Source organism: Ovis canadensis, chromosome 12, assembly GCF_042477335.2.
Source record: "Ovis canadensis isolate MfBH-ARS-UI-01 breed Bighorn chromosome 12, ARS-UI_OviCan_v2, whole genome shotgun sequence".
Taxonomy (NCBI): Eukaryota; Metazoa; Chordata; class Mammalia; order Artiodactyla; family Bovidae; genus Ovis; species Ovis canadensis.
Genome location: NC_091256.1, coordinates 54,526,783 through 54,598,245, shown reverse-complemented (window position 1 = coordinate 54,598,245; position 71,463 = coordinate 54,526,783). Strand labels below are relative to the sequence as shown.

Below are 71,463 nucleotides of genomic sequence, written 5' to 3'. Positions count from 1 at the left end.
GGAATACGCCTCCCCCTCATTAGCCTATGAAATAACCCACCCCTATAAAAACTGAAAACATCAGGGTATGCCCTGGTGCTCCTCTCACCTTCTGAGATAGCCCACACTCTGCCTGTGGAGTGTTTCTCTCCAAATGAGTCCACTTCTAACCTATCACTTTGTCTCTCACTGAATTCTTTCTGCAATGAAACATTAAGAACCTGAGCTTCATTAAGTCCTGAGACCAGGGATGTGATCTCAGTTAAAAGACCACAGGTTCAAGTCCCGATCTGAGTTACACAGTTTCGGTTCATGTGTCAGCAAGTTCAGGATGGGGCTACTCGGGGCTTGACCAAGAGGTCAGGAGGCACCTGGGCCCCATCTCAGTTCTGGGTCCTGGGTCATTTGCATGGGCTCCATCTCAAGGTGGCCCTCCCCCCGCAGTGGCGATGACTGCCAGCCCTCCCACCTCCTGTTCATCCTCAGTGATTTTTCCTTCCCCACGGTTTCTTCAAAAGTTCCAGGATGGAGCCTTATCGACTCAGGCCACCTGTCCCGGGGCTGGAGAGATGCGTCGTTGTGATGTTTTCATATTCTGGTCACCTGTCCACTCAGGGGCTGGGGGCTGGGGTCAGTTCCACCCAACAAGGGGAAGGAGGGGAGGTTCCCAGAGGAAGGTCCAGGAGCCGCCACCGGGGATGAGGAAGGAGGGCCAGGCAGGGCAGACCTCAGATGGCCTCTGTGTTAGTTCCCTGTGCTGCTCTAACAAACTGTCACAAAATGACCAGTGTGTGTATGTTTGTATGTGTGTGTTCAGTCACTGAGTCATGACTGACTCTTTGCGACCCCATCGACTATAGCCCCCCAGGCTCCTGTGTCCATGGAATTCCCCAGGCAAGAATACTGGAGTGGGTTGCCATTTCCTACTCCAGGGGATCTTCCTGACCTAGGGATCTAACCCATGTACCTTGCATTGCAGGTAGATTCTTTACCACTCAGTTCAGTTCAGTCCAGTCACACAGTCGTGTCCAACTCTTTGCGACCCCACAGACTGCAGCACACCAGGCTTCCCTGTCCATTGCCAACTCCCAGAGCTTGCTCAAGCTCATGTCAGTTGAGTCGGGGATGCCATTCAACCATCTCATCCTCTGTCGTCCCCTTCTCTTGCTAGCACCACCTAAAACAACACAAATGTATTATCTTACAGTCTGGGGGCCACAGTCCTAAAATCAAGGTATCAGCAGAGCTGACTTATGGAGGCTCCAGGGCAGAATTTATTTCCTTGCCTTTTCCAATGCCTAGAGGCCGCCTGCATCCCTTGACTCATGGCTCCTTCCTCCAACTCCTCTTTCTCTCTGCTCTGGCTGCCATACGAAATAGCACTGACGGGATGACTTGAAGAACAGAAATCTATGTGTCACACTTCTGAAGGCCAGGAAGTCCCGGATCAAGGTGCTGGCTTAATTCCTAGTGAGAATTCTCTTCCTGCCTTGTAAATGGTCACCTTCTCATTGTGGCCTCACATAGTCTTTCTTTAGCATATAAACACAAGTTGGGGGTGGAGGTGGAGAGAAGAGTAAGAAGGAGGAAGAGGAGAAGAAGAAGAAAGAGGGACTGTTCCCTGGTGGTCCAGGGGCTATGACTCTGCTCCCAACGCAGGGGGCCTGGATTTGATTCCTGGTCAGGGAACTAGCTCCCACATGCGGCAACTAAGATCCAGCACAGCCAAATAAAGTGAAGTGACTCAGTCATGTCCGACTCTGTGACCCCATGGACTGTAGCCTACCAGGCTCCTCTGTCCACGGTATTTTCCAGGCAAGAATACTGGAGTGGGGTGCCATTTCCTTCTCCAGGAGATCTTTCTGACTCAGGGATAGAACCCGGGTCTCCCGCATTGCAGGCAGATGCTTTGCTGTCTGAGCCACCAGGGAAGTCCAACAGCCAAATAAATAAATAAATATTTAAAAAGAAAGAAGAAGGGGATGGGAAGGAGGGCAGAGGGAGGAAGGGGAGGGGGAGAGAGGGAATGAGCAAAGGGAACAGGAGAAGGAAAGAGTGCAACCTCTCCAGTGTCTCGTCTTCTAAAGACACTGATCCTGTCTGGTCAGGGCCCCATCCTTATGACCTCGTTTAACCTCAGGGAGTTTCTTAGAAGCCCCATCTCCAACTATAGCCACACTGGAGTTAGGGGAGTTGTTAGGGATTAAATATGTGGATTCTGGGGGGATACGACATTTAGCTCATGACTGTCTCTCTCTTTCTGACCCTCCTGCCTCTCCTTTATAAGGACCTTGTGACCATGTGGGCTCACCTGGATAATACGGGCTAATCTTGTACCTCAAGGTCTTTCATCACGTGTGTAAAGTGGCTTTTGCCAGCAAACTCATATCATCACAGGTTCAGGGGATTCGGAAGCAAACATCTCTGGGAAGCCCTTATTCTACCACCTCCCCTGCAAGGATTAGCCTTGTGTCCATCTTAATGCCAGTCCTAACTCTTGCTAGTGACAAATTATTCGGTCCTGCCTCAGAGAACCATACAGCCTTTTAGATCCTGCAGTTGGAACCCTGTCCCTGACCTTTGCAAATGGAACCTAGCACTCAGCCCAGTGGCAGACAGAAAACCTTCTCCTGATTGGGAGGGGGCAGGGCAGAGCCGAGGCCCAGTGCTGCTGAAAGCCCAGAGGACACTGGTACCTGGAGCATCACTGTCACCCATTGCCCCAGGAAGCCAACAGAAGGTACAGTGAGAGGGAAGGACCTGCTGGAAGGAGGGAGGGACTCAACTGCTCCCAAACTTTCTGACCCACCTACATGGACTCAGGAAAGAATTCCAGATCAGTAAAAGAGCATTAAGATCCCCCCAAAAGAAAAAGAAATGATACAGATGAACTTACAAAACAGAAAGAAACTCACAGACTTAAGAGAACAAACTTATGGTTGCCAGGGGGAAGGATGGGGGGAAGGGATAGTTAGGGAGTTTGGGATGGACCATGGAGAGCAAGGAGATCAAACCAGTCAATTCTAAAGGAAATCATCCCTGAATACTCATTGGAAGGACTGATGCTGAAGCTGAAACTCCAATAATTTGGGCTCCTGATGTGAAGAGCTGACTCACTGGAAAAGACCCTGATGCTGGGAAAGATTGAGGACAGGAGGAGAAGGGGATGACGGAGGATGAGATGGTTGGATGGCATCATCGACTCCATGGACGTGAATCTGAGCAAACTCCAGAAGATGGTGAAGGACAGGGAAGCCTGGAGTGCTGCAGTCCATGGGATCAAAAGAGTTGGACACAACTGAGTGACTCAACAGCAACAACAAATATTTTAAATGGATAACCAACAAGAACTTACTGTACAGCAAAGGGAACTCTGCTCAATATTATGTGGCAGCCTGGATAGGAGATGAGTTTGGAAAATGGATACATGTATATGTATCCATGTATATGTATCCATGTATATGGCTGACTCCCTTCACTGTCCACCTGAAACTATCACAACATTGCTTGATAATTGGCTATACCCCAATACAAAACAAAAAGTTTAAAAAACAAACAAACAAAAAGATTCCCCCAAAGTGAGTGATTTACGAGAGGAGAGGGAGATGGATACCAAATGGTCACACCTCTGAGCTGGCACCTCCAGGACTAACTCCACACTCAGCAGTGTCCTGGCAGCCTCCTCTCGGCCGTTAGGCCCCCAGCAGTGGTGTTTGTGGACAAAGCTCTGGGCCTGCAGAAGCATTCTGGTCTCAGCAAACCCCAGGAAGGGGAAGGACTCCCCAGCAGAGCACCCTGGCCAAGGCTGATGCCCTGCTGCTCTCTGCTACCCTCGGGGCCTCTCTGTAAAAGCCCAGCCCTGCCCCCCACACCCTGTCCAGCTGGACTCCAGGGGACTGAGGCCTCCACAGCTTAGGTCACCCTGCTTGCGCTGGGCCCTGAGGCTCCTGTCCTGGGGAGGAACAGGTCCCTCCAGGCTGGGGGCTAGATGAGCTCCTGGACCCAGCAGGCTTCTCCCCTGGAATGGATTCCAGAGTCCAGAATCCTCCGCTCAATCATCAGTGACCAGCAGCTGGAGAGATTGAAAAGGACTCTTTGGTGAAGTCAGAGGCTGAGCAGCGCCCTTGTTTGGAGCGGACAAGCCCAGGCACTGTTCAGCTGGCACAGGGCCCCTGGCCAAGGCCGGCCAGCCACACCCTTGGACAAGCCAGGTTTTTCCTGAGTGGAAGCCGGGTTCAAATCCCATGTGCTCTGCAGGACCCAGGAGTCAGGCAGGCCATCCGGGTCCCGTAGGAAAGGTGGGGAATGCTGGCCGGCAGCCGGAGGGGAGGGGAGAGGATGCGGAGATGCTTCCAGGCTGCTTCTCCACCCTCCTGAGTCACACGGGAACGTTTGAGACCAGAGGCAGGTGGCCTGGGCGGGGAAGGGGGGCAGGGGGAGCTGCAGGACGGGAACCTTCTCACATTCCCTGCTAGGATCACCGTGGTGATAGGAGGAGGGGGTGTGGAGGGGGCAAGGGAAGCTGGGAAGAGGTGGAGAGGAGGGTCAGCTGCAACTTCAGCCTGTTCGCTGCTTCCTCTCCTCCCCACCTCCCTCCTGGCCAGGGACGTGGCCCACCAAGACCTCATTCTCTGGACACACTGGCGGGCCCCACCCACAGGACAGGGGACTGGCCTCCCCACTCCCCTCAGATCCCAGGGCAGCCTGGACTCACATTCACCCCCCCCGCCCCCCGCTCTCTCCCACCCCTGGGGACTTCTCCTTCACTCTACCCCAAACATCAAGCCAGGCAGGCCCTTGCAGGGCAGTAAACACCACTCTCATCTCTGTCTTGGCATCATGGCACAGATTCTTTCCAGTCCCCACTATGACCCAACGGGGTCGCTCACAAATTAGTAACTAAGCAACCAGCAAGAGCTGCCTTGCATGACCCCAGAAGACGTGACTAGGGATCAGCCTGGGTTCCCCCCACCAAGCCCCTGTCTGGGCTTTTAATGGGAGCCACCCTCAAGCCCCTTCCCAGAGAGTATCCCGCTGTCCCTGGGATCCACAGACTGTTTCTGGGCACCATCCTTGTTTGCCATTTGGTGCTTCAAGCAAGAAGAGCCCTGTTTTGCCAGCTGCTGGCTGGCACCTCGGTCCATCCTGCAGCTGGAGGCCCAAGCAGGGAGCCCTGAGAAGCCCTATGAAGTCCCGTCTGGGCTGACAGCCCTTCTCCGTAGCCTCCTACCAGGGGATCCCACTGCCTCTGGTGTGGACAAACACCCCCAGAGCTCCGAAAAGTGCAGCCATCTTTCCAGAAAACATGCAACCAGGCTAGGCCTCCTGGCAGCCGCTGCATGCAGTTCTTGGGGCTAGACCCACTGGGGCCGATGGCTGTCTGCAAACTGACATGGGCTTTGGGGTGCAAAGAGGAACCAGAAGACCTCAGGGTGCCGAGCTCAGCCCCACCCTGACCACCTCCTACACAGGCAGGACTGAGGAGAACCTGGCGGGGTGGGGGTGGGGGGGCAGTGTTTAGTGCCTTGTACCCAGGCTTAGAGGGCGGGCAACGGGGATTAGTCAAAGATTCCAAGTTGGGTCCGTGGCCAGCCCAATCATGGGGATCTTCTCCAAGTGAAAACTTCGGCCTGGGCTTGGATGGAAGTTGGCCTATGAGCTGGAAAGAGCCCGGTCCACCTGGCTGGAGATGTTGATGGCCCAGGCCACGCCAACCTCCAGGGGTCTGGAGCAGGGAGGAGTTTGGCTTTGCTATCTCTGCCCCTGGAGGAGAGGGGTTCCTTCCTGCCAGGACACACAAGGGGTTTGGGGACCAGCAACTGAGCCTCCAGTTCAGCTGCCCACAAACATCCCTGAACAATGCTCTCTGCCAAGCCCTGTGGATGGCGGTGAGATGCGGAAATAGACAAAACCAGTCCCTGTCTTAGAGGAATTCCCAGGAGACAGGTAAATGGCATCACAGATGTACAGAAGCCCAGAGAAGCCACTGAGAACCACTGGAGAAGGACCCCTGAGCTGAGCCTTGCACGATGGGGAGACTGGGTCAGCAGGAAGGGGTGAGGATGCTGAGAGAGGCCTCTGCAGGGGTGAGGGGGGCCAGGGCTCATTTGTTCAGCCATCCCCTCCCAGTGCCCCCCACGTGCCAGGCCCTGGGAGGCATGAGCCAGCACACAGCCCCCTACTCTGAAGCCTCTGTCATCCAGGAGGCCGGAGGCCACAGCTGCACCTGCCCGGCCGGCGGCCAGGGGAAGTGACTCGCCTCCCAGGCTCCTGCAGGCTGCATCTCGAGGGAGCCCACAGGAAAGAGTTTGCAAGTTTTATGGCCACTGAAGTCAGCTTGGGCCTGGGCCGGGCGCAGGCCAAGCCGGCCGGTTCTAATTAGAGGACTGGGCTCCTTGCAGTGGCCCTCGGGGCTGGGGGCGATGCCAGGTTTGCAAAACGGCCAGCACTGTTTTGTACTGGTATCTCCCAGCAACGGGGGCCACTCTGACGGCGGGGAGGCACCCTGGGAGCTGGTGAGAGCCAAGGCCAGCCTGCTGCACGGCCTGTGAGCAGCCAGGCCTGACTGCCCTGGGCTGGAGCTGGGCCTCCTACCCTTGCCGGCCCCTCGAGGGACTGAGCTTGGGGAGCATCAGTCCCTGTAGGGCTGAGGAACCACTGCCCTCTCCTGCCCATGGCACCAGGGCCAGGACCCAAAAGGATGAAGGCAGAGCCTGGTACTGGCAATTACTTTATTGCCTTAGGTTGCCCTGAGCTAGCATTCTAATACCATGCCTGGCACATGCATAGTAGGTGCTCAAAATAATGGAGGACAATGGGAAGTGGGAGGGAGGTTCAAGAGGGAGGGGACATATGTATACCTATGGCTGACTCATGTTGACGTATGGCAGAAACCAACATCATATTGGAAAACAATTATCCTCCAATTAGTGTGTTAGTGATAGTGCTCAGTTCAGTTGCTCAGTCATATCTGACTCTGCGACCCCATGGACTGCAGCACGCCAGGCTTTCCTGTCCATTACCAACCCCACCAAGTTCCTCTGTCCATGGGATTTCCCAAGCAAGAATACCGGAGTGGGTTGCCATTTCCTTCTCCAGGGGATCTTCCCAACCCAGGGATCAAATCTGAGTTTTCTGAATTGGCAGGTGTTTTCTTTACTAACAAGGGAAGCCCAATCCTCCAATTAAAAATCAATTAAAAAATTTTTAAAAAGAAGCCAAAATAATAATAATAAAGGACAAATAACTGGAACCCAATGTCCAGACAATGCCTAGCACACAGTTGGTGCTTGAAAAATATAGCCTGAATAGCCAAATCCAGTGGTTAGAACTTTGCCTGGCCTATGGCAGGAGCTCACTGTGAATGGGTTGAACGAAGGAAGCAATGAGATTTATCTTCAGCATGAGGCCATTGGCTAGAAGCAGGTACCCTGCTGTGCTTCTCCCTGCCCCCACCCCACCCTGCATCCCCAGTGCCCAAGCCGGAGGTTCCTGCCCCACTGCTGGGGGTGGGGGTGGGGGAGAGATGCCCGAAGGCAGCTGGTCAGACAGTGTGAGTCTGGCCTTTGAGTGCTATTCCCGGCAGTTCCTCTGATTCACAGCTGTCCCAGGAACAGTCATGGCTGTGTCAACAAATATTGGTGACTCTCAATGACCTCTCCGTCTCGCAGGGCTGTTTGGGCCTTCCTGCTCCAAAAACCCAGTCCAGGCCATTGTTATTCCAGCCTGTGTATAACTCCTCTGGCCAGTGAGAGGGCCTCAGAGAATGAATGACCCTGCTGAGCTGATACCAGGAAGCATGTGCCGTGTCCCAGCTTTGCCTTTTCACATACCCACAGCTCCCCAGACCGCCTGGGAATTTGTGCACCTGGATGCAGACAGTTGGGCGATGTTGGGACCCGAGGCAGAAAGATACTCAACTTTGATCCTGCCCTTCCCCCCGCACCCCTGCCTTGGGTGTCCGTTGTCTCCCTTCATGATCTGAATGGACAATATCATGTCGCAGATGGACACACACGCTGGGCAGAGACAAGCTGCCCTTGAGTTAGAATTTGTAGTATTTCCTCTATTGCACCCTCTTTATGGGGACAGCACAGTTATGAGCACAGGGGATTTCCTGTCATCTCCTAGATTCAACTTCAAAAAATATTTATTGCCTGCTACCTATATGCCTTGAATTCTGGGGAACACAACCAAACCAAAGACAGACTCAGCCCAGGCCTCAGAGAGCTGGCAAAGCAGATGGTTAAAGAAGATACTGCTTAGAGAAGGATTAGGGCTTTGGTGGGCAAGCTCAGATGCTACCAAAGAATCACGAAGACAAAAAGGGCCTGCGACCAACCACCATATCTGTTCTTGTTTGGATCCTGGATTAAAGCAAAATAAGGCTGGTCACTAATTTTAGGGACTATTGGGGAATAAAATTATGTATTGCATATTGGATCATATTCCTGCATCAAAGTTAAATGCTTGGGCATAAAAATGGAATTTGGGCCATGCAGGAGACTGATCCTGATCTTAGAAGGCCCTTGTTTAAATATTCAGGAGACGGGACTTCCCTGCCAATGGTTAAGACTCTGAGCTCCAATGCAGGGGGCCCAGGTTCCATCCCTAGTTAAGGAACTAGATTCCACAGGCCTCAAAGGAGATCATGTATGCTACAACTAAGACCTGGTACAGCCAAATAAATTTTATAAAGAAATATTCAGGAGTGAGGGTCATCGTGTCTGTGATTGGCTTGAATATGTGGTTGTCATCGAGGAGTCATCACCTGCAGGCTGAGCAGGAATTAGCTGAGAAAAGCAGGGAGAAAGTACACAGGACTGGGGTTAGCCTGGCAGAGGCCAGCACTCAGAAGTGGCTGCAGGGAGAACACGTGGGAGGCAGGACATCCTAGGACGTGGCAGGCAGGAGGCAGCCAGAAGGCAGGACGAGGATGGTGTTGGTGGGTGTGGAGAGAAACAGGGGTAACTGAGGTAGAATTGACAGTGCATGGTGCTGGATTGTATGTCCCCACAATCCAGAGGAGTTGTGGAAAGGTCGAGAGACCTCCTGGTTTCTGGCATAAGATCCAGGACAATGGAGGTACCACAGTCAGAGGCAGAGACCTGACTTGGAGAGAAGCAGATTTCGAGTGGGAGAAGGTCCAGGCTCGGATCAGACTTGTCAAGTTTGGGGCTTGTCAGTTCAGTTCAGTCGCTCAGTCATGTCCGACTCTTTGTGACCCCACGGACTGCAGCACGCCAGGCTTCCCTGTCCAGAACCAACTCTCAGAGCTTGCTCAAACCCATGTCAATCGAGTTGGTGATGCCATCCAACCATCTCATCCTCTGTTGCCCCCTTCTCCTCCTGCTTTCAGTCATTCCAAGCATCAAGGTCTTTTCCAATGAGTCAGTTCTTTGCATCAGGTGACCAAAGTATTGGAGTTTCAGGTTCAGCATCAGTCCTTCCAATGAATATTCAGGACTGATTTCGTTTAGGATTTCTCTGGTGCTTGTAGGGCATCTCAATTAGAGTTCCAGGTGTCTTAGGGGTAAAGAATCCTCCTGCCAATGGAGGAGATGCAGGAGATAGGTTTGGTTCCTGGGTAGGGAAGATCCCTGCAGGTGGAAATGCCCACCCACTCCAGTAATCTTACCTGGGAAATCCCATGGACAGAGGAGCCTGGCGGGCTACAGTCCATGGGGTCAGAAAGAGTTGGACATGACTGAACATGCATGCACGACATGCACTACCCCCAAAAAACCGTGAAACCAGAACTCTGACCTGGTTCAAATGGGCTGTGGGATGCCGTGTCCTTCAGCAATGCCATCCAGCCTGACGAGGACAGACGGAAGGACGTCTAGAACGGAAAACGTGTGACTGCCCATCCCGGGGCTGTTTTCCCAGTTTCCTCCCCATCTGCCTGGAGGGATGGGCGGGGCTGGGACCCTGGGACGGTGACATCCTCCATCCCCACAGGGCCCTCAACAGGCGCCAGGATCCCGACATGCACCCAGAGGCCACCCGCCTCCTGTCACGGGTCTGACTTCCCAGAACTCAGTGGAAACGAAGCCACACACTTCAGCCTGGACTTTCTGTGTTCCCACTTGTCTTGTTTATTTATCACCAGGGCAATGCTGTGGCAAGATCTGATCAAATGGGAGCAGGCTGGGCCAATGTCAGGAATCAGGCTGTGCGCCTGGGCTCTTCCTGGCTACCTGCAGGTGAACACCTCCCCCCACTATTTAGTAGTCACTCAGCACATAGTTACTGAGCACCTACTGTGTTTCAAGCATCATCCTTTTTTTTTTTTAAACCAAAGAAGATTTTTTTTTTCTCTCTTTCTTTCTAATGTTTTGAATTATGAAAGTGTAAGAATACATTTACAGAGACCTGGAAAATACAGAACAGAGTTACACATAGTTCTACTATATATTCAAATTCTTTTTTTATATTACAATTCTTTTTAAGTAGCTAAATCAAGATTTTTAGTTGGAGTTTCAATATCAAACTGTCAAAAATTAATAGAATGAATAGACAGAAAAGTAGGAGGATATAGTAGACCTGAAAAGCACCATGAACCAATTCAACATAATTAAGATTTATACAATTTTCACACAACAGTAGGATACATATTCTATTCAAGTTCCCATTGACTATAAACTAGAAGACACTGAAACATATCCGAGGACATAAGATCGAGTGCAAAAGCTTGATGGTCTAAAGGTATTGAAATCCTACAGAGTCTGTTCTCTTATCACTGTGGAATTAGGTTAGAAAACAACATCCAAAGATATTTCAAAATTACCCACATATTTTCAAGTGCAATGTGACATTTACCAAGAGAGATCTTAGACTTAGCCATTGAAAGCCTCAATAAAGTTGGAAGACTGAAAATGGCAACATTCTTTTTTTAAAGAAAGTATTTATTTGGCCGCACTGAGTCCTAGTTCCAGCACACAGGATCTTTGATCTTCATTGTGGCATGCAGGATTTTTTAGTTGCAGCATGTGGGATCTTAGTTCCCCAACCAGGGATTGAACCCAGGCCCTCTGCATTTAAAGTGCAGAGTCTTAGCCACTAGACCACCAGGCAAGACCCTCCAGACATCATTCTAGATGCTGGCAATAGACTAGCAGGTAAAACAAGAGGCTGAGCTATACTAATAATCATTTCTTATTGTGATAAATGAGTAACAAAATACAGATAATAATGGGTAAGCATGTGATCATGCCTACTATTTATGGAGCACTCCGTATACACCAGGCTCTATGCCCAGTGTCCTCCTTCAACCTTCCCAACCACCTATGTGTACTAGTAATGTCCCCACTTGACAGAGGGGACAACACAGGCTCAGAGAAGCTAGGTGCCAGCCGCCCTTCGGTAGGTGGGAGTTAAGAAGTTTGAGACTCGATCCTGGCCGAGGTCTGCCCTCAGAGGTTCAGCCTGATGCCTCTGCGTCCTTCAGCTCCTGGGATCCTCCTCAAGGCTGCAACTGACCACCTTGCTCCAAGCAACCCCACCCAGGGGGATGGCTAGAAAAGAGGACCCAGTTCAGGCAGATGTGGGTGGCACAGAGTTGCCAAGTGTTGTGAGACTAAAAAGTTATTGGTTGTTTATCTAAAATTCTAATGTAACTGGAAGTCTTATTTCCACTAATGAATCCACTAGTCGTAGGGGTTGGGGTGCAGAGCAAGGTGGGCGTTCCCAGCAGGAAAAAACATGGGAAAGGGGTTTTGGGGGAAACATCCCAGGAAGATTCACCTTCGGGCCACTTGTTTGTCTATAACTAAAGTCTCGTTGATTTATGATATCATGTCAGTTTCAGGTATCCAGCAAAGCGATTCAATTATAATAAATAACCTGTGTGTGTATGCATGTGTGCTCAGTTGCTCAGTGGTATCTGACTCTTTGCAGCCCCATGGACTGCAGCTCACCAGGCTCCTCTGTCCATGGGATTTCCCAGGCAAGAATACTGGAGTGGGTTCCATTTCCCCTTCCAGGAGATCTTCCTGACCCAGGGATCGAACATGTGTCCCTGTGTCTCCTGCATTGGCATATGGATATCTTTACCACTGAGCCTCCTGGGAAGCCCATGTACATATCTATATTATTTTTTCCCATTCTTTTCTACTATAGCTTGTTATAAGACATTAAGAAGAGGTGGCAAGAATACACAGGAGAACTATACAAAAAAAGATCTTCACAACCCAGATAATCATGATGGTGTGATCACTCACCTAGAGCCAGACATATTGGAATGTGAAGTCAAGTGGGCCTTAGAAAGCATCACTACGAACAAAGCTAGTGGAGGTGATGGAATTCCAGTTGAGCTATTTCAAATCCTGAAAGATGATGCTGTGAAAGTGCTACACTCTATATGCCAGCAAATTTGGAAACCTCAGCAGTGGCCACAGGACTGGAAAAGATCAGTTTTCATTCTAATCCCAAAGAAAGGCAATGCCAAAGAATGCTCAAAATACCACACAATTGCACTCATCTCACATGCTGACAAAGTAATGCTCAAAATTCTCCAAGCCAGGCTTCAGCAATATGTGACCCGTGAACTTCCCGGTGTACAAGCTGGTTTTAGAAAAGGCAGAGGAACCAGAGATCAAATTGCCAACATCTGCTGGATCATGAAAAAAGCAAGAGAGTTCCAGAAAAACATCTATTTCTGCTTTATTGACTATGCCAAAACCTTTGACTGTGTGGATCACAATAAACTGTGGAAAATTCTGAAAGAGATGGGAATACCAGACACCTGACCTGCCTCTTGAGAAACCTATATGCAGGTCAGGAAGCAACAGTTAAAACTGGACATGGAACAGACTGGTTCCAAATAGGAAAAGGAGTACGTCAAGGCTGTATATTGTCACCCTGCTTATTTAACTTCTATGCAGAGTACATAATGAGAAATGCTGGGCTGGAAGAAGCACAAACTGGAATCAAGATTGCCAGGAGAAATATCAATAACCTCAGATATGCAGATGACACCACCCTTATGGCAGAAAGTGAAGAGGAACTAAAAAACCTCTTGATGAAAGTGAAAGAGGAGAGTGAAAAAGCTGGCTTAAAGCTCAACATTCAGAAAACGAAGATCATGGCATCTGGTCCCATCACTTCATGGGATATAGATGGAGAAACAGTGGAAAGTGTCAGATTTTATTTTGGGGGGCTCCAAAATCACTGCAGATGGTAATTTCAGTCATGAAATTAAAAGACACTTACTCCTTGGAAGGAAAGTTATGACCAACCTAGATAGCATATTCAAAAGCAGAGACATTATCTTGCCAACAAAGTTCCATCTAGTCAAGGCTATGGTTTTTCCAGTGGTCTTGTATGGATGTGAGAGTTGGACTGTGAAGAAAGCTGAGTGCTGAAGAATTGATACTTTTGAACTGTGGTGTTGCAGAAGACTCTTGAGAGTCCCTTGGACTGCAAGGAGATCCAACCAGTCCATCCTAAAGGAGATCAGTCCTGGGTATTCATTGGAAGGACTGATGCTGAAGCTGAAACTCCAATACTTTGGCCACCTCATGCGAAGAGTTGACTCACTGGAAAAGACGCTGATGCTGGGAGGGATTGGGGGCAGGAGGAAAAGGGGACGACAGAGGATGAGATGGCTGGATGGCATCACCAACTTGATGGACATGAGTTTGGGTAAGCTCCAGGAGTTGGTGATGGACAGGGAGGCCTGGCGTGCTGTGATTCATGGGGTCGCAAAGAGTTGGACATGACCGAGCAACTAAACTGAACTGATAAGACATTGAATATAGTTCCCTGTGCTACACAGTAAATCCTTGTCATTTATTTCTTTTATATATGAAAACATGCATCTGTTAATCTCATACTCCCAATTTATCCCTCGCCCCACCTGTGGGCCTTTTATATAAAGTCTGAAAAGCTGACTTGGCTACTGGCTGACCTCGCCAGTCCCACCGGGGCCAGTCCAAACCTGCCAGGCAAGGGGTGCATGACCTGAGTCAAAAACTCACAGCACTCCATCAATTGTTAGGGTGCTCAGTTTAGTGCTCTGTGGTGACCTAAAGGGGTTGGGGAATGGGAGGTCCAAGAGTGAGAGGATATGTGTATACATACACTGATTCACTTTGTTGTGCAGCAGAAACTAGCACAACATTGTAAAGCAATTATACTTGTGAAAAAAAATAAAGCACCTACTATAGCAATCATCCCCACCTGCAGACTGGTCCTGCCACAGGGGACGTGCTTTTAGCTTCTGCCTGGTCAGGTCGGGGGGTGGGGGGCGTCCTTGCAGCTTTGAACCTCCCTCCTGGCTCACTCTCCCAGAATGATGCTCATGCAGGTTCTCAGACATTCGAGAACCTTTCCTTCCTGCCACCTAGAAGTTCAGGCATGAGCTTCCTGTCTCCTGATGGCTTTCATTCAACCAACATTTGCTGATGAGCTTCACTAGTACAAGAGTGACATGTGAGCCTGGCTTAGTGCTTCTTATTTACAACAGTAACTAGGACACTTCCTCATCTAGTCCCCCACATGCTGCCAACCCCACTTCCACCGATTCCAGCCACACTCTAGAGCTGCTGGGGCCTGTCCCTTCTGCCTAGAACACTGCCTCCACAAGACAAAGAAAGATACATGAGATAGATGACTAGCACCTAGCCCAGAGCTGCACAGGCAGGATGTTTTGTGAATAAATGGATGACTCAGTGTGAAGGGCTCAGTGTCTAATATTTCGCTTGCTAGGCTGGACTCACCCTGAACGTGCCCCTCGAGGTCACCCCTCACACACACACACAAGGCCATCTAGGCCCACAGTCCAGCCCTTCCAAACAGCTCAGTCCAGGTTCACCTGCATTGTCTGGGTCATCTCCAGATGGACCAGTCCAAACCTGGAGGCTCCCACCCTGGGTTCTCAAATGCTTCACCTGGCCCACATACCTGTGTGCCATATAGCCCCAAGGATGCCCAGCAAAAGTGACTTGATGGGCAGGGAGTTGGACCCTCCAGGTCATGGTTACAAGAACCAGTTCCCACCTCAGCTCAGACATACACGTTACCTTCCCATAGTGCTCTGGGGCCATCAGCTGAACTGACACTGCAGATGGAACACCGTCTCTGTGTTAAGAATTTTGACATGCACACTCACATTCTGCGCTGGGCTAGTGTTTAACAACCGGCTCTCTGAGGGGGAGGCATGTCCATAAATATATGTGTATACGTTAAGTATAAACTTTACTACAAATAAACACTTGATTACTAAATCCACCTCAACAAAAGAAATCACTCATGTCATTGAAGAGTGAGTGCCATTCTGACATGAAGGTTGATTAACATTTCCATTTAGTGAGGAAGCAAGAAACAGTAAAGATGTGTATTGGAACTTCACTTTTTTGCTGAATTGCATCAGTGCTTAGGGCCTCCCGATGTCTCGGCAGTAAAGAATCCCCTTACGATACAGGAGACATGGGTTCAATCCCTGGGTCAGGAAGATCCTCTGGAGAAGGGCATGGGTACCCACTCGAGTATTCTTGCAGGACAGAGGAACCTGACGGGCTGCAGTCCTTGGGGTCACAAAGAGTCGGACAAGACTGAGACAACTTAGCACGCACGCACACATCACAGTGTTTGAACACAGGAAGAATACGTTCTTAATTTTTTTGTGCTATTCACAGTGCACATTCACCAGAGACATGACTCACTTTCAAGTTTAACCTACATTATCATATTCTCCATCACTCTCTTAAACCTATAAAATCAACAGGACAACAAAGCAAGCCCTGATTAATAGTGTTTACCAACTTCCTTGGTGTGAATCTTCCATCATAAGTGATTCCAAGCCACTGAATTGGCGTCACCAGCCGTGGAATTGACTGCGGCTGCCACTGCAGTCTTTCCAGATATAAATCAACTCAAGGGCAAAGACAACAGTAACACACAGTAAAATATTAAGTGATGACTTTTGAGTAGTTGCTTTCTTTTTAATGCAATCTATTGAATCATAAGTTGTAAAACTAAATTGTTAATGATGATCATATTTAACCACAGGCTCACAAAATTCCTGAAAAGTGACCATTCCACTGTCATGAGGCAGTACAAGTCAGTTCCCACAATCCAATGAGTACAGATCTCATTCCCCTACAGCTCTGTAGAACAGGTTTTACTCTCTCTGTTTCACTAATCAGGATGTTGAGGCTCAGAGGCCACTAGTTAAGTGCTTGGGCCCAGGATGGTCTGGTGCCAAGGTGACTTTAGACACCCATCTGTCGCTCAGCTGATGTGAACAGGGACTGAACCACAGGTGTGTTTGGGGGTTTGCTGTTGTGTCAGGAATCTGTGAACACCCTATCTCAGTCTGATGTGGCCTCAGACATCACAGCCCCAGCAGGCAGAATCCACGAAAACAAAGTTAGCAACAGCCTTCAAGAGAAGATAACATGGCAGCAGATTTTTCCCTTCCATAATATAATACAGGGGAGCTTTGCCCATTGAGTTCTAAGAAGAGAGGTCAGGGATTTCCCTGGTGGTCCACAGGCTAAGACTCTGTGCTCGCAATGCAGGGGGCCTGGGTTTGATCCCTGGTCAAGGAGCTAGATCCCACATGCAGCAACTAAGTCCTGGCATAGACAAATAGATAATTTTTTTTCAATTTTTAATTAAAATTTAAAAAAGAGGGGTCAAGGGCTTTCCCTGGTCCTCCAGTGATTAAGACTCTGCACTTCCAATGCAGGGGGCACAGGTTCAACCTCTGGTCGAGGAACTAAAGCCCCACATGCTGTGCGTGTGATGAAAGAACAAACAAGAGCATAAGCATTAAAAAAAGAGGCAGGGGTCACATCTCACAGCCCAAATGCTGAAACTCTCCAGCCAAAAACAGTTCAAAAGTGCGGGGTCGGGCCTCAAGGTTCCTCAAGCTCAAGACTACTGACCTTTGGGACTGGACTTTCTTGGTTACACTAGAAGGGAGTTGTCCTGGGCATCAGAGGATATTGAGAGGCACCCCCAGCCTCTGCCCACTATATGACCTGAGTGGGCATAACACCCCAACCTAGAGGTATGACAACGACCAGAAGTGTCTCTAGACATTGCCAAATGTCCCTGGGCAAGGGGTGGAGGAGAGGAGGGAAGAATCACCACGCTGAGAACTGTCAGGCTCAGGAAAAGAGGGGCAAGGGAACCCAGCTCAGAGTGGACATATGGAGGGACAGACTGATGAATGATCTACGTGTGCCCTGGGCCCCAGAGTTGGCCTAGGACCACTGGCTGAGCAACAAGAAGCCTTGGCCAGAGTGGAAGAGCCCAGGGAACTCTGAGAGCCAGCAAAACTCACTCCAGCGGACTGCCAGCCTTGAGTCTTGAGGTCTGGGCTTTTTCTAGAATGGTAGTCATGTGGATTTGTATGAGTGTGAGGCCCAGAACTGTGCACTTCTTTCAGATTCACCAGCTGTGTCTCTGATTAATTTCATAGCTATGGAGGGACTTCCCTGGTGGTCCAGCGGATACGAATCTGTCTACCAATGCAGGAGACATGGGTTGGACCCCTAGTCGGGCAAGATTCTGCATACCACAGAGCAACCAAGCCCATGCGTCACAACTACTGAGTGCTGCAACTACTGAAGCCCATGCACCTGGAATCCACGCTCCACAACAGGAGAAGCCGCCACAACGAGAAGCCCAAGCACCGCAACCGGAGAGTGGCCACTACTCACAGCAACCAGACAAACCCTGCTCACAGCAACAAAGACCCAGTGCGACCAAAAGAAAATTAACTAATGTTTTTAACATTCTTAAAAAAAATAGCTATGGAGTCCGCTGTGTGTCTGATGCTGCAGGTGCCAGGGAGACACAGTTGAGAGGGGAGCAGACCCTGCCCTCTGTCCCCTCTGGAATGAAAGCTCCGAGGGGGCAAAAACGTTGGGTTTTGCAGAACCCAGAGCAGGTGTTCCACATGTACCTGCTTAATGGAGGAATGCGAGATGGGAATTTTCAGCATGGCTGGGGGACAGATACATAAACCTACAGTCATACAGGGTCAAGGAAAACTTTGTGAACCCCTGAGTTGAAAGGAAGCACTGGCAGGAGCCAGCCTGCCAGCTAAGAGTGCCAGGCAGAAGGCACAGCACATGGGAAGACATGAAGGTGAGAGAGTGAGAGTGAGAGAGCATTGCTGGTCAAGTATATTATTTTCTGGACTGCTGCTGCAACAAATGACTCACAATAACATAAGTTCATCCTGTTACAGAACTAGAGGTCAGAAATATAAAATCATTCTCACTGAGTGTCACAGACTAACTTGTGTTCCTCCCCCCAAATTCCTATGTGATGTGTGTGTGTGTGTGTGTGTGTGTGTGTGTGTGTGTGTTCAGTCATTCAGTCCTGTTCAACTCTTTGCGACCCTTTGGACTGTAGCCCACCAGGCTCCTCTGTCCAGATTTCCCAGGCAACAATACTGGAGTGGGTTGCTGTTTCCTATATGCTCAGGGCCCAGCAAGAAGCCAGTCACTACAAGCTGGGAAGAGAGCCCTCCCCCAAAATCGAATTCTCTGGTACCTTGAACTTGGACTCCCAGCCACCAGAAGTATGAGAAAATAGATCCCTGTTGCTTAAACCACCTAGACTATGACACTTTGCCACCCAGTAGACGATACACAAGGCAAAAAGCACAGCGTCATGAGGGCTGCTCCTTCCAGAGGCTCTGGAGGAGAATCCTCCTTGCCTTTCCCAGCTTCTAGAGGCACCTGCATTCCTTGGCTCATGGCCTCTTCCTCAATTCGCTGCAGCCTCTGTTCCTGTTGTCACATCGCCTTCTCTGACTCTTATCCTTCTGCTTCCCTTTGATAATGATGCTTGAGATGACAGGAGGCTCACCTGAATAATCCAGGATTGCCTCCCTGTCTTGAGGTCCTTAACACTAGTCAAGTCTGCAAAATCCCTTCTGCCCATGAGGGCACACAGTTACAGGTTCTGGGGACTGGGACCTGAACATCTTTGTGGGCTCAATCACTAAGTTGTATCCAACTCTTTGCGACCCCATGGACTGTAGCCCACCAGGCTCCTCTGTCCATGGGATTTTTCAGGCAAGAAGACTGGCAGGGCTTGCCATTTCCTTCTCCAGGAGATCTTCCCAACCCAGGGATTGAACCTGTATCTCCTGCTTGGCAGGTGGATTCCTTACCACTGACACACCAGGGAAGATCATTTTTGGAGGGCCCCTATTCTGTCTAGTGGGCTTCCTCAGTGGCTTAGCAATAAAGAATCCACCTGCAATGCAGGAGACCCCAGTTCGATCCCTGAGTTGGGAAGATCCCCTGGAGGAGGGCATGGCAACCCACTTCAGTATTCTTGCCTAGAGAATCCCATGGACAGAGGAGCCTGGCGGGCTACAGTCCATAGGGTGGCAAAGAGTCTGACGTGACTGAAGTGACTAAATATGCATGCATGCATTTGGCCCAGCATACTAAGTTTGGGCAAAGAGAAGCTGTGTGTGTGTGTGTGTGTGTGTGTGTGTGTGTGTGTGTGTGTGTGTGTGTGTGTTGGGGGCTGTACCAGGTCTAGTTGTTAAAAAATCTACTTGAATTGGTTCCTCCTGAGGACCCAAGCCATATCCTTCAGGGTGGAGCAAGCAACAATAACCCCTGCGGGCTTCTCTCTTACTTAATAGTACCAGAAGCCAAATTCATCCCCACTTAAGGGGAAAAACTATGAGCCTTGATCTGAAAACTGGGCCAGCTTCAGGTTCAGGTACAACAAGATCAATGAGGTCAAGTGATATCATCAGGCCTCCATCTTTCCCAAAGATAAAGTCTCCTCTAGGATCAGATTAGCTGGGGGGTGGGGGGTGGGGCAGGTCACCTGAAACCTAAAACTTGCCATCCTTACCACTCACCTGCCCCCCAAGGTCATCTACAGGAAAGAGAGTACCTGCCCAGCAAAAATGCCTAGGAGGACTGGTGTCAGAGGTGTGAGTGGGTACCCTGATTGGCAGGTTCTGAGTCATGGGCCCACCCCCAAGAAGAGGAGAGCATGCTTAGAAATGCTGAGAACAGCCTCTTGTGTGATAGTGGGTGCTGCTATGGGAGGGGAGGTGGTTGCTGGTCCTGCAGAAACAGCAGTGCCCCCTGGTTGTGGTGGCCTGGTTGAGGCCCCTCCCAGCTTTAGCTCTGCAGTGATCCTTCCAGCGGACCCTTAGTCTCTAAGGACCTTTCTGTCCCTGAAACCAGAAGAGTCCAATCACAACACAGAGGGTGGTTCAGGCCTCCTTCCTCTGCCTCCAGGTCACCATTTGTCCCAGGCAATCAGTGACTTTGTTGGTTCTGCCATTGATTCTGGGGCACCCTGGTGTCTGAGGCCCCCTGGTACCATCCACAAGGATGTTAGAAGCACAATCTCAACCTAAAATGAATGTCTAATATATCAAAGGAAATGTGGTAAGAAGTTTCACTTGAGTTCCAATGCACCAGGTCTAGACAGAAGGCCAAGAGGTGAGAGACAGCATCACTCCAAAAGTCTGGGCTGGAGGTAAGCAGTGGGGTGATAGAGGCTTCCTCTGAAAACAAACCATATACTCTGCACCGAGTGGGTGATTAGCAGATGTTTTTTGATGTATGTAGGATGTTAGAGAATTGAACCAAAATAATTCCCCTTGTTGAAAAATAAAAACATGACCATATCCTGTGCCACGTCCCCTTAGGCCTTGGGAAAGAGCACCTATGCTACAAAACCAGTGCCTCTGCGTGGTGGGTTCTGGAGGGCAGTGCAGATGGCAGGTCCTGGCCATCGTGTCCCCCACTCCCAAGCCTGCCCTGATCCCTGGTCCCAAGCCCAGCCTCCCCACCCTGTCCTTGTCCTGACCCAGCAAGCAGAGCTTGGCTAGCCTGACCTGTTTTGCCTTTCTAAGTGGAAACAGGCTGCTGAAAAAGAAAGTCAGCTCAGGGCAGAACCTGGTAACTCTTAATTCATGTTCACCTCTGACCAAGACAGAAACCCAGCTGTGGTTATCAGAAAGCAACTGAGAGGCTGGGAGTGGCGGGGTGGGAGGGGAGCAGGAGGAGGAGGAGGGGGGCAGGATGGGATGTTGGGGGAATAGAGAAGTTCTGAATCACAGGATCTTATTCACGGAGCCCATGTGGCCACAGGGTGGGATGGGGTGAGGGTGGGGAGTAGGAGTCCTCTGCAGGGACAGGCTGCACAGAACAAGGCTTCCATATCCCCCACCTCCCTCATGCCCCCCAGTCCCCAGAGTGCATAGCATTTCCATGGAAGAGTAAGGGCAGCAACTCTCCCAAGATCAAGGGCGTGGAGATGGTCCCAGGCCTGGGAGGGGTGAGCTGGCCCGGTCTGTTGGGGGTGAGTGAGTCAACAGTCACCTGAATCTTGCTAGCAGATTCCAGGGGACCAGGGTGGTGGCCTTGACAGAGCCCTGGAGCGAATGTCCCCACCTAAGCAGGGTGAGGCAGGGCAAGGCCCAGCAAGCCCAGGCCCCACCGAACCTCCAGGGCCAAACCTGCCATTGATTGGCCAACCCACGGAATGGAGGTGGAAACCCCACTGCCTGTGGGCAACAACTGCCAGCACCACTTGAAAAGGGAAAGTCTCTCACTGATTAGGGACTTCAGACTTTGGAAAGGTCAGGATTAATTAGCAAATTGGTTGCTTCAAGGTGCTTAGAAAGGCAGTGGAGGGGATGGGACCAGGATTAAGAGGCCAGAATGGAGAACGTGGGTCTCGGGGCAGCCCATCAGCAAGCTGGTTCCCCGGGGTACGGGGCAGCTCTCAGGTTGACGGTGGTGGGCTCACTCTGACCTGAGACTCCATGCAGGGAGCAGCTCTCACCCCAGGAGCCTGGGCCAATGCTCTACCTTTTCCCACAACCACAGGGAAACTTCCAGCGAAGTGGGACCTCCAAGCCCAGAGAGAACGCCTCCAACATTCCTTGGGATTTTTTCTTTTCTAGTCAACTACATGTCTATTTATAGATGTGGAAATATGCATGGAGAAAGGACTGGAAGGAAACACACAAAATGTTAATTAACATGCTTATTTTCTTCTTCTTGGTGTCATTTTATTATTTTTTTAAAAAAGACTCTCAAGATAAGGAAAAAGATATTTTTAAGTATAATTAATCTTGATATAAGTGTTCATGCTTGTTAGAGGAAAGTGGAAAGGAGAAATCAGAATCACCAAAGCACTTCAACCATTAACATCTCATTGTGTTTTCTTTCACTGTTCCTCCCATGCAGACATTTTTGATGCAAGGCTGTTTGTTTAACATATCCGTGATCATCTTAGATTACTACAAAACTTTTCCATGTGACCGCAGAATCACCATAACCATCTTTCAAAATGTTTATCTAATATTTATGCAGTAGATAATGTTAATACCATTATTCATCTGGCCATTCTCCCATGTTAGCAAATCTAGGTAGTTTCCAATTCACGATTATAAATAACACTGCTGTGAACATCTTTGTATGGAAAAGTCTTTCATTTTTTTTTTGGCGATTATTGTCTTCAAATTCTCACATTTCCAGATATCAGATTACGGTGTGAAAGGCGGCCACCTGTGAAGCAACAGAGTGAACCCGAACCAAGTTAGTCTCACTCTCAATTCCCCAATCTTTAATCCTAACAAAGAAAAATGGGAATGGGGCTCCTCTGGGGACATGGCAGGAATGCGACGTCTCCTGTCTCCACCACAATCCCCCTACCTACCCCTTCCACCCAACATGCATGGTTTTTACTATTATTATTATTTTTGGCCATGCCACATAGCATGAGGGATCTTAGTTCCCTGACCAGGGGTTGAACCCACACCCTCTGCAGTGGAAGCATGGAGCCTCAACCACTGGAACTCCAAGGAAGTCCCGCATGCATGGTTTTTTATTGTTAGCAGTAAATAAAACCCTGTGAGTCCAGCCCTGCCGCTTTTGACACGTTGTCACAGAGGGTGAGGAGAATTGAAAGACTCCCCAGCAGAGTTGGGGAGCTAAGGTCTTAGGAATAAGCTGCCTGGACCACGAGGGAGAAACCTTTTGTGCCACAAGTGGGAAGGCTTCTCAGCCATGAAGCACCAGCTACGTCTTCCAAGATGGGCAGGGTTCCCGCTGACAGAGCAGAGGGTGGCACACTCCCAGAGCTGGGGCCCCAGGGTGTGAGTTGGCAATTAAGGTGCATGGACAGGAACCCAGGAGGTAAGAAAGCTGTGAGAGGCCAGGCTGACAGAGGGGCAAGTCAGTTCCAGGAGGGCGGGGACTTAATTTGTCCCCCAGTGAATCTCTAGGGACATAAGACAAAGCCCTCCCCTCTTTCTTCAGGGTTTTGGAGCACTTCCAAAGTTTCTTCACCTTTCAAGCATCCCATCCCCTGGACTCCCCCGTCCTCTCCAGGCCTATGTCCCATCCACCCTCTCAGCCACTGCCTCCTCTACTGCCTCCCTGGTTCCCGTTTTTCTGCAGAGACCACAGCATCCTGTCCCCGCCCAGGAGAGCTGCTGCATACACGGAGGGTGAGCAACTTCCTGACCCTGCCAGACTCCAAGGGGCTCCTGTCTCCTGGCTGGTCCAGCCCCAGAACAGAGGGCCATTCCACACTCACACACCTCACAGTGGCATGCTCACACTTACCCACACATACTCACTCCCACTTTTACTCACACTCCCTTGTCCACCCTCCTGCTGACTCAGAATACCTTACCATGCTGCCCCACGAGAGAAGCAGGGTCCTGGCCAATGGGACCAGCTGGCTGGCATCCACTGTCCCCAGAAGCTGCAGCCCCCACCTCAGCTCCTGCCCCCTCCATGGACACTGGGTGACATGCCCAGAGGAAAGACCCAGGTCCCTGGACACCAAGTGACACGCCCAGAGGAAAGACCCAGGTCCATGGACACCAGGTGACATGTCCAGAGGAAAGACCCAGGTCCATGGACACCAGGTGACACGCCCAGGGGAAAGACCCAGGTCCCAACACTGGTCCCTCCACTCGCTACCTGGGAGGAGACCAGGGTCGTGGCCTCTTTCCCTGTCTGCAGGAGGCTTGGGTGATTGAATGACATAACACGTGCTAAGGGCTGAGTAGGTTGAGTGCTATGCAAGTCATATGGACTGTAAGCAGACGGTTAAACATCCTCACCACCAAACACCTCAGATGTCTAGCTGCTAGGCCAGCGCTGGGGCTCTGGGGCTCAGCGCCCTGCAGCTGCTCTCTGTGCCCACAGACACTAGAGCCAAAACCCAGCACCCTGGCCCTACCTCATTTCCTGCCAGCCAGACATACCCAGACAGCACTTATCCCCAAACTGGGGCATCTCCGCCCTCAAACTGGGGACCCCTCAGCCCCTCCCACCCAATGGCTTTGATCAATAACCATACTATAACTATTTTATAACTCTCCTCAGGCTTCCCTTGTGGCTCAGAGGGTAAAGAGTCTGCCTGTAATGCAGGAGACCTGGGTTCAATTCCTGGGTCGTGAAGATTCCATGGAGGAGGGCATGGCAATCCACTCCAGTATTCTTGCCTGGAGAATCCCGTGGACAGAGGAGCCTGGTGGGATACAGTACATGGGGTCACATAGAGTTGGACACAACTGAGTGACTAACACACACACACGACCCACTCGGCTCTGCTTCTCTGCTCTAAATATTCTGATGCTTTTCTTCCCTCCAGTCCGGGGATGCATGCTGCCCGCCTCCCTTTTCTGGCCTCAGAGCCCCTTTGTGCTCCATCTTTCCCTATCCTGTCTGTCCACACACCCCCCCCCCGACCACTTGGCCACCGTGAACCCCCACTCCTCCATCTCCCTCCACACCTGCAGCCTCTTCCCCTTACCTCTTCCCCCTCCCCCATCCTCGCCACCCAATCAGACCAAGCCAGCTCCCTGGAACCCAGCCAAAATTTCAGCCCAGGCAAGACCTTCCTTGAGCAGTCCTCCTGTGGACAGGGTGGCAGTGGGGAAGGAGGTGATTCCAGTGGGAGCATCAGGGGACGGGACCTGAGCATGACCGGTGTGAACGGGGCACAGGAGCCACACCTGTGTCCATCCTGCAGGGAGCCCCAGATGGCTGTGGAGGTCTTGTTGGCTCAGCCCTTGCACTCTCTGGGGCCAGGCAGTCATCTGAGGGGCACATGCTGGGGCAGACTGGACTGAGGCCTCCTGCTTGTTCTGAAATAGCTCTCCTGTCACTCTTGGAGAGACGCCCACAGCCAGGGGAAGACGAGCGCCCAGCTACTCCTGCAGAGTCCTGAGCCCATTCCAGGCTGATCTGCAGCTGGGAGGCCTGCTTCTGCCCTCAGCAATCTCCCAAGGACCTCCCCATGGGCTGCAGGTGGGGATCCATGCCAGGGACTGGGAAATCTCCACCCTGGCCACTGCCCAGGGAACACACTGGCGGCATGCATTTGATATCCATCTGCCCAGGATGGCTCACCTTGTGTGGGCCTGCTGATTATGAATTCAGTGTCACCAGGTGCGAAAGACAAATGTCATTTACGTTGCTTTGCACTCTGTACAGCTTGGAAGCCAGGTATGGGACCAGACAGCCTGAGTCTTAAGCCCAGCCATGCCTCTCCTTAGCTGTGTGACCCCTGCAAGTGACTTAACCTCTCTGAGCATCAGCTTCCTCAGCTGTATGATGGCGATTGCTAAGAGAACTTACCTTCAGGATTTGGGGATGAAGTCATCTCCTGCTTATGGAGTCAGTCATGGGGTGGGCACTCAGATGGTCTCCTAGGAAAGAAGTAGAAGTAGCTGCTGTCATTGATATTATTTCTTTTTAAAAAATATCTATTTGTTCATTTGGTTGCTTCAGGTCTTAGATGGGGCACACAGGATCTTTGTCGCGTCTTGTGGGATCTTCCGTTGTAGCGAGTGGACTCTCTGGCTGTGGCTCACGGATTTCAGTAGTTTCAGCATGCGGGTTTAGTTGCTCTCCCGCATTTGGGATCCTATATCCCAGATTAGGGATTCAACTGGAGTCCCCTGCATTGCAAGGCGGATTCTTAACCACGGGACCACCAGGGAAGTCCTGACACTATTTCTTAACTCCCCTCAAGACTAAGCAGGCAGTGTGGGAAACAGGATGCTGTCCCAGGTGCTCAGGAGGGAACAGCAGCCTTAGGGCCCTGAGCCAGGACCCAGGGGTGGGATTCAGGAAAGAGGCCTGATCCAGGCTTTTCCTTATTTGCAACCTGGAGCTCACCCTCTCCCATACCCCAGAGACAGAAGAAGAGAATGAGCTCATAGGAGTTTGTTTCAACTCCCTCTCAAAGGACCAGCAGGTGAAGTTCTGCTGGGCTGCCCGTTTGCTGTGGTCACATTGCTGCTCTGTAAGGCTCTTATCACTGGATGAAGGGTCACGGTAACTTGGCAGGTTTCCAGGGCTGGCGGGAGATAGAAGACGCAACTTCAGTTCTGCTTCTCCCCGCTTCAAGAGGGCTGTTTCCTTCCATCCTTCCTTCTTCTTCTCTAAGAGGTCCCAGGTGGTAAATGGTGGTGGTGGTTCATGGTTTAGTCACTCAATCATGTCTGATTCTTGCAACTGTAGCTCGTCAGGCTCCTCTGTCCATGGGATTTTCCAGGCAAGAATACTGGAGTGGGTTGCCATTTCCTTCTCCAGGGGATCTTCCCAACCCAGGGATTAAACCCACGTCTCCTGCATTGCAGGGGTCTCCTGTATTGTAGGTGTATTCTTTGCCACTGAGCCACCAAGGAAGACCCTGGTAAATGGATGGGTGGGTAAAAATCACGGTAACAGGTGGAAGCAGGAACCAGCTGGTGTGAGTTACAGAACCATCCTTCTGGTTTCATCTTCTTTTCCTATCTGAGTCTTTACCTGGCAGAATTAGATAGGAGAAAGCCACTCCCACCCACCACACACATACACCTCTTTTTTTAAATTTGTAGCATCTTAACTCAGAGAAGGCAACGGCAACCTACTCCAGTACTCTTGCTGGAAAATCCCAAGGACGGAGGAGCCTGGTAGGCTGCAGTCCATGGGGTCACTAGCAGTCAGATATGACTGAGTGACTTCACTTTCACTTTTCACTTTCATGCATTGGAGAAGGAAATGGCAACCCACTCCAGTGTTCTTGCCTGGAGAATCCCAGGGGCGGGGGAGCCTGGTGGGCTGCCGTCTATGGGGTCACACAGAGTCGGACACAACTGAAGCGACTTAGCAGCAGCAGCAGCAGCATCTTAACTGAGATATAATTTACTTACAATAAGATGCACGCACTCAAAGTGTATAATTCAGTGAGTTGTGGCAGATAAATACACCTATGAAACCACCACCACAATCAGGACAAACACCAAATCTGTTCAATTGGCTATGGGTGACCCATATGTATTATTCATGGCATTTTTATTGACAGTTGGCAGGAGCTCCACTCACGCTACCTAGACAAAGAAAGAGGAATATTGATCTGTGTAACTGGAACATTCAGGAAAATATCAGCTTCAGCTATGGCTGGATTCAGGCATTCAAGTGACATCATGAGTGTCCTTTGCTCCCTTGATCTCTAAGAAATTCTCTCCCTGTGTCTGGCAAGATGACTACTGACATCCTACCTCTTTAACAATGCCAAGGGAAAGAAATGGTCTTCTCTGACAGCCCTAAGAACACAGCCCAAAAGCCTGTGACCTGCTTTATTGTGCTATTTGCTTTATTGTGGTAGTCAGGGGGTGGGGGGAAGCCCTGCAATATCTCTGAGGTCCACCTGTGCTCCCACCACGGCCAATTGCAACCAACATCTGAAGCAACTTAGCACAGAGTGGAGACACAGACATAAAGAACAGACTTATTGACATGGGGGGCAGCGGAAGAAGAGGGTGGGGTGTATGGAGAGAGTAACATGGAAACACACACTGCGGTTTAGTTGCTCAGTCGTGTCAAACTCTTTGCAACCCCATGGACTGTAGTCCACCAGGCTCCTCTCTATCCATGGGATTTCCCAGGCAAGAATACTGGAGTGGGCTGCCATTTCCTTCTCCAGGGGATCTTCCCAATCCAGGGATCAAACCTGGATCTCCTGCATTGCAGGGAGATTCTTTACCAACTGAGCCACCAGGGAAGCTCTAACATATACACTATTATATATAAAATAGATCAGTCAGTTCAGTTCAATTGCTCAGTCATGTCAGACTCTGCCACCCCATGGACTGCAGCACGCCAGGCTTCCCTATCCATTACCAACTCCCGGAGCTTGCTCAAACTCATGTCCGTTGAGTCAGTGATGCCATCCAACCATCTCATTCTCTGTCATCCCCTTTTCCTTCTGCCTTCAATCTTTCCCAGCATCAGGGTCTTTTCCAATGAGTCAGCTCTGTGCATCAGGTGGCCAAGGTATTGGAGCTTCAGCATCAATCCTTCCAATAGATGGCCAATGGGAAAATAGATAGCTAATGGGAATTTGTTGTATGACTCAGGAAACTCAACTGGGGCTCTGTAACAACCTAGAGGGGTGGGATGTGGAGGGAGGTTCAAGAGGGAGGGAACAGACAGTATACATATGACTGATTCATGTTAAGGTATGGCAGAAAATAACACAATATTGTAAAGCAATTATCCTTCAATTAAAAATAAATAAATTTAATTAAAAAATCTTTCTGGGGGGGTGGTGGGAAACACCTTCTGTTATGAAAGAGGGGAAGGAAGTAGAGACTGGTCAGACAGAAAGAAGAGAAGAACTCCACTTTATACAAAGCTGCCTGAACAGATTTCAGAAAGGAATCTTCCAGGATTTCCTCCCACCTGAAACTCTGGTCAAGGGAACCCAGGTCAAGAGAACACTGACCCTGACAAGGCTGGACCCCTCATAGAAACAGTCCAGTCAATATGCAGGACAAGGGTCCAGGCTGTGTTCCCCCCACCTCCCTACCCACACCCCGCCCCCCCACTGCCAGTCACATTCTACAGAAAATTCAGGAACTTTCTGAGCCCACCACTTTCTGCAAAGCCATTCCAACAACCAGACCCGTGATTTTCAGCTTGTTCAGCTCTTTTAAAACAACCCTTTCAAAGCAGCCCAGAAAATGGGGACTGTGGCTTGATTTGAGGTTAAACAAATAAGTGCCATTTATCCACCAACACTCGAGGAATGAGATTTCTCAAGGCGAATTCCCCAGCTACGTGCTCCAGAAAAACTGCTGCCCCAAATTGCTGGGTTCCAGTCCAGCGTTCTCCATTTCCGAAGATATTTGGGTTGCTTTCAGCTCCGCTCTGCGCAGAGCACTCCGAGGAGGGTGGGGCTGGCAGCCAGGCACACCGCCTCTAGGCTGTGTCAGCCTCCCACCCAGCGCCCACAGGAGCCTGGGAGCTCTGGGGTATTTCTCAGCCTGCTGGGAGATGGCTCCCCTCCAGCCCAGGGAGCCAGGCCAGACTGCTGGCTGCTCAAGGCAGACTACTTCTCTTCCCATGTTTTGAGGGCAGGCAAGAATGAGAAAAAGGAAGAAGAGAGAGGGGAGAAAAAAAAAAAAAAACTACTACATTCTCAAGCAGATAAAACTCGGCTTTACCAGACAGGAAAGCTGAGCTTCTCAGCATATAGGGTGCAGAAGCAACTCGACAGAGAAATCGTCCTTCCTTTTCTCTCTGAGAAACATTGGTCTTTGTGCCCTTGCTGGAAATCTGGGCCAAGAGTTTTCAGATCTCCCTACTCGACGCAGGAAGTACCCTGCAGCAAAAACAATGCTGCTGTCGTGGCTGCCGCTGTTTAGTCACTAAGTTGTGTCCAACTCTTTGTGACCCCAATGACCGTAGCCTGCCAGGCTCCTCTGTCCATGGGATTCTCCAGGTAAGAATACTGGAGTGGGTTGCCATTTCCTTCTCCAGGGGATCTTACCGACCCAGGGTTTTAACCCACATCTCCTGCTTGGCAAGTGAATTCTTTACCACTGGGCCACCTGGGAAGCCCATAACTTAGCCTCGCCTACCCGAAATGTGCTCATAACACTTACATTAGCCTACAATTGGGTAAACAGTGCTCCCCAAACATGCCATTTGCTCCCCTGCCTTTCCCAGCTATGCGTCTGACTAGTTTCAGCTGATGAAATTGAGCAGAAGGGATGCATGCCATGGCCAGGCTGAGGGAGTAAATCGCCCAGGCCCCCATCTCTAGTCCACTCTGATGATGGAAGAGTGTTCCAGGTGGCACACTTCTGCCCAACATCTTCTGCCTGGGTCCTTGCATGAGTTTGTGGAGCAGAACTGACTGCCGATCTGCTGGGATATACAGCGTGATCAAGAAATAAACCCTTGGGACTTCCCTGGTGTCCAATGGCTAAAACTCCGAGCTCCCAATGCCAGGGTCCCAGGTGCAGTCCCTGGTCAGGGAACTAGATCCCATATATGTTGCAACTAAGAGTTCACATGCTGCAACTAAAGACTCTGTATGCCACAAGGACTGAATATCCCACATGCTGCAACCAAGACCTAGCCCAGCCAAATAAATAAATTAAAAGAAATATTAAAAAGAGAGAGAAAAAGAAACCCTTATTGTGTTTAGCCACTGAGACCCAGTGTTGGTTCGTTACTGCCCCATTAGCTGGAATGCCCTGACTGATTCAGGCTCTGGTGCACTTTGCCATGTTATTCACTGGGAGAGACTAGTGTAGGAGAGGTGGAAAAGCATACTTCCTCCCCTTCTGGCCAACAGCCTTCACCAAAGAAGTGATTACGCTCAGGGGCCCACAGTTCCCTGTCTCACCAAAGATTTAAGGAACTTCTCTGAGGTTTGGGCCTGGGTCTGTGCCTTCCTTTGAATTTCTCCACGGCACGTGGTTGAGCATGAACACAGAAACGGTCACCACTCACATTCTCCCACTGCACAGGGAATGAAGCACTTTCACTGGTGGTCCCCCATGAGATGGGTGGGATTGGCTTAATTCCTATTTTAAAGATGAGAATATTAAAGCTCAGAAGGAGTCAATATCCTCCTAAGGTTGCACAGCTATTTAAGGAACTTGAACCTAGGTCTGCGCCTCTTGCCACAACACCAGTATTTCTCAAAATGTATTTTGAGAAAATACATTTCTCACAGACTCTAAGGTGGGGCTTGAGAATCTACATTTTCAGAGCTCCTCCAGCAATAATGATGCTCACTAAATCTGAGCATAAGACTTCACACCATATTCCACTGCCTCTTCTGTCAGATGAAGCCACCATCGGAGCAATGGGATAGAGGGGCACAGAAAAGGACCACCTCCCCAGCCAAAACCACCACAACAAAACGTCTTCCTGGCCAGGCTGCTATTCGTGAAATTCTCCCCCAATGAGCCATTTATTTGATTATTCCCAGCTAGGCACAACCATCTGCAAGACATCACTCTTCAAGGTACATTTCTGCAGGGAAGCAAGACCTTTCTCTGAAAGCAGGGATGCAGCTGGAGGCTGCAGGCAGGGAGGTCTGCAGGAGGAGGCTGGGCCTTGTGTGGTGGGGGTGGGAGGAGGGCTCCCAGGAGGAGATGAAAAAAATGCACCTGCAGGAGGCGGTTAAAACCTCACACACACATGCACACACAAGAAAGAGTCAGACAGAACTGGAGAGGAGTCTCAGTCTTACTATTCACTACCTCGGTGAACTTGCAAAAGTGACTTCATCTCTCTAAGCTTCAGTTTTCTCATCTGTGAAATGGCACTACTCACAGAGCCTACCTGTAGTTAGGTTGCTGTCAGAATCAAATGCAATCGAACACTGATGACAGTAATATTTATCTATCCCTTAGTAACTGCCAGCAGCCATTCTAAGTGATTTACATACATTAACTCATTTAAGCATCGCCATTATCTTATGATGTGGTGATGATCTTTAGTGAAAGTGTCAGTGGCTCAGTTGTGTCCGGCTCTTCATGACCCCATGGACTGTAGCCTGCCAGGCTCCTCCATGGAATTTTTTGTCCATGGAATTCTCCAGGCAAAAATTCTGGAGTGGGTTGTCATGCCCTCCTCCAGGGGATCTTCTCAACCCAGGGATCAAACCTGGCTTTCTTACATCTCCTATATTGGCAGGCAGGTTCTTGGCATATTTTTGGCAATAGATATTACTGTCTCCATTTTACAGATGAGGAAAATGGGCCTAGAGAAGTTAAATGACTTGTGGTAAGTCAGTAGCACAGTGCTGCTTCAATCCGTTGTCAATTTGAATCTAGAGCCACTTATGACACATGATGGTGAGCCAGGACTTTTAAATTCAACCCCAAAGTATTCAATCCCCAATACTTTGGCCACCTGATGCGAAGAACTGACTCATTGGAAAAGACCCTGATGCTGGGAAAAACTGAAGGCAGGAGAAGGGGACGACAGAGGAGATGGTTGGATGGCATCACTGACTCGATGGACATGGGTTTGAGCAAGCTCCGGAAGTTGGTGATGGACAGGGAAGCCTGTGTGCTGCAGTCCATGGGGGTGGCAAAGAGTCGGACATGAGCAACTGAACTGAACTGAACCCCAAGATGAAGTTCCCTGTCCCTCATTCATTCCTCCATGTGCTGTTTCTGAATGGTTATTCTATGCCAGACACTGGCTTAGTGCATGTGGCAACCCACTGTCATTCTATTCTATTCTGCAGCTTCATTCTATTCTGCAGCAATGCAGATCTATATCATTAGTATATTTGGAGAGATTTCTATTGTCCCCAGGATCTAGCCGACCATCAGCACCAGGGTTGCTCTGCAGGGCTAGGGGGACTCAGCCTCCTCCTGGGAGAATCCAGGCTCTGGGTGTTTCAGGAAATGTCTGACCTGCCAGGTTTCCGTGTGACTGATCAGTTAGAGCTGAGGAAGGGGGTGGGCCGAGAGGGGAGGTTTCCCGTCAGCCCAGCTTTTGTCTCTCACATGAGCCCGAGACAGACAAACCACAACCACAGACTCGACCAGCTGTGGAAGCATCGAACAGGAAACCCAGAACATCTGGTGCTTCACTTCCTCTGCAGGCTCTGTGTGTGTGTGTGTGTGTCCGCCTGTGTGCATGTCTGTTTTCTCTCCCTCTGTTGTTTAGCGGGACAGGGATGCAGACAGGGTTGGAAACCACAGGGCTTGTGGTGACAAGGGAGCCAGACACTCACTCCCCAATCCTTATGGTGCCTCATCCCTCCCCGACGGTGACCCAGGATCTGACCTAACCTCACAGGCCGCCCTCCAACACCTAGTGTCAAGCCTCCACACACTTCAAGAAAAGGATTTGTTTTTCTTCTTTTGGATTTGGGTGGTTTAAGAGGAACTTGTTTGCAGATGAAGCGGAAGAGGTCTGCTTAAATCTAACTTGGCCTCAGCATGACTGTGTGTGTTAGTTGCTCAGTCATGGCCTCAGCGTACAGACCCACAAAAAACTGCGCCTGGATGAAAGCTGTCTCCGAAATAACTTGAGCAGAATCTGTGGATGGCCTCCGAGGCTGTGTGCTGGTCAGGGGGCTGTTTTCCCACTAGTGGTGTTGTCCTATGTATAAGGCCTGTAAAGACAGGCACTGAGAAGGGGAGAAACATAAAGAAGTGCAAAGAACAGCCCCCTCAGCCAAACCATAGCACGAGGTCTGCCTCGTAGGCCTATTGTCTTTAGGAGGTAGGATTATGCTCATTTTTACAAATCATAAAATTGAGATGCAGAGGAGGCTCATAACTCACCCTTGGATCATTCAGCAAGTCAGGAGCAGGGCCAAGTTTCAATCAAGTCTGACTCCTGGCTGCACCATATCTAGCACACAACTGGTGCTCAAATTCATGTTTCTGGAATGAGTCAATGAAATGAGCTATCACTGATGGCAAGGGCTGTCATCATCATTGTATCCCCTGGGGCTCAGCACCCCTGGGTGCTTCCAAAGTTCCTGAACAGTGACATTTCATTTACCTGAGGGTCATTTACCTAGCCAGGTCGACTGCTTAGATCCTGGCTAAAAATCTGAAAGAAGGTAGAAGGAACCACAAGCTGTCAACAGAAGTCACAAATTCTTAAAAGTTCAAATACTTAATTCAAGAGAACTTTTCAGGCTCTCAGTCACAGTTGGGTTACCCTTAATTTACCTATTTCCAAAGGAGGCTGAGCACCAAAGAATTGATGCTTTCAAATTGTGATGCTGCAGAAGACTCTTGAGAGTCCCTTGAACAGCAAGGAGATCAAATAAGTCAATCCTAAAGGAAATCCACCCTGAATATTCACTGGAAAGACTGATGCTGAAGCTGAAGCTCCAATACTTTGGCCACCTGATGCGAAGAGCTGACTCATTGGAAAAGACCCTGATGCTGGGAAAGATTGAGGGCAGGAGGAGAAGGGGGTGACAGAGGATGAGATGGTTGGGTGGCATCGCTGACTCAATGGACATGAGTTTGAGCAAACTCTGGGAGATGGTGAAGGACAGGGAAGCCTGGTCTGCTGCAGTCCAAGGGGTCAAAAAGAGTCAGACATAACTGAGTGACTGAACAACAAGTGTTAAACTTGTTAAACTGTTAAAAAGTCTGCTTGCTGACCTTACAAAGCACTGGCTTAGGAAGGAGATAGTCTGCTAGAGGAAACCTGCTGGAAACACAATCTGGGAATTCAACTAGAATTTTCAAGACTAGTAGGTGTCATTAAGGATGCAACGGCACCAGGGACACGACTGAGCGACTTCAGTTTCACTTTTCACTTTCATGCATAGGAGAAGGAAATGGCAACCAACTCCAGTGTTCTTGCCTGGAGAATCCAGGGACGGGGGAGGCTGGTGGGCTACAGTCCGTGGGGTCACAAAGAGTCGGACACAACTGAGTGACTAACACACACACACACACTCACACCAGTGTTCTTGCCTGGAGAATCCCAGGGACAGGGGAGGCTGGTGGGCTGCTGTCTATGGGGTTGCACAGAGTCGGACACGACTGAAGCGACTTAGCAGCAGCAGCACCAGGAGCGGTAAGAGACAGGAGAGACAAACTGTCTGATTCTCAGGTATCTGCCCTTCAGTTCAGTTCAGTCGCTCAGCCGTGTCCGACTCTCTGCGACCCCACGAACCGCAGCATGCCAGGCCTCCCTGTCCATCACCAACTCCCGGAGATCACCCAAACTCTTGTCCATCGAGTCGGTGATGCCATCCAGCCATCTCATCCTCTGTCATCCCCTTCTCCTCCTGCCCCCAATCCCTCCCAGCATCAGAGTCTTTTCCAATGAGTCAACTCTTCGCATGAGGTGGCCAAAGTACTGAAGTTTCAGCTTTAGCATCATTCCTTCCAAAGAACACCCAGGGTTGATCTCCTTTAGACTGGACTGGTTGGATCTCCTTGCAGTCCAAGGGGCTCTCAAGAGTCTTCTCCAACACCCTTGCTGCTGCTGCTGCTGCTAAGTCGCTTCAGTCGTGTCCGACTCTGTGCGACCCCACAGATGGCAGCCCACCAGACTCCCCCACCCCTTAGGCCCTTAGAAAGCCAGATGGAACTGAAGCAAATCTCTGATGGTTTCTCTGGCTAAAATTAAAGGCATAGCAGCGCAGGCATGCAGACTTTAAGAGTGCTCGCTCACAACTTGCTGTTTAAGAACTACACAGGCGCCAACCTGAAATGACACGTGCGCAGTGTCCGAGGTCTTGCTCGTTTTCGTACCTGCGGGCAGGCTGAGCCCGCTTCTGCGCTGGAGTTGATATCACGCAAGCGCCGGGGGTGCATGACGTCATCCGAGCGCGCCTCCCACGGTACACAAGCCCTGGGCTCAGACAAAGACGTTGCTGTGGAGACGGGGCGTTGAGCCCCGTCCCCGATACGAGATTGGAGGAGAGCCGGTCAGTTGATGTTGGTAAGCTTTCCGAAAGCTTGCGGGCGGCGCTGTAGGTCTCTGTGTGCGTGGGTTCCCCTGGCAACTCAGACGCCGTCTGGAAGTTCGCGGCGACTTCCAGGAACCCCCCAAAATTAGTCAGAGTCCAAATTTTAATTTGAAGGGTTTCTTGACTTAAGGTAGTAAATTTCGGTTGTACCTCTGGTCCAAGTAAAGTAAAAATTCAAACTGCCCTAGATCCTATTGTGGGCCGGGCAGAGAGACCCCAATAAGGCTTAAATTTATCACTTAAGCAGCGTAGGGATGGGAAGAAGAATCTGGACCAGAGGACTTAGTCCTGGGGGGCGGGGTAACCTAACCTTTTGAGCCTCAATTTCCCATAAGCATGAAAATATTTTTTCCTAAGAAACTCTTTGATTCCTTTCTCCCTCGGACTCACAGGGCCGCTTTCTACCTTTCTCCAAATATCAAAGCTCCTTAAAAGAGTGTTTGTAGTCCCAGTGGCCCCCTCTCCCCTCTCTTTGTTGAATCCTTTAACTGCACAGTTTCTTCCTGTTGTTTTCTCACCTGCCCTGTCGGCAACATTTGAAACAGGTTATCACCTCACCTCCAAGAAACACTTTCCTCACTTGACTTGCAGGCCTGCCCAGTCTCGAATTTCTTCTTCCTACTGGAACTGAATAGGACCCTATGGTCCTTGTACCCCTCGTCCTCTGCCTGCCTTTTGTTGGGGGGGGGGGGGACTTTAGCCAAAGAATAAGTTTAATCAGAGAAGTGAGAAAACACAGAAACAAAGAAAAACAGTCAAAGAAGAGTAAATAATAATAATGTACCATTAAGCATGGTTCCTTCTTAGTTCCTTCTCAAGGGCTATAGATAATATTCTGAGCCTTATCTTGTCAGCTGTCTTACAGACACTGAAACCCCAGGTGGAAGAAGTTAACTACATCATGACCAGACTGTACCCATGATATAAGCCGCTGGAATTCCGAGAACTGGATGCAAGAAATGGAAACAAACTGACCCTGGAACTGAATATTAACTGTACTTAAAACTGTCGAGATGATGCTGGTCAGACCACTGATGACCAGTTTCAAGGTGACTGTCAGCTGATAGTTCTGTTTCTGTATGTAGCCCCCTCCCTCAGCCTCTAAAAGCTCTTGCCCACTGACTATCAGTGACAGGGAGTTGGCCTTTGGACAGGCGTCCACCCTCCTTTTGGTTGCTGGCATCCAAAATAAAGGAAACACCCCTTTCAACCAACCTGGCCTCTTTAATGGCTTTTGAGCAGTGAGCAGCCAAACCCCACTTTTGGTTACAATACTTCTCAGTCTCAATTGTTGGTTCTTCCTCATTCCACTGAACTTTAATGTTGCAGTGTCCAGAGTGCTGGTTCCCTGAATTTCTTTCTTTCCACTTACTATATCTTGGTGATCTCATGTAGTTTCGGGACCTTGGAGACCATCTATATGCTGATAAGAGCCTCTCCCCTGAACCCCAGTACTTAAATATACAACTATCTATTTGGAATCAAAACTTGAGTTCCAGTCAGCTACTCAAACTCATCCTGTTGGAACAGAACTCCTGAGCCTCTTCACCAAAAGGTGCTCCCCCATGCTCTTCCTTCTCTCAGGGAATGGAACACCTGACCTTCGAGCTCTCAGACTCCAAACCTTGTATTCTTCATCCTACATCCAATCTGTCAACAAATCCTATTGGTTTTTTCTTAAAAATATACCTAGAATCCTACCTCCACTTACATCATCTTAGACCTAGCCCCGCATGTCTCATAGATTATTGTAAATGGGTTATCGTAATGGCCTGCAAACTGTTCTCCCAGAGTCTACCGTTACCCATCTCTTTCTCAGTCTATGTCTCACATGAAAACAGCCTGAGTAATTCTGTTCAAAGTCATACCACATGGCTTCTTTTGTGCGAAACCTTCCAAAGACTTCTCTCTCACTTGAGTAGAAGCCAAAGTTTGACCATGGCTACAAATGTCCTCCGGGGCTTCCCTGGTGGTTCAGTGGTAAAGAATCCTCCTGTCAACCCAGGAGACACAGTTTGGTCCCTGAATCAGGGAGATCTCCTAGAGGAGGAAAAGACAACCCACTCGAGTATTTTTGCCTGGATAATCCCATAGACAGAAGAACATAGTGGGCTGCAGTCCATGGGGTCTGCAGAGTCGGACACAACTGAGCAACTAAACACACACGCACAAATGTCCTCAATCACCTGGCTCCTGGAAGCTTTCTGAGCCCCTCTCCTAATTTCAATTCACTTACTTCCTTTTCTCCAGCCATATAGATCATTTTGCCTGGCTTCCGTCTGCCTCCAGGACACTGAACTTGCTTTTACCTCTGCTTGGAGCTTGTCCTCAAATAGCCCCAAGTCTCCCTCTCTCACCTCCATCAAGGCATGACTCAGACAGTCCTTATTCAGATAGGCATTCTCAGACTTCCCTGGCAGTCCAGTGGTTAAGACTTTGTGCTTTCAGTGCAGGAGGAGTGGGCTTGATCCCTAGTTTGGGAACTAAGATCCCTCATGCCTCAAGGCATGGGAAAGAGAGAAAGAGAGATGGAGAAAAGAAAGGCGTTCTCTAACCTCTGATTTTCAGTTACATAATCCCACACTTCCACTGGGCTTCATGGCATTTATTGCCTACTAAAATACCATATAACTTCTTCATTTTATTTGACATCCCTCTTAATGTGAAGGCAGCGATTTTGTCCATTCCATCATGGCTGCATTCCAAGTGCCTAGATAGAAGTCAGCAAGTGATGGGTGCTCAGGAAGCAATGAATATGCATTTCAAGCCAGAGGGTTCAGTAGTGGTTACCAGTCAGAGCTTTAGGGGCTTGCAAGAGTTCCAGTCCCCCTTTGCTGCTTAGCTGCTTTAGGAAGCTTAACTGAACCTCCATGTCCTCATTCTTAATGTCAGTGAAATAATACTTCAGACTTTCATTAAGCAACAGGGAACACCTCACCCCATGTGTCCAGCAAGCACTGTGCTTGCTAGTTGCTGGAGACTCTATGGAGAACCTAAACACACATTTCCTCCTGTCCAGGTGTCTGGATCCTGAGGATGGGATACAGATGACATCCAAGTAGTCTTCCAAATAAGTGACTATGAACAAAGCTAGTGGAGGTGATGGAATTCCAGTTGAGCTGTTTCAAATCCTGAAAGATGATACTGTGAAAGTGCTACACTCAATATGCCAGCAAATTTGGAAAACTCAGCAGTGGCCACAGGACTGAAAAGGTCAGTTTTCATTCCAATCCCAAAGAAAGGCAATGCCAAAGAATGCTCAAAATACCGCACAATTGTACTCATCTCACACGCTAGTAAAGTAATGCTCAAATTTCTCCAAGTCAGGCTTCAGCAATACGTGAACCATGAACTTCCAGATGTTCAAGCTGGTTTTAGAAAAGGCAGAGGAACCAGAGATCAAATTGCCAACATCCACTGGATCATCAAAAAAGCAAGAGAGTTCCAGAAAAACATCTATTTCTGCTTTATTGACTATGCCAAAGCCTTTGACTGTGTGGATCACAATAAACTGTGGAAAATTCTGAAAGAGATGGAAATACCAGACCACCTGAGCTGCCTCTTGAGAAACCTATATGCAGGTCAGGAAGCAACAGTTAGAACTGGACATGGAACAACAGACTGGTTCCAAATAGGAAAAGGAGTACGTCAAGGCTGTATATTGTCACCCTGCTTATTTAACTTCTATGCAGAGTACATCATGAGAAACGCTGGGCTGGAAGAAGCACAAGCTGGAATCAAGATTGCTGGGAGAATTATCAATAACCTCAGATATGCAGATGACACCATCCTTATGGCAGAAAATGAAGAGGAACTAAAAAACCTCTTGATGAAAGTGAAAGAGGAGAGTGAAAAAGTTGGCTTAAAGCTCAACATTCAGAAAACTAATCATGGGACCTGGTCCCGTCACTTCATGGGAAATAGATGGGGAAACAGTGGAAACAGTGTCAGACTTTATTTCTTTGGGCTCCAAAATCACTGCAGATGGTGATTGCAGCCATGAAATTAAAAGATGCTTACTCCTTGGAAGGAAAGTTATGACCAACCTAGATAGCATATTCAAAAGCAGAGACATTACTTTGCCAGCAAAGGTCCGTCTAGTCAAGGCTATGGTTTTTCCAGTAGTCATGTATGGATGTGAGAGTTGGACTGTGAAGAAAGCTGAGCACTGAAGAATTGATGCTTTTGAACTGTGGTGTTGCAGAAGACTCTTGAGAGTCCCTTGGACTGCAAGGAGATCCAACCAGTCCAGTCTAAAGGAGATTAGCCCTGGGTGTTCTTTGGAAGGAATGATGCTAAAGCTGAAACTCCAGTACTTTGGACACCTCATGCGAAGAGTTGACTCATTGGAAAAGACGCTGATGCTGGGAGGGATTGGGGGCAGGAGGAGAAGGGGACGACAGAGGATGAGATGGCTGGATGGCATCACCGACTCGATGGACGTGAGTTTGGGTGATCTCCAGGAGTTGGTGATGGACAGGGAGGCCTGGCGTGCTGCGATTCATGGGGTCACAAAGAGTTGGACACGACTGAGTGACTGAACTAAACTGAACTGAATTACAAACTGTGATGTGCATGAGGAGAAGCAATATAGTGCTGAAGGCGGGGGGGTGGGGGTGGGGGTGGGGCAGGATGTCTCTGAAGAAGTGACTTCTTAATAGTATTAGTCAGCTTGGGCTGCTGCAACCCAATACTGCAGGCCAGGTGGCTTCAACAACAGATGTTTATTTTCTCACAGTTCTAGAGGCTGGAAGTCCAAGATCAAGGTGCAGACAAGTTTGGTTCCTCCTGAGGCCTCTCCTTGGCTTACAGACTAACACCTTCTCCCTGCATCTTCACATGGCTTTAAAAAAATTTTTTTAAGTTGTCCATACTGCACAGCATGTGGGATCTTAGTTCCCAGAAGAGGGATTGAACCCACACCCCTTGTGGTGGAAGTGTGGAGTCTTAACCACTAGACCACCAGGGATGTCCCACAAGGCCTTTCTTCTCTGCACTTGCAACCAACTGGCTTCTCTCCAGAAGTCCGAATCTCTTCTCATGAAGACAGCAGCCAGATCGGATTAGGGCCCACTCTAATTTTCTCATTTTAACATAGTTAACTTAGAGGCTCTGTCTCCAAAAGCAGTCATATTCTGAGGTGCTGAGGGCTGGAAATAACATCAATCAAGGCCCAAAGGATGCATAGGAAGGAGAGATGGGACAAGGGGAACCCCAGGGATAGGGAAGAATATGCACAGAAACTCCATGGCTGGAAAGAGTATGACAGCTTGGAAGAAACGATAGGTCTATGTGGCTTGAGCTTGGAGTGAGGGATCTTGGTAAGAGAAACACTGGAGTCTGGAAGCAGCAGGGCCCTGGAGGCCACCTAGGCCTGTGATTGGTGATGTGATAAGTGTTATCTTATGAAAAGATTCCTCTAAGCACAATGAGTGGAGGGAGGCTGTCCCCAGTTCCAAGGTTGTGGGCTAATGAGGATTATCTGATAGATTACATGATGAGTGTCTCATTCAAGGGCTCAATGAAGGGTCAACCATGAGTATTTTTAAAAACAATTGTATTTATGTATTTTATTTTTGGCTGTGCTGGGTCTTCATTGCTTCGTGGGCTACTCTCTTGTTGCGGCGAGAGGGTGCTATTCTCTAGCTGAGGCAGGCGGGGGCTACTCTCTAGTTGCAGTGCATGAGCTTCCCACGGGGGTGACTTCTCTTGTTGAAGAGCATAGCTCTAGGTATATGGGCTTCTGCAGTTGCAGCACGTGGGCTCAGTAGTTGTGGTGCTTGGCATTAGTTGCTCCGCTGCATGTGGGGTCTTCCCAGATCAGCAGTCAAACTCCTGCATTGGCAGGCCGATTCTTTACCACTGAGCCACCAGGGAAACCCCAACCACGAGTATAATGCCCCCCGACACAGTTGATAGAGAGCTGAAAAAGAGACCAGACACAGGCTTAACAAACTGAAATGATAAACACAGAAGCATAGTAAGGAGAAGCATCCAAAAGAAACCAGTCCCCACATTCGGGGGTGTTGTATACAACATAGCTAAGACAGATGTGATTTGTGATTGAAACTGAACGTTTTAGATAAAACTAACACAAAAGAGAAAATGTGTAGATAGAGCAGATGAACACTCAGCCCTGGAAGCCAAAATACAGTGGAAATGATTTGGTGAGAGGGAGCACTCATCTTTATTTTTTTCAGGCCCAGCTAAAAAGCCTCCCTTAGGTTTTACCTTTGGTGAAATGGATACACAGCATGTAGTCCTAAAAGACTTGGGGTAAAGGGGGTGGTCATCTCCCACAGACTCTCAGTAATGGTGGGGACAGAGGGTTCTCAGCTCATTCCTAGAATTTGTATCAGGAAGTGAAACCTGGTGTCATCTCCCTCCCACCTTGGTGAGTGGAGAGTGGTGAGTCTACCCCCTGATGACTCTATGCAGCAAAGTTTGTTGCTTCTTTGCGTTGGAGGAAAATAAGATGAGCATTTCATCTCAGGGGCTAAGGAGCAATAACTATCCACTTTGACAGTCTGGACAAGGGCCCATCTGCCAGTGACTGGGAATCTACAGGACAGCCCATCCTAACTGGGGGCCAAATGAACTTTGAAATCTGCTTTGCTGCTCCCCTGGTGGCTCAGATGGTAAAGAATCTGCCTGCAATGTGGGAGACCTGGGTTCGATCCCTGGGTTGGGAAGATTCCCTGGAGAAGGGAATGGCAACCCACTCCAGTATCCTTGCCTGGAAAATCTCATGGACAGAGGAACCTGGTGGGCTACAGTCCACGGAGTCACAAAGAGTTGAACACGACTTAGCGGCTAAGCATGTGTATCACATATATATATTACCTCTTGTAAGTCCTGGTCTGGCCTTGAGCTACACAGACCCTAACGCCTCCTCTTTATAGAGTCAAGTATTTGATAATAGCTGTTTGGTACCCTTCTTAGGCCTCCAAGACTGATACCAAAAGCTCAGTTTCTCTGTACACCAGTGCTAAATTGAATCTCAGAGACAGAGTTTTGGGTAAAATAGAAAAAAATAGCTGTATTGCTTCACCAGGCAAAAGGGGACACAGCAGGCCTTCAAAACCATGTGTCCCAACTTGGGGAAGACAGAAGTTTTCTAGCAGTTGTTCAAAGGGGGTGATTAACTCATGGACATTCTTCCGATGGGTTGGTGGTGAGGTAGGTAGGATTCCACATCATTCAACCTTTAGGTCCATCTGCTCTGGGGTCTGCATGCTTGTGAGCAGCATGCCATCGTTAATCATTAACTTCTCCCACCTGGAGGGGGTTTCAGTGTCTGCAAAATAGCTCAAAAATATTATTGTGTGTATACATTGATGGGGAAATGGGCCCTTGCTCCAAGGCTGCTCTTGACTGTTTATTCCTCCCTGGTCTCACATCCCCTCCCTTCCCTAATTAACAAGGGCTTGAATCTGCCCATTGGGATTTAGAGAAGGCCATGGAGGCTGAATGAAGACTCTCCTATAATCAAAAAAATGGGGGGACTTCCCTGGTGGTCCAGTGGTTAAGAATCCGCCTGCCAATGCAGGGGACACAGGTTCTACATGCCGCAGAGCAACTAAGTCCGTGCGCTGAGCCTGTGATCTACAACCCATGCTCCATAACAAGAGAAGCCGCTGCAATAAGAAACTCATGCTCCACGACTGGAGAGAGCCCACGTGCAGCAGCGAAGACCTAGGCCAGCCAAAATTAAATACATAAGCAAAGTTATTTTTTTAAAAGAAAAAAGAAATGGGGGACACAAAAAGGCTTTGTGCCCAGGAGCTCCACAGGGCCCTGCATGGTGTTGCAACTTCTGTCCCCAAACTGAATACCACCCCCCTTCCCAAAAAGTGTTCTTCTCTTAACAGTAATTTTATGACTCTCCTTGTACATAAATCTTAACATAACTGCCTTTGGATTCATTCTGATAAGAGAAACCACTGGGATAAGTGGTACATTTTATAGTTTCTGCTCTATGTTTCCAGATCACCCTCCAGAATGGGTGGTTTCTGTTTGTATGCCCAGAGTCAGTTTATAGGAGAGCCTATTTCCTCACTCCCTCGCCACCAAACGGGAATTTTCACTCTTTTAATTGTTGCCAATCTGATAGGGAAGAGTGATTATCTCACGCTTGCTTCCATTTCATTTCTTTGATTACGGGTGAAGCTGGACATGTTTTCCAACCACATCCTATACTTTTGCAATCAAGTTTTGGAGCTAGATGCGGGAGCTTACATGTATTCCAGTTACATTTTATCTTGCTGGATTCCATCAATCATTCCTTCCTGTTGAGATAATTTGGATCCCAATTCTGTGATTCCGACATATTGGCCTTCCCACACAGCCCTGCGTTATTTGCACGGTTGATAAGCAGTTATCTTTGGCTTCATCCGAGTTGTTGATAGATGTTGAAGAGTTTAGGGCCAAGGATAGGACTGTTGGGCAGGCCACTGGAGAACGCCTTGGGAGGACACTGTCCCGGGTGCTGTTTGGATTCCACCTGACCACACCCAGGAGCCACGGGGAGGAGGGAGATGGGAGCAGAGCCTGCAACAGGGACAGGGGCCAGGTACAGATTCCAGCCTAAACAATGATTAGCTGTGTGGCCTGAGCAAGTGGTGTCACCTTAGAGGGAGATGTGACACGTGATTATCTACTGTCCCTTCGAGCTCTTGAAGGCTGTTGGTCACTATTTTGTCCATAAAGATTTCATGAGAAACTTTCAAACTATAGTCAGAAGTCATCACTCTGGGATTTTCCTGGTGGTCCAGTGGTTAAGACTACACTTCCAATGCAGGGGTGCAGGGAATGTGGGTTCAATCCCTGGTTGGGAAATTAAGATCCCACATGGCATGTGGCATGGCCAAAAACTAATTTAATACATAATACACAAAGTCATGTGTGACTCTTTTGCGACCCCGTGGACTGTAGCCTGCCAGGCTCTGCTCTCCATGGAATTTCCCAGGCAAGAATACTGGAGCAGGTTGCCATTTCCTTCTCTAGGGTATCTTCCTGATCCAGAGATCGAACTCCAGTCTCCCACGTCTCTTGCTTGGCAGGCGGATTCTTTACTGCTGAACCACCAGGAAGTCCAAATAGATAGTTAAATAAGATTTTTTTTTTAAAAATCAGACAAGATTATTCTAAGGAAGGAACAGTAAACACCCCCATGTAACAGATAAAGAAACTAAAAGAGAAATTAAGTAACTAGTTTAAGTGACATAATGAGTCAATCCTAACTCTGGCCACCTGGCTTCTTATAGCCATGTCTGCGAACTAGTTATTGATTTTTCACCTTGTAAATTTACCACCAGCTTACGTAAAGATGGCCATTCCTTGCTGTGTGATCTTGCTCATTCATACTAATAATAACCGTAAGAATGATAACAAAGGCTGCTACTTAGCTGTCCTGTTTGTGTGCCAAGTGCAGTCCTGAGTGCTTCACACAACTTAACCCTTTAATCCCAACAGCACCTCTGCAGAGTCAGTGCTGTTTTCACTTCCCCCACCCGCCCCCGCCCCCCCCCCACACACACAAATGATGAGCTGAAGGCACAGAGCAGAGTTTAAGTGACTTGCCCGAGGTCACCCGTCCTAAAGGGCAGAGGAGCTGGGCTTGGGACTCAGGCAGTCCAGCTCTCTCATTTACTTCCCTCAGGAAAGAGAAGTAAATGAGGACAAAAATGTAATACCCGTTAGAAGTTAGTGTTAGTCGCTCAGACGTGTCTGACTCTTTGCGACCCCGTGGACTGTATGTAGCCTGCCAGGCTCCTCCGTCCATGGAATCTCCAGGCAGGAATGCTGAAGTGGGTTGCCATTCCCGTCTCTAGGGGATCTTCCCAACCCAGGGATCGAACCCAGGTCTGCTGCATTGCAGGCAGATTCTTCACCCTCTGAGCCAAAATGTAGCAAGGATTAAAAGTAATTTCTCCCCCCCAGTTATGAATATCTTGCAAAGCGTGGTCTCAGCTGTTTATGGAGGAGCAAATGGATTCTTTCACCCCCTGAATGAGCTGTGGGTAAAAGGGAGAAGGAGCCAGGTGGAAATGGGAAGTCAGGGCATGAATAACTTCTCAGGTGGGTGCACAGGCTTAGCAGAATCCCGAGTGGACGGCAAAAGCTGACAGTGAGTGTGACCTCGACGTGCGACACGTGATCACCAGGACCCAGGAGCGCAGCCAAGCCTGATCATGAGACAGGTCCCTGCTCTATGACCCCCACCTTCCAGTAACAAGATCCCAAGCACAGCGGCCACTGGCACAGAGGAGGGAAGGGCTGCAGACCCGGCCAGGACTGGGCGCCAATCCACAGATTCCCAATCTCGTCTTCCAGTTGCTAGACTACGCTGCTTTCCAGTACATTATTTGGGATATAAAAACGACAACGTAAGGAAAGCATTTTCACATAAATAATTTCAACCGCAACGAGGCAAACTGGCTTCTGATTCCTTTGGCAGGAGCAGGTGATGAACTCACTCCGATTGACATATTGAGAGCTGCTCTTCCCAGATCCAGCTGGCAGCTTCGTAATTATGGAAACATCTATGTTGTTCCCACTTACCCAGGGCTAGGCCTGCTGGTATCTGATTCAGTGTTTACTTCATGAATGAGGTCAGTTCCCAGCACAGCTGGGCTTTCAGCAAAGAAACCAGAGTGGTCAGCAGACCGCGTCCTCACTCGCATCTGACCGGGGATGTCAGGGCCGCCTTCTCACAACTCACCCACATTAGCAACTCGCTCTGGCGTTTTCTGGGGCTTGGCTCTCCTCCTCGGTTCGCTGACACTTCCCTGTAGAAGCAGACAGAGCCCGCGCAGCAGCCTGGGCTCGATGAGATCACGTCCAAGTTTCCCACAGTACAACGGTTCACTCTTCAACCTGCCCCCCTGGTATTGCAACATCTTGCCCCTTATGAGTTTCAGAACTGCCAGGAAACTGGGTAGGTTTTTGGGGTTTTTTTATGTGTTGTTTTTTTTTTTTTTTAATTATTTATTCCAGGATGGTTCCACTTGTGTGGCGTGAGAATGACTCAGAATGCCTTGGAAGCCACCTCCAGAGGTAACTATGTCCCACAGGCCAGAGTGTCCTCTGGGCCAACTCCCCACAACAATGAAAACAAGAACAAAAGCTCAGGAGGGCTCAGACACTCGTTTATGGAGTGACATCCCCAAAGTTTGTGGAGGCGACTGGGAGAACTGTTGAGGGCAGAGAGGAAAGGTGATGATGCTCCAGGGAAAGGCAGGGCTAAGCTCCCAAGGCTGCATGGGCAGCAGTAGACTTCAGTGTCGTTGACCCACTCCCCTTCTTCTTGACTTCAGCCACGGGTCGGCCTCAGGATAAAGCCTGGAGTCTGAGTCTGAAGCAGCTATTTCTCAGCTCTGGAGTATGTGTGTGTGTGTGTGTGTTTAATTGCTCAATCATGTCTGACTCTTTGCAACCCCATGGACTTAGTCAGCCAGGCTCCTCTGTCCATGACTATTCTCCAGCCAAGAATACTGGAGAGGGTTGCCATTCCCTTCTCCAGGGGATCTTCCCAACCCAGGGATCGAACCCAGGACTCTCGCATTGCAAGCAGATTCTGTACTGTCTGAGCAACCAGGGAAGCCCAGAATGTCTTTATCTCAATGAGATAAGGTCCTAGGAAGGTTAGAGATAGCAATTTGTTTTGGATTCCACAGTGATCATGGGAATCATATGCTGAGATGGTTTCACTTAAAATCTGGGACAGAGTGGAGGGGAATCTGGAGTAGAAAGTGGTTTAGGAGCTGCAGGCAAAGGCAGATTCAACAAGGAAGCTTCCTCTTTCTCAGCCTTGACAAGCCAGAGGACATGCCACAACCCACGTTCTCACCTCCTAACAGAGCAATGAGACCGGTGGCTGCTAACACACATGCCCGAAATCAGCGTGGAGGAGCCGCAGTCCCAGATGTAAAGACGTAAGCACTCTCCTCCTTTGACCTCAGCACGGTTGTTTTAGGAATACTCTGCTTTCTCTCTCATCCAAAGGGTCAGCCCTGGGGCCACAGGAGACCTCAGAACATCTCTGCCCACTGGAGGATCTAAAGAGCCCGTTCGAGTTGAGTCGGATTCAGATCACTTCCCTGACATCCTCCCTCTGGAGTATCACCTGAGACTTCTCTGGTGGTCTAGTGGTTGCAAATTCACCTACCAATGCAGGGGACACGAGTTCAATCCCTGGTCCAAGAAGATCCCACACGCCAAGGGGCAACTAAACCCATGCACCACAACTACTGAGCCCAAACACAGCCAAAAATAAATATTTTTGAAAAAAAAAAATAGTACAACCTGTGTCAGCCCCAAGATGCTCTATCCACTCATTCCTGTGACCCAAACCCCCATGACTTGCTGTCAGTGCTGCTGTCTGTTCTAGCCACCATTGTCATGTCACTTTCCAATCGAAACGATCTTTTCCCTTGCATGTGCTTCTGGGAATTTTTGAACACTAGACTCTAAACAAAGTTCCTTCCTTCACCCCCTCTGGCCTCATCACCTCAGCTCTCTGTCCACTCAGTTGCTGCCACCCCAGCCATCCTGCTGATTTTTGAACTTATCAGACACGTGCAACTGGAGTCTTGGCACGTGCTGCTTCCTCCATCTGGAACACACTCTTGGGGTCATCTACGTGGCTACCTCGATCCCTTCCTTTAGGTCTTCATCCACATGCCTGCCAGCCAGTGAGACCTTCCCAACCACTCTCCTCCCCGGACCGCCCCAGCCACCCACCCCTGTGTGTCTTCCTTCCGCACAGATGATCCCTGGAGCTTTCATCCATATCTGTAACAGCAGCTGCTACCTGTCTGTTCTCTGCCTGCCTCCCTCATTGGAACACCAGCTCTGTGCGGGCAGGGATTTGACATTTTTTTGTTTACTGTCACAGCCCAATACCTGTAATAGGGCTTACGTTTCCTCCATAAAGGAGGCTGAGTGCCGAAGAATTGATGCTTTCAAACTCTGGTGTTGGAGAATACTCTTGAGAGTCCTTTGGACAGCAAGGAGATCAAATCAGTCAGTCCTAAAGGAAATCAACCCTGAGTATCCATTGGAAGGAGTGATGCTGAAACTGAAGCTCCAATACTTTGGCTACCTTATGTGAAAGGCCAATTCACTGGAAGAGATCCTAATGCTGGGAAAGACTGAAGGCAGGAGAAGGGGGCGACAGAGGATGAGATGGTTGGATGGCATCACTGACTCAATGGACATGAGTTTGAGCAAACTCTGGGAGATAGTGGAGGATACAGGAGCCTGTTGTGCTGCAATACGTGGGGTCACAAAGAGTCAAATGATTTAGTGACTGAAGAACATTAAATACACATTGAAAGATTTCCTGAGCGTTCCCTGCACACTGGGCACTAGCTGAGACATTGGATGTTTTTGCAAAGTCTATTCAGTGATTAGGCATTCACTCTACTTTAAGAAACTCACTTCATGGCAAATAGAAGGAGAAAATGTGAAAACAGTGACAGATTTTACTTTCTTGAGCTCCAAAATCACTGCAGATTGTGACTTCAGCCATGAAATTCGCTTGCTCCTTGGAAGGAAGGCTGTGAAAAGCTCAGTTCAGTTCAGTTCATTTCAGTCACTCAATCGTGTCAGACTCTTTGTCACCCCATGGATAGCAGCACACCAGGCCTCCCTGTCCATCACCAACTCCCGGATTTTACTCATGTCCATTGAGTCAGTGACGCCATCCAACCACCTCATCCTCTCTCATCCCCTTCTCCTTCTGCCTTCAATCTTTCCCAGCATCAGGGTCTTTTCAGATGAGTCAGCTCTTTGCATCAGGTGGCCAAAGTATTGGAGTTTCAGTTTCAACATCAGTCCTTACAATGAACACTCAGGACTGATCTCCTTTAGGATGGACTGGTTGGATCTCCTTGCAGTCCAAGGGACTCTCAAGAGTCTCCTTCAACACCACAGTTCAAAAGTATATTTGACACTCAGCTTTCTTTATAGTCCAACTCTCACATCCATACATGACTACTGGAAAAACCATAGCCTTGACTAGATGGACTTTTGTTGACAAAATAATGTCTCTGCTTTTTAATATGCTGTCTAGGCTGGTCATAACTTTCCTGCCAAGGAGTAAGCACCTTTTAATTTCATGGCTGCAGTCACCATCTGCAGTGATCTTGGAGCCCCCCAAAATAAAGTTTGCCACTGTTTCCCCATCTATTTGCCATGAAGTGATGGGACCAGATGCCATGATCTTAGTTTTCTGAATGTTGAGCTTTAAGCCAACTTTTTCACTCTCCTCTTTCATTTTCATCAAGAGGTTCTTTAGTTCTTCTTCACTTTCTGCCTTAAGGGTGGTGTCATCTGCATATCTGAAGTTATTGATATTTCTCCTGGCAATCTTGATTCCAGCTTGTGCTTCATGACAACCTAGACAGTATATTAAAAAGCAGAGACATCACTTGCCAACAAAGTTCTGTATAGTCAAAGCTATGGTTTTTCCAGTAGTCATGTACAGATGTGAGCTGCTGCTGCTGCTAAGTTGCTTCAGTCATGTTGGACTCTGTGCGACCCCATAGACGGAAGCCCACAAGGCTCCCCTGTCCCTGGGATTCTCCAGGGAAGAACACTGGAGTGGTTTGCCATTTCCGTCTCCAATGCATGAAAGTGAAAACTGAAAGGGAAGTCGCTCAGTCGTGTCTGACTCTTAGAGACCCCATGGACTGCAGCCTACCAGGCTCCACCGTCCATGGGATTTTCCAGGCAAGAGTACTGGAGTGGGTGCCATTGCCTACTCCGACAGATGTGAGAGTTGGATGTAAAGAAGACTGAATGCTGAAGAATGATGCTTTTGAACTGGGGGGCTGGAGAAGACTTTTGAGAGTCCACTGGAGAGCAGGGAGATCAAACCAGTCAGTTCTAAAGGAAATCAGCCTGAATATTCATTGGCAGGACTGATCCTAAAGCTGAAGCTCCGACATTTTGGCTACCTGATGTGAAGAACTGATTCACTGGAAAAGACTCTAATGCTGGGAAAGATTGAGGCAAAAGGAGAAGGGACGGCAGAGGATGAGATGGTTGAATGGGATCACCAACTCAATGGACATGAGTTTGAGCAAACTCTGGGAGACAGTGGAGGATAGACGAGCCTGGCATGCTGCAGTCCATGGGGTCACAAAGAGTCAGACAGGACTTGGCAACTAAACAACAACAGCAAAGGAACTCAATAGTTCTAGAAGCTGAAGGAAGCTTTCTGATTCCTCAAAGAGATGGGAAGAGTTGGACAAATAGTTTGCCTCTCTTCCTCGCTGCCCCCTTGATTCTGTATATTCTGCTTTTCCAACAGACACAGGAAAGGGGAGGTCATTCCAGAGGAAAGGCAGAACCTTCGATGATTTAGGAACACAGGTGTTCGCTCTGCCGGGGCCAACCGGCTCTGCTTTTTATGAGCTCCTGAGGAGGAAACGCATCTGACGTGTTGTCACCTCCCCGGTTGCTAACAGAGCCCCAGGACTGGCGGAGCGGCGGGTGCGGCAGCCACAGGCAGGCGGACGGCCGTTACACAAGCTTTCCAGAAAGATCGCGCGAGCTGATGCCCCAGCCACAGGAGAGGGACGGAGCCTGCAGCCAGCAGCCAGGCTGGAAAGTCTGTGTAAAGGACACCTGGAGGAAACAGGGCCTCCACCCCTCTCCACCCCCCCTTGGAACCCTGCCTTTCTCACCCACTCCCCACCCAAGCGGTTCACAGCCCCGGAGGCTCACCACGTCTTCATCATTTGAAAGCTCACTGGTTTCTCCCGACACATCAGAACTTTTTTTTCTTTCCTCCTTTTTGAAAAGCCTTTTTGTGAGGTTGGGAGTGACCCAAAAGTAACCTCTCTATTCCTGTCTGAAGGGAAAATATTTCCAGATCAGAGGAGCAGTCTGCAGTGCTAAGCCTGGGCATATATGAATACTCGATTATGCCTCTTAAGTCCCGAGTCAGTCACAGTTTCAGAAATGAACCATAAGCAGAGCAAAGGCGTTGTGAATCAAGAGGTTTATTATTTTCCCCTATGAAGTATTTTGAAACTGAAGTTTCCACATTTTTAAGGGTTTGATGTCATAAATTCCCATGTAGGACTGCATTTTGAAAAACAGGGTCATTGTATGTGTGTGTGTCCGAATGTGAGAGGTTTAGTACCTAACTTAGAACCAGGAATTTGAGATGCACAGGCAGGCCAGGCCACTGGGCCTTTGCTGTCATGAGTTCATGTGATGGTAAGACTGTTCCGGAACCGTCTGGAAGTTAAATGTTAGTCTTCTGAAAAGAAGTAGGACCTCCCAGCCCAGCTGTTGTTATGGCAAGTGCAATGTAAGCAGGTTTCTATTTAAAACGCTCACACCTGGTACTTGACTATTTCTTGTTTTCCAAAGGGTACCCTCTCTCCCCTGAATTTTCTTTTCCACCTTCCCTTTTCCGTGCTAGTCTGGCTTAACCCAACCTGCTGGGTTTGACCCAACCCAAAGGCATAAAGAGGAGGACATTTTTAAAAGGAGCTGAAGAGCTGTGGTCTTGTGCTGCCGGAACTGGGCTCGGATGGAGACAAGACAGCCCTGGAGACAGTGATGAGGGTGAGGGATAGAGAGGCACGGGAGACTGGAAGAAGAGGGTTTCCCTGGTTTCGTGTGAAAGAGTTAAAGGCAGATCCTCAGTACTTATGCCTTCACAGCCTGTCTAGTAGGCCCTTGGAAGCCCCCTGGGATCCAGGGCACCTTGTCTAAATAAACTCCAGATCTGTGGACAGTCAGTTGCCTGTAGGAGGGGCGGGGAGCAGGGGACACTCAAGAGAGGAAGAAGGAGAATCTAGAAGGGGAGTGAGTGGGGCTGGGAATAGAGGGATGTGCAGCCCAGGCAGAGCCTGTGGGTGAGCTGGGTGTTAGGAGTCTGCATTATCACCTAGAGCCCAAATCTTCCTCTGGTTCATTAGTAAAAAGCATTAAGGCTTGGATACTCAAGGACCAGGGGGGTTAAGGCTGTGGGTTTTGTTCTTATATTTTCTCAGCTGTGTAGGACTTCTCACTTCTGATCTTCAGAGGGTCCTCCTCCCTCCTCCCTCTTCAATCCTCCTCCATCCTCTCCCTTTTCCCACCTTCATCCTGCCTCATCCATCCTCCTGTCTTTCCTCCATCCTCCTCCCTCCTCCTCATCCTCTCTCTTCCCTCCTCCCTCTTCCATCCTCCCTCTTCCATCCTCCTTCATCCTCTCCCTCCTCCCCCTCCCTTCTCCATCTTCCCTCCTCCCTCCTCCTCTCGCTCTTCTTCCTCTTCCCCTTCCTCCTCCTGGACACAACATGTCTCAGAGGGACAGGGGCAGCTCGGAGTGACGCTGATGGGGATCTAGGTGTCCTGGAGCTGGGCCTATGGTGGCCAGCCCCAGAACAAGGCAGCACTTGTATACACAGAGGCTTTTCCAGGCGGTCTCACAGATACAGGGACGCAAGACTGAGAGGAACAGAGAAATTCCAGAGATTTTTCACGTGCAAGCAGATATTTCCTCTGAGAGCTTGTAGACTAAATAATACTCCTCGTGTCTGAGGGATGGTGCATACTGCTGACCTGGCAATGTTCTCTGTGCTCAGAGCAGGCACCGGGAGCCCCACAGCGGGCTGGAGGGAGGTGGAAGCGGAGCGAGGTGAGGCAGCCTGAATAAATGTCTTTATGGAAGAATATTGGGGGTGTTCTCCCACCGCCAGACACGACATCCATCTCAAATATGGAGGAAGAACTTGTTGGCAGGCCTTGGGAATGCAATGGGTTAGGCTTCTAAAAATAAATATATCCAGGCCTCTCTACTCACCATTTTCAAGTACGTACATATACTTTATTTCATTTAAAAATTTTTGGCTGTGCTGGGTTCATTTGCCACTCCGGTTTTTCTCTAGTTGCAGCAGGCAGGGGCTACTCTCTAGTTGTGGTTCGTGGGCTCCTCTTTGCAGTGGCTTCTCATTGCAGAGAACAAGCTCCAGGGCTTGTGGACTTCAGTAGTTGCAGCACGTGGGCTCAGTAGTTGCGGTTCCTGGGCTCTAGAGCACAGCCTCAGTAGTTGTGGCGCACGGGCTTAGTTGTTCCACAGTATGTGGGATCCCCCTGGACCAGGGATTGATTGTGTCTCCTGCATTGGCAGGTGGATTCGTTACTACTGAGCCACCAGGGAAGCCCTGTCCTAGAGTTTGATAAACATTTTCATGCCTTGAGTCTATCCCTATCATTAATCCAAAGAAGACAACTGTACTAGTAAAACTAACTGCTGGCCTAGTACCCTCAGCTAATACAAATGGAGTAAGATATTAAAAAGTGATTCTGTTTCAACTCTGGTGAAGGTCCTGAGGCAGAGAACAAACCAGTAGGTACCAACCACTCCTATGTTCCAAGGAGGCACTAGACCATGTCTGCATGGCCTGCAAAGAGCTGTGACCAACCACAGACCAGAGGTGGCAAGGCAGACAGGGAGAGATTGAAAATTAGATGATTTCTGTTTTCTCTATTGGAATATCAGTAACATTGGATTACAGTGTTGCATTAGTTTCTGCTGTACAGCAAGGTGAATCAGCTATCTGCACATACATATCCCCTCCCTCTCGGGTCTCCCTCCCACCCCACCCACCCCTCTAGGTCATCACCGAGCACCAAGTTGAGCTCCCTGTGCTATGCAGCAGCTCCCACCAGCTATCTATTTTACACATAGTAGGGAATATATGTCAATCCTAATATCCCAGTCTGTCCCACCCTCTCCTTCCCCTGACCCCCAGCTGTGACCACATGTCCGTTCTATACATCTGCATCAAAATTAGAAGACTTCAATTAGAAGTCTTCAAAGAGAGATGTTGGAGGCTGTGGCCCCACCCATGGATGGGAGCAGGGGGCCTAGTAAGGAGGACTTCAAGGATGCCATTCACAGGGCTGACATACGTACCCAGGAGCTTGGAGTGAGTTGCATACTGGAGAAATCTTAACAGCAAGGAGCCCTAAAGTCATTACAAGGAGAGCTGGCTGCACAATTAGGGACAGAGTTCTACCTCCTGCCTTTCCCATGGACCAGATATGGGCCATGAGAAAGAGCTGACCCCAGACGGCTGCCCTGAGACGGAGGCTGAGCCATGAAGCTAAAACCCCAGTTGAGTGAGGCTCCATCCCCCTCAAGGCAACCACAGGTGAGCCGTCCCCCAGCTCCTGGGAGCCTCTGAGGGATCTCAAAGCCCCTCACAGCTTTAAATGTCTGCCATGGCCAAAGGAAACAATGGCTGATGACATGGGAGCCCCCACCCACTTCACCCTGGAGGAGCCTAGTGAGTGGGAAGGAAGAGAGTAGACAGACAATGTGGAGAAACCAAGTGTGGGGGTCCATTCCATGTGTCAATTTGGCCAGGTGCAGGGGGCCTAGGGACTGAGCCAAACGTTATTTCTGCTTGTGTCTGTGGATGAGCTTAGCATTTGAGACCACAGACAGAATGAAACCAAAAGCTCTCTCCCCACCCCCACACCCTGTGAGTGGGCCTCTCCAATCCACTGAAGGGCTGAGTAGGAAAGAAAGCTCTCTCTCTGCCCGACTGTCTTCAAACTGGGACATCACCTGCTTTCTGCCTTCAGACTCTCGCTCCCACTGGAATGCATGCCTTCGTCTCTCCCAAAAAAGAAGTGAGGTCATTCAGTCGTGTCCAACTCTTTGTGACCCCGTGGACTGTAGCCTGCCAAGCTCCTATGTCCATGGGATTTTTCAGACAAGAATACGGAAGTGGGTTGCCATTTCCTTTTCCAGGGAATCTTCCCAACCCAAGGATCAAACCCAGGTCTCCCGCATTGCAGGCAGACTCCTTACAGTCTGAGTCACCAGGGAAGTTCATCTCTCCCAGGTCTCCAGCTTACCGTCTCCAGATCTTGAACACATTCACCTGCATGATCCTTGAAGCCCAATTCTTGAGTAAAAACATACCTCTATCTCCTAACCGTTCTCTGGAGATCCCAGCTGAAAACACAGAGGGGACTTCAAGAAGGGGACTTCCCTGGTGGTCCAGTGGTTAAGAATCTGCCTTTCAATGGAGGGGACACGGGTTCCATCCCTGGTTGCATGCCTTGGGGGAACTAAGCCCGAACGCTGCATCTAGAAAGAAGCCTGCATGCCACAAGGAAGACCCCACGTGCTGCAACTAAGACTTGATGCGGCCAAAAATAAAAATAAATATTAAAAAAAGAGGAAGTAATAGAAGAAGAAAGGCACATCTACCATCTCCCATCGCAGGGTCTTGGCTGGGTGCAGCCAGAGCCGGGGGTCGGGGAGAAGAAATTGAACCTCTGCCCATCTGCCTTGTGGAGAGACCGTGTAGACTTGAACTGACCAGAGAACTTTCTACCACCCAGTGGCTGCTCAAAGGCAAGGGCTGCTGAGAGTGCCCTGGTTGGGGGTTGGGGGGAGGGATGATATTAGAAAGAAACCAGCCTCCCAGGTGTGTGGGGCGGGCCCTGAAGAGTAAAGAAGAGGCTTTACTCTGCTGTACCCACAAACCAGGCAGTTTCACAAACAGGGTGCGTGATGCTTACAGTGGGCTTGTGTTTGCAGGAGGAGCCGGAACATACCCCAGGTCCCTTCTCCCAAACACTAGCCTCCTTTTTGCCTCCTTGGCAATCTGTGCAGGTTTTAGAGCACAATACCTTGTGGAATGGAGGTCTTTCGTTTGTTAAATGTAAAACGGAGCTTCGAGGAGCATAGAGTTACACAACGCCGTTTGAAATGTGCTTGAAAAGCAACTCCTTTCAAAGCCGTATCATTTCCCATCCTGCAGGAATCCCACTGGAATGGGGAGGGTTGCCTCAAATTGAGTTCCAAGCTGTGTCTCAGCCGGTGAGAGACGCGGCAGACAGTGTGTTGAAAACCACCAGACCAGGAGTAGCTGATGTTTATCTGTCTCTGCCGGATTCCCAGGAATATTTTGGGGGTTTCCAAGCCCACGTGAGAAGTGTTGTCAGCCTGTGGCTGGAGATGCAAAAAGTGCGAGATTGGGCGATTTCTGCATCTTCACTCCCACCGCCCTCATCTCTTTTGGTGTTCATTCCCCTCAAGTCCTCTCAGCCGCTGTGCCAAGGCAGGCTGGATCCAACAGGATATTTATAGACTGGGCAGCTAGTGGGAGCAGATGGCTTCTGATATGGGGAAAGGGAGCTATTTATACCGGGAGTTGGATGAAAATGAGTCAGAGGGCAGGCTGCAGCCATAGTTGCTGTTCCTTGTCCTACTGATGCTGGAGAAAGTTCTCGGGATCCTCAGGTGAAAATATCTCTCAGCCTCACTGTCCAGACAGTTCAATGCTGATAGAGCACCAGGTGCCATGTGGGCCCTGAGATGAGTAAGACTGGTCCCTCTCCTCTTTACCGCCCAAGAGGGGAGACCCTATGAAAATGGATCATGATAATGCGGTCCATCTTGGCCCATGGAGAGCACCATGAGAACACAGACACCAACATGGTGGAGGCTGCTGGGCCCTGGGGAATGGAGAGGGGTTGGGGAGAGAGGAAGGAGTGGTCAGGAAGGACCCCCAGCCATGACCTGGCTTGAAAAGATAGACAGGAAAGGTCCAGGGAAGAAGGAATAGAATCTGGTGTGTGGAGGGTTTGTAGCCTGACCTGAGGCATCCTGGGAATATCCAGGAATCAGCCATGAACTGAGAGTGAGGGGCTTCCTGAGGGATTTCAGAGGAGGAGGCTGAATAGGTGAACTGGGGCAGGGCCCGAAGGGATCATCGGCCACACTGGGGAACATGTGCTAATGCTGACATCACTTCCAGGCAGGAGGAGCTGGCAAAGCTTTCTAAGCAAGGAAGCGAGCTTTATTCCAAGGAGCAATGGAAACTGTGGACCGATCAGCTGGTTCCTCCTGTGTCTCCTTTGGAACTGTGCCTGCCACACAGTCGGTGCAGCATAAATGTCTATTGAAAGTGAAGACTCACCAAACTCTTAATATTAACACCTCCCTGTCTGGAGGTGGCATGCAGACCATCCACAAGATGAGTCCAGGCAGGCTTGTTGAGTGCCGGATGAGGCTGCAGGCAGGATGAGGCTGCAGGCACCGTCCCCTCCAGCCCCTTAGGCAGGTCCAAGCCTCCCCGAGATTGCTTCCCATCACACTTCTCTGCCCCACAGTCCAGTCTGCCCTGCTCCTGCTCTGATTCTGCCTGTTGCTTTATCTCCAGCTTGGCATCAACTCTGGCACGGGTATGACCTCATGCCTTCTGAATGAAAACCAAGTAAGGATAATAATAACGTCAAAAGACGTTTCTGCATTCTTGCTGAAGGTTTGGGGAGTTGAAACAAGTTTATGAATGCTAATAACAGAATATGAGCCTTCTGCTTGTTCTTAAACATCCATCAACCATCTCTTCCTTCATAGCCCCACCTCTTGCTTCTCTCTCTCCCCCCAGATACCTGTTCTTTGACTATGCAGAAGAGTTTAAAGTGGTTGGGGTTTGGTTTGGTTTCCTGTCTCCTTTTCTGTGGTTTTCACCTTTCACCCCTTCATGGGGTATTTTCCTAAACAAAGACCTTTTGTTCCCTGAGGAGAATGCTGATCTCGTGGGTAAGAAAGTCATTTTTCCCACATCACAGCTTTATGGAGAAGCTGTGGGATACACTTAATATCTGGCACCGCATGGGGACGAGAAAAATCGGTATTTCCAATAGGCAAATATCGGGAAAGAACAAAGATTCTTTGCTTGATCAAACTTTTTCAGACTCCTGAACTTTCTAGGCTCATCTGTGCCCTTCCTTACAAAATCCAGTTTTAGCAAGAAGTCTCCACCCTCGAAATCTGATCAGTTTCTCATCCCCCACCAGCCTCCAGGGGCTGTCTGCCCACCCTGGCCTGCCTTTAGCAAAATTCCTGTGAGGTTGGTTTAGCTCACCCCTGATGTTTCCTCTTAGGAATTTTCCATCCACCAACCCCACCCAACCCTGGTCTCTGGCTATAAACCCCCACGTGCCCACCCTGTGTTCGGAGTTGAGATCATTCTCCCACTGCAAGATCCCACTGCAGGGGTCCCTGCACCCATTGCCATGGCCCCTGTTTAAATAAAAGTCTGCTCTCCTGCCCTCAGCAAACGTCATTACAGACTTCCCTGGTGGTCTAAGACCCCACGCTCCCAATGCAGGGGGCCCGGGTTCCATCCTTGGTCCAGGAAGTAGATCCCACGTGCCACAGCTAAAAGATCTTGCGTGCCCCCAATAAAACCCAGCACAACCAGATAAATTTTTAAAAAAATTTTTGTTTAAGTGTCATTGAATAGTTTTTTCTTTAGCAGGAGACAAGACAACCTAGAGCACGTCAACTTAGTATTTAATCACGTGCTCCACGGGTGGCCACCCTGTGTAAAGTGTAGAAAGCAAAGGTGGAATAGGCCTGTGGGCTGGGAGCAGACAGAAGAGAAAAAGCGCTCTTCCCCAGAACCTTGTAAGGGAAGAATGTACAGTCCAGGACAACTGATGGAGCTCATAGAGGGAAGAGGAGCAGCTCACAGGGTCAACTCTGGGGATGAGGAAGATTGGGGAAGGGAGATGACAAAACAGGGAAGATGAAAGAGAAGCTGTTTGGGGGAAGGAGAAAGTATGTTTTGCACGTATGAGAGACAGAAGTTGAAAGGCACCCCCCGGGCTGAGACCATTTTCTGAGCTGTGAACAAGAAGAGCCCAGTGGCATCAAGGCCAGAGCTGAAGGATGCTCTGGACCAGCCGGTCTGGGCTGTGCTCCTAAGGGAGTATCTCCAGGGGCATCACCTAGTCCTCAGCCCCCAGGGGTGATAAATTCTCAGTGTGCCTTTACTCTATAGAAGGATTATGAACTTACTGAAAGTTCTGGTAGGTTCCTGACCCTTCAGTGTTTGACTCAAACTTGGTTTCTTCTTGGAACGCTTCAAAGGTTTTCAATGCAAATCCAAACTTTCTCCCTCACCTGCATATTTCTGTCCCATACCCATTTGGTCACAGGTTACTAGAAGAAGCTGGGAAACTTCCAAGTTGGATGCCACTGGCTTAGCCACTCTGAGCAGCACCCCCACCCACTGCCATTCAAGGTAATGAGGCTGGTTTGGAGGTGCCATGGGGAGACGTGCTAGGATAAGCACGCAGAGACATGCAATGCAAGTAAGTGTCTTGGTGAAAAACCAATGCCAAGTCCTACCAGAGGTAGACATAGGACCCAAGGGAGAGGAGGAAAGGTGGAAGAGAGGCCCCAGGTCTGCAGGGCACACAGGGGCCTGACAACAGGGTCACAGATGAGCAGGGAAATGCAAAAATACCAGGGGGAATGTGCCAAGTGTTTCATAAAGCAAGCTGTATTTCATTTAAAGGCCATCCAGGGATTTCTCTGGTGGTCCAGTGTTTAAGACTCCAAGCTTCCACTGCAGGGGGCATGGGTTCAATCCCAGACTGGGGAACTAAAATCCTACAAGCTGCACCACCAAGCCAAGAATAAATTTTAAAAAGACACACACACACACACACACTGGTCATTCATTCTGAGAGTAAACAATTTCCTGGGAAGAGCTTTCCTTTTAAAAAATGATAAGAATAGGGAATTCCCTGGTGATCTGATGGTTAAGACTCCGTACTTTCACTGCCGAGGGCTCAAGTTCAATACCTGGTTGGGGAATTAAGATCCCATACACCTCACAAAGTGGAAGTGTTAGTCGCTCAGTCGTGTCCGACTGTTTGTGACCTGATGGACTGTAGCCCACCAGGCTCCTCTGTCCATGGAATTCTCCAGGCAAGGTTACTGGAGTGGTTGCCATTCCTCTCCCCAAGGGATCTTCCCAACCCAGGGATCAATCCTGAGTCTCCTTCATTGCAGGCAGATTCTTTACTGTCTGAGCCAACAGGGAAGCCCTGTGCCTTGCAACAGGGCTAAATTTAAAAGAAGGAGAATAGTATGTTGCTGTTGCCCTTAAAGTTCTTATTTGGCGAACATGAGAAGTGGTTCCATTTAAAAAGGAAACCATGGGAAGCCATGAATTGGAGAGCACCTCTCCATCACCCAGTTTGGCAGCAGCACCGAGGAGCCAGGCCCTCTGCGGGGGTGGGGCTCCAGAAGGATGGCCTGTGGGAGAAACAAGTTTTTCTGATGTCTTTCTGAGAGCCTCCACCCCTACAACAACCACCACATGAATTCTCTGTTGTAAAAATGTCCCAGGACAGGCTCTTCCCTGGTGGTCCAGTGGCTAAGACTGTGCTTGCACTGCAGGAGGTGCAGGTTTGATCCCTTGTTGGGGTACTAAGAGCGTGCATGCTGGACAGCGTGGCCCCAAAATAATTTCTTTCAAAAATTATTTTTAAAACTTGTGGGGCCTCCCTGGCCCCAGGCGGTAAAGAATCCACCTGCCAATGCAGGAGACATGGGTTCAGTCCCTGACCTGGGAAGACCGCACGTGGCTCAGAGCAACTAAGCCCTAGCACCACAACTACTAAGCCTGTGCTCTAGAGGCCAGGAACCTCAGCTACTAAAGCCTGCAGGTGCTCCACAACAAGAAAAGCCACCACAATGAGAAGCTCGTGTACTAGAGAGTAGTCCCTTCTCATTGCAACTAGAGAAAGCCCACATGCAGCAACAAAGACCCAGCACAGCCAAAAATAAATTTTAAAAATTCTTTTTTTAAAAAAGTTCCAGGGCAAAAACTTGCTTAAACTAGGCTGAGGGACATGGCGTGCCTCCCAGCCAGGGTAGTGGTGGCCAGAACACAGACCCCAGGGGACCAAGGCGAGCTGACCTGTAGAGGCCCTGGATGAAACCAGAGCTGCTTTTCCCATCCAGGGCCCCCAGCCATCCCAGGAGAGGCCCGGAGGGGCTCTGCAGTTAAAGTATCTAGGCTGTGCGGCCTGCTGGGCTGCCCTCCCCAGCGTTCCAGGCTCCCTGGAGCCCATGTGCACTGGGCCAGAGGGGAAGGCCACCTTTATTATCAGTGACACAGAGCCTAGTAAGGCCAGAAACACCCATGGATGGAAGAGGCACAGCGAGACTGGCCACCTGGGGAAACAGAGCAGCACAGATCCCCAGAACAAGAACAGAAGCATCTCTAGGACCCGGCTTCTGCATCCTGAGTGCAAACTGCACCGATGGGCAGAGTCAGGGGAGGGACTCCCCCAGATTGCACCCCTGTAACTTTTACATACACATACACACCTCACCATGGCACGACGCCTCTGGTTGCTCCCTGGTGGGAGAGTTAAGATCCATCTCCAAGGACTCCTGGGCTGGGCTCCCCCAGGTAGTATTCTGAGCAGCTTTTCACTCACCCATGGACAGTGAGAGCTGTGCTGATGGAAGGTCTGTCCTTGGACCCCCTGTCCAGCCCATGAGGAAGAGGACAGTGGTCCAATTCCTGTGTGGCTGAGGGCTTCCGTCCTGCCCTCCTTTGAATGACCAGCAGCACCAAGAAAGATAAATGTCTTGGTGCATTTTCTTGGTGTAGTACAGCTGCACCCAAGATTAATGTGGATCCACTTTTTCAGATGCACTTTTTCTTTCCTGGATCTCTATGCCACAAAAGATCCCAGATGGGGTGGATGCTGTCCTCGGAAAAGGAGGAAATTATTTTTGAGTCATAAAATGGAATAGGAATCAAGAAGGAAACTCTTGCTTGCCGTCTGTGGTTCAGTACAAAAGCTGGTCATTTGATCAAAGAGCCTTTGTCAGGTCAGCTGAGTTTTCACTCCTAAAACCATCAAGCTCCCCAACAGGCAACGTGATGCCTCTGAGTCATTTGCCAAGCGGCGATTGTGAGAATCTAGAAAGCGTCCACCCCCTCTACCTGAGCCTCTGAAATCTGGAAGCAAGACTGGGGGAACAATAAAGGAGTGTGGCGCCCTCTGGCGAGAGTGGATCAAAACATCCCAACCGAGCGCCCAGAGTGGGCGTCCAGGGCAGTGGACTCGAACCTCCATCTCCAGTCACCCAACAACATCTTCTCACCTTTGTGCAAAACCCAAGATGACTAGCTTTACTCATGATCCTTCAGAGTCTGCATCCTCAGACAGTGTGAAGCTGACGTGGTTCGATCTGGGAAAACCTAGTTAAGATGTTAGCCAAGTGGGGACGGAGGTGTTTATCCCAGGGAAGATGCAGAGACCATTGAAGGGCTGAGATCATGGAAAGCCAGATGGGACCAGAGGGGTCCAGGCTCCTGGTCCCAAATGCAGACCGACCCAGGAAAAGGAGCCATGGCCAGTCAGCCGTCACTGCTGAGGCCTCAGGGTTCTCCATGGTGAGGAGGGACCAGGCAGACACCAGGAAGCCTCTGAGTTGAACCAAGCGTCTCTGTCCATCTGGGATAAAAGCACTTGTCAGCTTTGATTACAGAAATTCCAAGGAAAGATTCAAAACAAAGACGATATGCTTATAAAAAGGCCTGGTCTCTGAATAGCCCAGCAGCAGGACTCATCTTCTGGGTCAAGAGGAAAAGTCTGTGAAAGGCTAAGGAAAATGAATTTTGTGCTTTCCAGGCCTCAGCTTGACACCTAGAGGAAGCTGTAGGTGGACGCAGGCCTGACACTGCAAGAATCTCTCCAGGCTCAGATTTACATGTGTGATGTTTCCAGGTCCCACACCAAGATACCACAGGTGGGTGATTTGATTTCTGTAAATCATATATGTGACTGTTCAGGGTTAATCAAGGGCTCTGGGCATGAACCCTGAGGAACTGGGAAAGAAACAGGAATTTCTCTCTCTGCTATATGTGCTATTTGGGAACCTAGTTCCTTCCATGCATTCTGTTATTCCTTGGAAGGATCGGCCATGGACTCGGAATCAGACAAGAGGGACTTCATTGCAGGCTGACACCAGGAGGAGGCAGGTGGCCACCGCCTGGAGAGGGCACGAGGCTGGGCTCTTGGAAGGCTCAGCAGGGAACCTGAGAAAGAAACTCAGAAGATCCCTGTATGACATCACGGGCACACCTAGAGAAGAGATGAAGCTTGCATGCACTCTTTGGCCTTAACATGCCAAATTACAGATAGATTTTTTTTTTCCCCTGGAAGTACAAGAATACCAATGAGCAAACCTGAAAATATCTTTGTGTTTTCAGCAGGAAAGTAAGAGCTTTCTTAGGTTCAGCGTCTTGGCAGTGGTACTGAGGGAAGCAGTCTGACCTCCAAGTAGGAATGTAGGTGTGGGAAGGACTCCACAGTCCCTCCCTCCCTCTCCTGGGTCCATCCATCCTTTACCTTTGTGATGCTGACAACGCTCACCCCCGTTCACATTTTTTTTTCCTTAGTTCCCCGACTAAGAATCTAACTGGCACCCCCTGCACTGGAAGCATGGAATCTTAACCAATGGACCACCTAGGAAGTCCCAATTGTTTTCTTACTCTTCCCTTTGTAACATACCCATTTTTTTTTCTGAGATATAATTCACATACAATACAATTCATCCTTTTAAAGTTATACGATGCAGTGGTTTTTAGTATATTCAGAATTGTGTAACCACCACTACATACACATGGAAATTCTATCTTTAATCTTTCCAGGAATTGCCAGGCTGCTTCTATCCCTTTCGTCTAAGAATTGGTCGGTCATGTTTGGGCAAAACAATAACAGTATCACTGGATCTTTCCAGAAAGATTCTAAACAAGAATTTTTCTTTCCTTGGAGGTTAGGCTGCACATCTTCAAGGATCGCTCATCTATTCACTGACGTTTTTAAATTAAGTATAGTTGACCTACAGCTTTCCTTGTGGCTCAGTAGTAAAGAATCTGCCTGCCAGTGCAGGAGGTGTGGGTTCAATCCCTGGGTCAGGAAGATTTCCTGAAGGAGGAAATGGCAACCTACTCCAGTATTCTTGCCTGGAAAATCCCATGGACTGAGGAGCCTGTCAGGCTCCATGGGGTCACAAGTCAGACATGCCTGAGGGACTAAACAACAACAACATAGTTGATCTACAGTACTGTGTTAGTTTCAGGTATACAACAAAATGATTTCGTTACACATCGCACACGCATATATGTATATATTCAGATTCTTTTCCACTTTAGATTATTATAAAGATATTAAATATAGTTCCCCATGCTATGCTACAGGTTCTTAAAGTGAAGCGCTCAGTCGTGCTCAACTCTTTTTGACCCTATGGATAGTAGCCTGCACCAAGCTCCTCCGTCCATGGGAGTTTCAAGGCAAGAGTACTGGAGTGGGTTGCCATTTCCTTTTCCAGGGAATCTTCCCAAACCAGGCATCAAACCCAGGTCTCTCACATTGTAGAGAGATGCTTTACCATCTGAGCCACCAGGGAAGTCTAATAGGTTCTTAAGTGTTTATTTTGTATATAGTATATGTATCTGTTAATCTCAAACACCCAATTTATTCCCCTCTTCCCTCCACCCCCCACCTCACTAACACTAATTAAGGGCCAGTTGCAGGTCAGGCCTGGGGGCTGGGACTCCAGATCCACAGGTGAACAAAATAGATAGTCTCTGCCCTCCTAGCTAAGTCGTAGTATCAGAGAGAGTCAGACAAAACAGACAAAATTACTGCTTTGCTGTAACTGAAGGGCTGAGAGAAAATTACAAAGTTGTTGGGTGGCTGGGGGTGGGGACTGCTGCAGACGGGATGGTCAGGGAGTCTCTCTGAGGAAGTAGATGAGTTTTGCTGCCATAACAAGTTACCACACATTCAACAGTTCAAAACAACACCCATTTATTCGCTCTCAGTTCTATAGGTCAGATGTCTGGGTTCTATGCTCAGGGTCTCACACAGCAAAAATCAAGGTGTGGCCTGGGCTGGAATCTTCCCTGGAAGCTCTTAGAAAGAATCCACTTGCAGACTCACTCCAGTTGTTCACAGAATCCAGTTTCTAGCATCCACAGAACTGTCTTAATCCGTTGGAACTACTATAATAGAAAACTATAGACTGGGGACTTTCCTGGTGGTCCAGTGGCTAAGACTCCACGTTCCAAATGCAGCAGGTGCAGGTTTGCTCCCTAGTCAGGGAACTAGATCCCACAGGCCATAACTAAGACCCAGGGCAGCCAAATCATGCAGACGTAAATATTTAAAATATACATATGCACGTGCGCAGTTGCTTTCCCTCATATCTGACTCTTTTCAACCCTGTGAGACCCTGTGGACTGTATCCCACCAGGCTCCTCTGTACATAGGATTCTCCAGGGAAGAATACTGGAGTGGTTGCCATGCCCTCCTGCAGGGGATCGTCCTGACACAGGGATCGAACCCATGTCTCTTTCATCTTCTGCATTTCAGGCAGATTTTTACCTACTGAGCCATCTGGGAAGCCTGTGAAAATAAAAGTGAAAGTCGCTCAGTCATACCTGACTCTTTGCAATTCTCCAGGCCAATAGCCTTTCCCTCCTGCACAGGATTTTCCCAACCTAGAATCAAACCCAGGTCTCTTGCATTGCAGCCAGATTCTTTACCAGCTCAGCCACAAGGGAAGCCCAAGAATACTGGAGTGGGCAGCCTATCCCTTCTCCAGCAGATCTTCCTGACCCAGTAATCAGGGTCTTTTGCATTGCAGGTGGATTCTTTACCAACTGAGCTATCAGGGAACCCTGGGAAGCCCATAAATAGAAACTGGAAAGTCCAAGATCAAGGTGCCAGCAGATTCAGTGTCTGGTGAGAGATCACTTCTGGGTTTGTAGACAGCCATATTTTAGTTGAATCCTCACTTGGCAGAATGGGGCAAAGGCACTCTCCCAGGTCCCTTTTATAAAGACACTAATCCCATCCATAAGGGCTCCACACTCCTGACCTAATCACCTCCCTAAGTCCCCACTCCCAAGTGCTACAACACTGGGGACTAGGTTTCAACACTTCAATTTGGAGGAACATAAACATTTAGTCTATAGCCGGGACTGAGGTTTGTTGCTTGCTTCTTGGAAGAAAAGCTATGACTAACCTAGGGAGCATTAAAAAGCAGAGACACTACTCTGTCAACAAAAGTCCATCTAGTCAAAGCTATGGTTTTTCCAGTAGTCATGTACTGATGCGAGAGTTGGAATATAAAGAAAGCTGAGCACCAAAGAACTAATGCTTTTGAACTGCGGCATTGGTGAAGACTCTTGAGTCCATTGGACTGCAAGATCAAACCAGCAAATCATAAAGGAAATCAGTCCTGAATATTCATTGGAAAGACTGCTGAAACTGAAACTCCAATACTTTGGCCGCCTGTGAAGAACTGACTCACTGGAAAAGATCCTGAGACTGGGAAAGATTGAAGGCAGGAGAAAAGGGGATGACAGAGGATGAGATGGCTGGATGGCATCACCGACTCAATGGACATGAATTTGAGCAAGCTCCGAGAGTTGGTGATGGACAAGGAGGCCTGGCGTGCTGCTGTCCCTAGGGTCACAAAGAGTCGCACACAACAGAGCGACGGAACTGAACTGAACTGAACTGAAGGACTGAGGGACTATATTCTGGCTGGTGTCAGCAAGGGTGGAGGGATTACTCTCAGCAACTCAAGGGCACCCACATTACTTCTCATGTGGCCCTCCATCTTCAAAGCAACAATTGTGTCTAGTCTTTCTCACACCCTGCATCCCTCCACTTCTTCTGTCACTAACTGGAGAAAGCTCTCTGCTTTTAAGGGCTTGTGTCCTCCCATCTTAAGATCAACCGTGCCATACAACATCACACAACTGCAGGAGTGGTGTCTCCTCCTAGTCACAGGTTCCAAGGATTAAGACATAGCATGTGTTAGTTACTCAGTCATGACTGACTCTACCAGCCCATGGACTGTAGCCTGCCAGGCTCCTCTGTTCATGGGATTCTCCAGGCAAGAATACTGCGGTGGGTTGCCATGCCCTTCTCCAGGGGATCTTCCTGACCCAGGGATTGAACCCAGGTATCCTGCATTGCAGGCAGATTCTTTACCATCTGAGCCACCAGGGGAGCCCAAGACAGAACGGAGAAGGGCATTTTTAGAAGTCTGTCAAGACAGGGTTTTGTTTGTTTGTTTTTGACCTGTGTGTGTCGCGTGCTAAGTTGCTTCAGTCGCGTCTGACTCTTTGTGACCCCTAGGACTGTAGCTGCCCAGGCTCCATTGTACAAGGCATTTTCCAGGCAAGAATACTGGAGTGGGTTGCCATTTCCTACTCCATGTTCTTGACCTGGAGATTAGTATATATGTTTTAATTAATTTTTATTGGAGTGTAGTTGATTTACAATATTGTGTTAGTGCCTGCTGTACAGCAAAGTGAATCAGTTATACAAATACACATATCCACTCTTTTCTTCAATTCTGTTTCCATATAGTCATTACAGAGTATTGAGTAGAGCTCCCTGTGCTAAACAGTAGGTTCTTAGCAGTTATCTACTTACATACAGTAGTGTGTATACATCAGTCCCAATCTAATTTACTCCTCCCCACTGATTTCCCCCTTGGTAAGTGTGTTTTCTCCATCTATGACTCTTTCTGTTTTGTAAATAGGTTCACTTGTACCATTTCTTTTGTTCTCATTTCTCAGTCACTAGTCATGTGCAAATCGTTGTGACTCCATGGACTGTAGCTCACCAGGCTTCTCTGCCCATGGGATTTCCCAGGCAAGAATACTGGAGTGAGTTGCCAATTCTTTCTCCAGGGGATCTTCTGGACCCAGGAATCCAACCCGGGCCTCCTGCATTGCAGATGGATTCTTTACCACTCAGCTACCCAGGAAGCCACTATATTTTTAGGTTCCACATATAAGCAACATCATATGAGATTTGTCTTTCTCTGCCTGACTTACATCAGTTCAGTTCAGTTCAGGTCAATTGCTCAGTTGTGTCCGACTCTTTGCAACCCCATGGACAGCAGCACTCCAATCTTCCTTGTCCATCACCAACTCCTAGAGCTTGCTTAAACTCATGTCCACTGAGTCAGTGATGCCATCCAACCATCTCATCCTCTGTCATCCCCTTCTCCTCCTGTCTTCAGTCTTTCCCAGCATCAGGGTTTTTTCCAATGAGTCAGTTCTTTGCATCAGGTGGCCAAAGTGTTGGAGCTTCAGCTTCAGCACCAGTCCTTCCAATGAATATTCAGGATTGATTTCCTTCAGGATTGACTGGTTTGATCTCCTTGCAGTCCAAGGGACTCTCAAGAGTCTCCTCCAACACTGAAGTGACTTACTTCACTCAGTATAACAATCTCTAGGTCCATCCATGTCTCTGTACATGGCATTGTTGCATTCTTTTTTTCACAGCTGAGTAATATTCCATTGTATATACGTACCACATCTTCTTTATCCATTCCTTCAGCAATGGACATTTAGGCTGCTTTCATGTCTTGGCTACTATAAATAGTGCAACAATAAACATTGAGGTGCATATATCTTTTCAAATTATGGTTTTCTCTGGATATATACCCAGGAATGGGATTGCCAGAATGGAGGTTGTCACTGAGACCTGGAGTAGGAGGAAGAGGTAAGGATGTAGCCAGTAGGGAGAAACATCCTTCCTGGGGGAGGAGGAAGCTTGGTCTGTGGGCTGAAAGCAAGTGATATGGAGCCTGGCCTGAGTCAAACGAGTGGTTGGGGGAGAGCCCCTAAATCATCATGGTCCTGGTACCTATCCATGAGCTGGAAGTAAACCAAGTCCAAGACACTTGGAGGAGACTGCCTTTGAAATTTTAGCCCATGAAATTTCTTTTTAAAAAATAACTTAATGGACTTACCTCGTGGTCCAGTGGCTAAGACTCTGGGCTCCCAAAGCAGGGGGCCCAGGTTCGATCCCTGGTCAGGGAACTAGACCCCAAACACAGCAGCTAAAGATCCTACATGCTGCAACTAAGACCTGATACAGTCAAATACAGTTTTGCTAAAGTTTTTTTTTTTTTTAAGACTATGTAGGGACATCCTACATTTAAAAAAGGTAATGTAGAGTTGGAAACCATAAAGAAAGCTGAGCACCAAAGAATTGATGCTTTTGAACTGTGGTGTTGGAGAAGACTCTTGAGAGTCCCTCAGACTGTAAGGAGATCAAGCAAATCAATCCTAAAGGAAATCAGTCCTGAATATTCATTGGAAGGACTGATGCTGAAGCTGAAGCTCCAATAATTTGGCCACCTGATGTGAAGAACTGATGCATTGGAAAAGACCCTGATGCTGGGAAAGATTGAGGGCAGGAGGAGAAGGGGATGACAGAGGATGAGATGGTTGGGTGGTATCACCAGTTCAATGGACATGAGTTTGAGCAAGCTCCAGAAGCTGGTGATGGACAGGGAAGCCTGGTGTGCTGCAGTCCTTGGGGTCGAAAAGAGTCAGACACAACTAAGCTCTGAAACTGAACTGAACAGGTGTGTAGCAGCATCTCACTGTGGTTTTAATTTGTATTTCCCTAATGAGTAATGATTTTAGCATTTTCTCTTATGCTTATTGGCCATCCACTAAGAAAAGTACAAGCTTATTAAACAAAATAATCATTCTGTATTTGTTCAAATATTTCACCCATTTTTAATGGGTTGTTTTCTTAACTTCTAGAAGTTCTTTACATATTTTATCAGATGTATAGCTTGTAAATATTTTCTACCAGTCTATGGCTTGTCTTCAGTTCCTTAACAGTGTCTTTCCAAAAAAAAACACAACAACAACAACCAAAACTTTTAAATTTGGATGAATTCAGTTTATCAATTTGTTCTTTTGTGGGTAGTACTTTTCATTCCATGTTTTATAAATTTTTGCCTGCAGAGAAGGCAATGGCACCCCACTCCAGTACTCTTGCCTGGAAAATCCCATGGACGGAGGGCCTGGTGGGCTGCAGTCCATGGGGTGGCTAAGAGTCAGACACGACTGAGGGACTTCACTTTCACTTTTCACTTTCATGCTTTGGAGAAGGCAATGGCAACCCACTCCAGTGTTCTTGCCTGGAGAATCCCAGGGACGGGGAGCCTGGAGGGCTGCCATCTATGGGGTCACACAGAGTCAGACACGACTGAAGTGACTTAGCAGCAGTAGCAGCAGCAAGCCAAAGTTACTAGATTTTCTACTGTGTTTTCCTATAGAAGTTTTATAGTTTAAAGGCTTACATTTAAGTATGTTTGGGGTTAATACTCTTATATGATGTAAGGTATGGATCAAGATTCTTTTTTTTTTGCATATCGATATCCAGTTGTTTCAGAATATTTGTTGTAACAACTATTCTTTTATTGAATTGCCTTTGAAACCCTTTTGAAAATTTTATTGCCTATATGTGTTTCCCATATCTTTAGCAATCTTTAGTTTCCCATCTTTAGCATGTGGGATCTAGTGTTTGGGTCAACTTCTGGGCTCTCTAGTCTGTTTCACTAACCTGTTTGTCTTTATGCTAATACCACACTATTTTGCTTGCTATAGCTTTACACGCCTTAAAATCAGGTGGTATAAGAACTCCTCCTTTCCCCTTCATTTTCAAAGTTGTTTTGGGTATTCCTTGTCCACTGCATTTCCATTTGAACTCCAGAATCAGTTTGTCAATTTCTACCCCAAAAAACCTGCTGGAATTTTGACTGAGAGTGCATAAAATCTATAGACCGATCTGAGAATTGACAACTTAGCAGTATTTTTTTTAAGAATTTTTTTTATGGGGACCTTCTTTAAAGTTTTTGTTGAATGTGTTGCTGCTGCTGCTGCTGCTGCTGCTGCTAAGTCACTTCAGTCGTGTCCGACTCTGTGCGACCCCATAGATGGCAGCCCACCAGGCTCCCCCGTCCCTGGGATTCTCCAGGCAAGAACACTGGAGTGGGTTGCCATTGCCTTCTCCAAAACATGAAAGTGAAAAGTGAAAGTGAAGTCGCTCAGTCTT

General features: G+C 48.9%; 3 long non-coding RNA genes across 4 annotated transcripts; 1 reads left to right on the top strand and 2 right to left on the bottom strand.

Annotated features, from left to right (window-relative positions):
- Window positions 1-21,981: 21,981 nt before the first annotated feature.
- On the bottom strand, window positions 21,982-35,618 carry LOC138416505 (uncharacterized). The gene is made up of 4 exons (XR_011247698.1): window positions 35,448-35,618; window positions 25,593-25,663; window positions 24,386-24,480; window positions 21,982-22,502 (listed from the first exon to the last, which is right to left on the bottom strand). It is a non-coding gene; the product is annotated as an uncharacterized lncRNA (long non-coding RNA).
- LOC138416506 (uncharacterized) lies at window positions 35,558-48,009 on the top strand. 2 transcript variants are annotated; one of them, XR_011247699.1, is made up of 5 exons: window positions 35,558-35,684; window positions 36,567-36,761; window positions 38,732-38,925; window positions 46,711-46,770; window positions 47,523-48,009. It is a non-coding gene; the product is annotated as an uncharacterized lncRNA (long non-coding RNA). The 2 variants fall into 2 exon arrangements; XR_011247700.1 differs by lacking the exon at window positions 38,732-38,925 and having other exon boundaries at window positions 35,568-35,684.
- On the bottom strand, window positions 41,255-46,565 carry LOC138416507 (uncharacterized). Its single transcript, XR_011247701.1, has 2 exons — window positions 46,436-46,565; window positions 41,255-41,635 (listed from the first exon to the last, which is right to left on the bottom strand). It is a non-coding gene; the product is annotated as an uncharacterized lncRNA (long non-coding RNA).
- Window positions 48,010-71,463: the final 23,454 nt, after the last annotated feature.